Genomic DNA, 72,089 nt, shown 5'->3' with positions numbered 1-72,089 from the left:
GATTCTTCACTGAAAGAGTGGTCAGCCATTGGAATGGGCTGTCCAGAGAGGTGGTGGACATCCCTGGACCATCCCTGGAGGTGTTCAAGAAACAACTGGATGTGGCACTTAGTGCTATGGTTTAGTTGACAAGTCAAAGTCAAAGGCTGGACTTGATCTTGGAGGTGTTTTCCAGCCTAAATGATTCAGTGATTCTAGTCCAGAAATGAGAAATACCAAGGCTTGAAGCGAATAGAGTGACCAGATCTCATTTATTTTAAGGGATCTTCTTAATTTCATTGACTGTTACATGAGTAAATGGAAGATTGATCAATCAACCTTTTGTTTTATTGACCCAATCAAAGCAGTGTATTGATTTAAGTTGTTTTTCTCTGCATAGTTCAGCCTGAAGAAACGTAATATTTTAACACAAGCTTAGCCAAAGCTTTAAGGTGTCCATGGAACTGCATGCCTTAAATGAAAATCATGGCTGTGACTTCATGGTGGGAATTTAGCCTGTTGATATATATAAGACCTTACCTCAGGCTTCTGCTTCTTCCACATTTACCTAAAAAGGCATGCATGGAAGAACATTTCTAAGAAAATGATAAATTAATAGGTATATAGTTTGTTATCTCTGTTAGTAAACCGTTTCAAACTGTGTAAAAACCTGCTCGCTCTGATAAGTAGTCTACTGCTGTGCCTTGCAACTGGATGTGCTGGCAGACTTTCCTGTACTGTATTTGAGAAGGAGGTTCTACAAAGTCAGTCTATTTCTCAAGACTTTTTGACATCAAAATATATGTCTCCAGTTTGTTGAGTTAGTTAAAAAGCTTTTTCTGATGAATTAAAAAATATTCAGTTTTGAGTATTTGTTTCAATCCTCATTATGGTGGATTCCTTCCAGAGCTTCCCACCATGGTACCAAAGTTCAGGTTACTGTCCCAATGAGCACTTTAACAAGTGAAGCTGTTACAAAAGGTACCTGAAGTAATAGCCTTTTTCCTACATTAGTCTCAATGAACAAACTGGTGATATTGTGAAAGATACCTTCAACCTTTGCCCCCAGCACTGCTGACAACCCCTCCATGTGCTTTGGCAGCAACTTCAGCAGGATCTCTACTCTGAAAACTGTGGGGTATGTGATGCAATGAGAGCACATTTGTACTTGGGCAATGAGCCTGCTCACCTTTCCCCAGTTCCAGTGCAGAGCCAAGTAGTCTATAACATCATTAAACAAACAGCAGAAACTGTTGGACACACAGAGAAATATTTGCTAAATTACAGAATCTTATCAGAGGGAATGTGTTCTTGCTGTTTGTTGGTGGGACTTTCCAGGAACTGGAGATACATAGGGTCAGAAATTCCTGGCAGCTTCAGTGCAGCTGAGTGCACCCTCAGTGTCTATTTGAAACCACAGATCACATGCTCTCTTGCTCTCTCTCTGTTCTGTTTCACTTCTCTATCAACTCTAAACTGGGAAAAAGATACATAACTTTCATTTCGATCCACTCCTAATTTTTTTTGGCAATGCTTTTAAAAATAAGATGTGTGATGCCTTGTCTCATGATGGCCAGTAGAAGTCATCCTGACCCTGTTGAAAATTAGATCCCCTTTAGAAAACTTTTCCAATCCTCTCAAGAGGACTGGATTATTTAGATGGGAATATAGATAATAGAGATTACCAGGGCCCCAGCCCTGTGAAATACCATGTGTAAGGAAATAGCTATCTCAAATAGTGTCTTACAATCTACAGACAGCAATCCCTTCAGGAATTAACAACAGTTCGACAATTTTTATTAGTAGAATTAGCCTAGATATCTAACATGAGACTACTCAGTAGATTTTGAACTGGCTAGCCACTTTGAATGGAAAAAGGTAGAACTTTTAAGATTATTAGAGCCCAAGTGAGTCTTATTGATAACCCTTCAGGAGAAAAGATTGCAATATGAGTCTAACAGCATTCTATCAAAGACAATCACCAAAGAATCCATGTGTATGGAGATTTTGATGAGTACTCAGGGCAAAGTCTGAAGGCAAATATTAGACACAATAAACTCCACTCAGAAGCATCTGCCCCATAGGAAACCAAACTCAACCTTTTGTGCTGCTTGTAGAGCTCCATGTCATTACACACATAATGTGTAAATCTGATAGGAAGCTTGTGTGTCACTTAAGTGTTATGTCTCCTCATTACCAGAGAATTTAATTTCCTGATAAGTGAACTGCTTGGTTAAAGAAGAGTTTGAAAAACTGTATTTCAACACCACAATCATTAAATTGGCATTCAGGTCCCATCCCATAAAAAATTTCTGAATCTGTGGGTCTCTACACACATGCATAGCTCTGCCTGGCCATTCTTTATTGAAGGATTACAATCTAACCAGGTAACTAGGCCTTGTCTAAGGAGTCTATTGAACCAGTGAAAGTTTCAGATAACACAATAACGTAATGTTTTATTTGGATAGCTGAATATGGAATCAATCAGTGTTGTGAAGGGTAGTTCTCTAATAAGGGTTTCTAAAACTAAACCATTTGGTTCTGCTATTGCATTAATTCTTCTTAATAACCACTGTTTTAGTTTTTTATTTCTGAGTGCTTTAGATACAGTTCTCAAGAAAAATTGTAATGAAAACATCTTGTTGTATGTATTTAATAAAAAACCCCAAAACAGAGAAAAATTTCCCATTTAATTTTTTTAAAAGGTGCATCTTTCCTCTTTTAGTTTGCTATTGCAAATTAAGTTCTTTGTGATTTCAGCATAAATGTGGATGTGTATTAAATGTTTAGCGTGTTTGCTCATGGCTTCTTGATCATCTGATTTCCTTGTATCAGCCTCTACTCTCTGCTGTGGCTCAGGTCTTGTCCCAGACTGAGGAACATTCAGAAATCTCATAATGTCTCACACTAGTAGTTAATCTCCTGTGATGGATATGGCTCCATGATTGTTCCGATCTGGTTTCTGCTCCAGTTAAGACAGACCATTCTTTATTTCAAGAAGTGATTCATATGGGAAGTAGCCTCAGTCTGCAGTTATTCAAACTTTCCTGGAGTGGTTTGCTAATACTGTATGGAAGAAAGTGCTGGGATGCTGCTGACTGTAAGCAGTCTTGCTGATACAGATTTTAGCACAATATTCTGAAACAAAATTAGCCCTTTTACCTTAATTAGAACTGAGCACTGCTCAAAATACACATCTTGTTATTAAGGGATGTTCTTGCTACAGCTAAACACAGACATCCCCAAAGCCTGCTCTGCTTCTGCAGGAAGAAAGCAGGGATAGGCTCTGTCTTTGTAACTGTGAAGCTGCCTGCCTGCCTGCCTGCCAGGGTCTTCCATTGATCTGGAACTTCCCATGCTCTCCCCAACACCTACAGTCTCTAACCTGAAGAAGGCAACAATTTTCAGAGTTCTGAGGTTGTGGTTACTTGACTCAGCACAATTTATACGTTTTAATCTTGCAGCTGGTTTTCATGTTCATGAGCTTGAGGTCCTAAAGCCCAACCCTTGGCTGTTGCCTCTAGGTATTTAGCAACTGTTGGGTATGTTATATAGATGCATCTGTTTTTTTATTTAACATAGATATGAAAATATTGGTGCTTATGAGAGTGATGAGAATTGTTCTGTCATGAGGTGTGAGGGGGAGAGAGATGAAGATAAAGTTGTCTGTTACCACCGACTGCTTCCTGGTTTTGTCATGCATTGCAAGTGTCTCCTGATGTTGCAATGAGCATGAATGAATGAATGAATGAATGAATGAGTGAATTTATTTGCTAGCTTTATTGTTGTCAGAAATTAAGCTGTATTTTGTGGCTTGAGTTACCTACAGGTATAAATCTATATAGACCAGAGTCTGCATGGTAAATATTTAGTGGAAATGAAAGGTCATTCATGGATTGGAGGTTGGGAGTTGAAGGGTAAAATTTGGGTTATGTACACAGCTATTTTAAATAGCTGTTTTCCTTGGGAAATAAAATTCCATTTATTTCACCATGAGATATTCTGGGAGACAAACAAGACTAAAAGAAAAAAGTAGTGGGTAAAATATTTTATCTGCTTCTCATTCCTTTTTTCTTCCTAATGTTTATTATCTTTTGTTCAGTTTCTTTCCCCTTGCCCTTCTTTTTCTTGTCAAGGCCAGTTTGTTAATTTCCATTAGCATTTCCTTTAACTGATTTTCCCCCTTTTTTTACTGAAGTTACCCCTCAGTTGTCTCACATGACTGTTTCCTTTTCCAGGCTCTGGGCTCCCTTTCTTCCATCCTGAAAGTCCATTTCGTTCTCCTCTCTGTCTCTACCTTGCTCTCTCATTTTCTACTGTTCCATCTTTTGATTAGCATTCCAGCACTTACCTTTCATGCCCTTGCTCTAACACCCCCTCAGTGCTCTTCTCCCTGATTCCTCCATTCTTTGTTTCATTTCTGTTTTCTTCAGAGCAGCATGTTCTTTTTCTCTTATATTTGCATCTGGGGAAAAAATATTGCAGGTAGATGCCAATTGGCTTTGTGGCTACTCAGTCCTTCCTACCTGCCTTGAGGTTTCATACAAGACACAGGGAGCTGGGCCATCTTCCGAGAGAATCAGAGATGGAAGTAGCTCATCCTACGTGTAGACCTCATATTCAAACACCAGAGAAATTTTACACTTGCTTGAAATACATTGTTTTGGTCAAGAACTTAGCTTTTTCATAAACTATTTACTGTGAAGTAAACTGAATTCTGTGTCCAGCGTTACTCAGCTGGAACAGGAATTTAGAATCTTGTAATAAACTTCCTTCCTGAGAAACTGCCCCAAAAGGGCTTATAATAAGAGCAGTATGATAAATTTTAGAAGTTTAGTTCTAAGTGAATAAACATGTTCCTGAGAGACAGGGAGAGGAGGGAGATACTTATTTTCTCATGTCTCATGAAGGCACTGAAGGGAGGTAAGTATCTCATGATAACCACACCCCTTGTCATACTCTATTAGTCACATCACACGCTTCCTGAACACAACACTTCTCTGTATTCCCCTGACATTTTGCACGTCTCACAAGTACAGTGACTGGTTACCATCCTCAGGGCGAACACCCATTAAATACAGTTCAGTGAGCCTTTACAGGAACCTCTCTTTGTCTACATACAGTATGCTAGGCTTCACAGAGGCTGCATTTACTCCTCCCAGAGAGAAAATACAATTGGATAAGAGGTGATGTTTTGACCTGAAAGTTGTGCTGTGAGAGTCAAAAAGGAGCTGGAAACCTTTCTGCCATTTACTACAAACCTTGAGGATTGCATGCTATGGTTCTTCCAAGTGGAGCAAGTCCGCAGGGTAGCAGCATGAAGGTAGCCTTCTCCTAACTGCTGCTCCTGGCATGCTGTGGGCCCATGGGACATTGGTCCTGCCAGACTTCAGGAAAAGGACTTCCCAAGTGGTGCATTCAGGGATTTTAAGGTTGTAGGGTAGCTATTGGCTGGAGGATAACCGCAGTTATGGGCATCCTTGTCTACAAAAGATGATGGCAGCCTATACAACTTTGCAGTAACTTTGTTAACCAGGAGCTACTTCAGCTCATTCATCCTGTCTCTTCTCCTTTAAAGCCATTGTAGGTGGAGGAAGCAAAGAGAATTAGGCACTGAAATCCCTTTGGTTTGCTCTGTGAGTTAGTGGGATTCAGTAGCCATGACGCCCAACTGCTTCTTTGTCCTTGGGATTTGTATATCTGGTATGACAGCACTATATTGTGATCTTGTTGCATCAAGACAAAAAAAGATTTGACACAATGTCATACCTTCAGTGTGAGGGCCTGGTCTGGAATGTCAAATAAGCGAGTTTTTGTTAATTTTTATGTAATGCCACGTTATGGATGAAGATGCACAGAGAAACAGGGCTAGGATAGATGCTCAGAGCACTATGACTCTAGTCCCTCCTTCATAAAGATGTGGATAAAGTACTGAAATCTTCCTCAAAAATTTCTCTTCCACTTTGATGGGCTTGAGTTAAAAATAGTAAGTTATAAAGGGCAACTGCTGCATATGAGAAACAAAACCAAATGCAGTTGTGGTTCACAACCTGAACAAAAACATTATGTCCATGCATAAGCCAAATACCTTTTCCTGGAATATAGGATGCTTCCTTTTGTGTGTCAAGCTCTGACCACTGAGTCACTTCCCGTGGGTTTGCATTGTGTAGATTAGCAGGTGCAATTCTAAGCACGTATAGAAACTTCCTTTCTTACTGCTCTCTCAAGGGTTGTCCTTGGCTTCCTCTGAAGTTCAGACTTCTCTACTTCCTTACCCACACTACATTTTTCTTCATCTCTGTCTCTGCTCCTGCCTGTCTCTTCTATCTGCCCAGGCTTTCTTCCTGACAGCTTCTTTCATTTCTTCCTTGTCTTTGGCCAACAGTCATAGAGAAAATAGCCAAGCTAGTTTGTGGACTAATAAAGCTAACTCCTTACATGGAAGTGTTTATTTTGTGTTTTAACAAATACAGTCTGCCTGCAAAATCTGGAATTCCTCTGGAATTGTATTTGGTGTATAGGTTTTTGCAAAGGAAAGAACATGGGTGGGAGAGGTTGTTGAAGACAGTACAGTCACTGAACTACAATGGTTCAGGATTCCTACTTTTCCCAAATCTTGTACTGCAGTTATGGACTTCATGTCTTTGTACCAGAGTAACTTTCAGTACCAGAGTATTTCAGCTGAACCATGGAGATTTTCATCAAAACAACTAAGCCAGTAAAAGTGGCTGGGATTTTGCATGCCCTGCTCCACTTCTGTTCTGTTCTGCTGTCTGCATGGCAGTAGCTGTGTTGGGATGTTGTTCTAACTATGCTAGAATCGATTTTTAATTTAAAATCTGTGTGTAGCTGAGCTCTTTGTCTTGTGTCTCCTTACCTTATGAATGAGTAAGGGTGTCCCTTTTGAAGACTCACTTTATTTAAGGGCTGAATGTCAAATAATCTGCCAGATAACTATGAGAACATGGTGGTACATTTGTTGAATGAAAAGCATGACAAAAGAAGGCAGGAACCTATTTTGAAGAACGATGCTGGGATTTTGCTGATATTCTAGAATTACAGTGTTTAAAAAGTACAATGACAGAAGCAAATGGTTTTGAACTTTGCCAATATAATGAGCATAGGGTAGAAGCTGAGAACAATTGTGCCTTGTTCTTCACATTTTCCAGAGCTTGCCTCTGGCTAGGGCTGGGTGAGGGATGAGAAAGAAGGAAGGACCTAGATTCAGAAGTGTGCTGAATGTTTGTTTGTTTTTTTTGGAGGAAAATGAGAAGTGATTGAGATGATGGTGCTTCACATCCCAGAGGGAGTTTCGCTTCACAGATAAGCACCTTGAGTCAGGAGCTGAATACGTGCCAGAAGGTTTCCATGTCAGAAGTAAATCCTATCAAAGTTTGCCATTGTGGTTGGACGTGCTGACTGAAAGCACTTGCTACATGAGCTACCAGGGAGAAATGTGGCCGGTAGTAATTCACACAGTGGCCCATGTGGAAATTGGGAAGCAGAAATTATTTGTTACGTGAACGAGAAGTAATCTTGGTATGTGAAAATGTAAGCTGTTTGTTTCAATGAAGAGGCTGGGTTTGGCTTTACTCCATGTAGTTATTTGAAGGCTATTGAGAAATGCAAATCATGATTTATTTTTACTGTGCTATGTGATGAGACTCATACTTCAGAGGCAGAGAGACAAGTTTCTGGACTCTGTCCAGAAATTAACCAAAATGATAAAATAAAAGAATCCCACAACTTATTCAGTTTGCTTAATATGATTATGAAAACTTGAAAAATAACAAGCGTAAAGGTGATTCACAAAGGACACGAGCAGGTAATCATCCCAGGCCCTTGCTGCAGAAGGAGATACATTTTGGTCTAGTGGCCAAAGAACACTGGCTTTCTGGGGGCTTTAGAATTTTTCATTAATTCAGTTTGTCTCTTTAGGAGTTTTCTGTTTCTCCTGTTTTGTGTTAACTTACTTAGATAAAACATGCTCAATGTACATATGTTTTACTCTTAGCTGCCAGACACCTTACATAGTCTTTTGTAGTCTGTCTGTGAAAAGGGTTGGCACAATTTTTGAGAGACAGCATGGAGGGTTTTTATAGATTACTTTTAGAATATAGTTTCCAGCTATACCCTGGTCCATGGAAAAGGCTTTTAAATTATCCTAAACCATTTATTCTGATGAGGTACAAAGAGTTGTACTTAGGTAATAGATTAAAATATTCGCTTACTTAGTAGAAGAGGCTGACAAATATGTTTATAGGATCATGCTGTTTAATACCATTTCCTTCCTTTTTACTCCAACAAACCTGAGCAGTTGAGAATAAACTCAAGACAAACTGAACTTGAAGACAGAATTTATAAAAATCTCACAAAATCTGTGTTTGTTGTATGATTTAATCTCCTCATTAAAGTGGGTCAGCTTTAAATAGAAATATTTTAACCTTGCTGCCCTCTCATAATGCTTTCCATATTGACACACCTGCCTTTTCTCTGCAGTTTCAAAGACGTTACATACTAATGCTAATGAAACTCCTCTTTGAAATGTGTTAGACAGAAATATTCTTGCCTGAGTGCAGCAGGAAATTGAAATGGTGTGATGCCAGAAGCTGAAGAAGACACATGTTTGCACAGCACTGGGAAATACAGGGACTTTGCTTGCAAAAGTTCCCTTCGGGATTTTCCCTCCTACTTTCTCTCAGCAAGGGCAGATGCACAGGTCTAAGCTTCAGCCCAAAACTGACTGTGAGAACAAACCACTGTTTTCAGAGTACAAACACAACTGGAGCTGTCAGACCACCCCTGAACTGGCCTAGGATCCTTCACAACACAGGCCTCCAGGTACAAGGTTGGCTGCTTCTGGGGCCTTGCCATTGCTTGCTTATCTGTGGATATATCTGTGTTTTCCAAGAAGAATAGACAAGTAACAATATTCCATGCTTAATATCGGCATTAAACAGCTGGTAAAAGTCTGTAGGTCTGCTAAAAATAAGCACTGCAGCTTTTTACCAGCTGCACTAATGATCCTGTTTTCCTAAAGTCTTTTTTAGAAAAAGATTCCATAGTGAAGGAGTGGAGTGGCAAAAGAGAGCTTGAAGAAGTTGCCCATGCAAGAGTTATGATCAGTATCGCTGGCCTTCTTCCAAAATTGTGAGTTCTTAATGTCAATTAAAAAGTGCCAGTAATAATCAAGCAAGGGTTCCTAAAGTCAAGGGAGAGAAGGCGGAGGCTCGAGCAGCTTGTTGGTATGTGACCCTTAATCATATCCCGGGCACCTAGATTCTCATTAGGGGTGAACAAGGAATGCTTAATAGCGAGACCACTTACTGTTGACTACTCTGGATGATCTCCTTTGCTCTCTGGGAAAGCCAGCAATGAGCAGTTCAGACGCTGTGTGGGGCAGCAAGACCACTCAGCCCAGACTGCAGGCACGTTCAGTTTCGCAGCGAGTTGGCAGCTGGCTGGCGCACACCACGAAATATGCTGTATTTCTTTATCAAATCAACAATAAGTGTTCGTGTTTGTTCTGGTCTGTGTGCAAGAGCTCACGTATGCCTGCATACCTCATAACTCTGCTGCAGCAATTACATCCCATACTTCCCTTCTCTGTGTTGCTGTATTAGGAGTTACAACATTACATAGCTATACAGAGATTAAGCCTATCAAAATACATACCAATATACAGCATTTCCTTCCCCACTTATGCTGGAACTGCAAAGCAATAATTTCTTCCCTATTCTTTTTTCTTTGCTCTTTTCTTTTTTAATCAACTTTACAGCATCTTCATCCCTCTTTATAGTTATGCCTTTTCCCTGTTTCCTTGCTATCTGGCACTTGACTTTGAACTCTTCTCTGTCTTATTGCAAGTTCAACAGTTAAAGGTGGAGAGTTAAAAAGTCTTATAATAAAAAAGAAACAGAAGAAAGGAGTGGACAGAGGCAAGAGTAAGTACCACCTTATAAGCCTCGTAGGTGTGTTGGGGTTAATACTGAAATGTCCAGAAGTCGGTCCTCATGGTTACTGTCATGGGGCCTTAGAAAACAAGGCTAGAAATATTGCTTTTACTTGTTCTAATGACATCCTATTTTTAAACACAGACTAGAATTTGTTTAGCTCCATCTCATACTTGCGATACTGCTGTGTGTTTATTGTGCTGTTCTTAAAAGTCAGTTGACATGTCATTTCTGTTCTGGTCCACCTTTCTGTTGCACCAAAAAAGGTCTCTCAGAGTTGTCTTTGCTAGCCATATGACTTCTCAAATTTACTCTGTGGGAATTTTCTGTAACCCTATAATTATCTCTATTTATGTGATGGAAGTCTTTTTGCATGTCCTATTTAGCATTTGCTAACTGCTGTTTGTGCTTGCCTCTCCCTACTAACAATGGACTTTGGATTTATTTTTTTTCTGTATAATTAGGACTTTTTTAACTCTTGCATAGTTGGACTAAACTACTTAGCAAGTACTGAATGCAATATTTTAGACAACAACTCCTTGCAAGGCACCTCTACAAGAGTGTAATTTGAGAGCACTAAGACTGACCTTGAAATTATAAGCAAGACTGAAATCTCAGGCTAATTTTAAGTGATGTGAAATGATACTCTGCAAAACTTTTTTCTCCTTTATATCCATGCCAAATGGAGAATTTGTTGAATCTTCTTTGCCCAAATCATACCAAAATAATTTTCAATAAGAGCAGCTGTTGTTACTGCAGTACTGGATGCACCTTCAGTATTGCTAAGATGACTGTACAGTGGTGCATATTCTTCCCTACCACTGATCTGGGGTGTTTTCAACACCAAATAGGTGAGTTGGGAGGGGAAAGATGAAAAGGGGAATTATATTCTTGCTGAAGTCCAGTGCTGGAGAAACCAAGAGGTGAAATACCCTAGAAAAATGAGAATTAAGGCAAGGTAATAATAATAATAATAAAAATAATCAGATACACATGGTCCCAAATATGACAGTTCATCTTAAATATGTTCTGTTACATGTTCTGGGTTATTGTGATTAATTAACATTCAAAAGATCTGTCTGAAATACAGGTAATGAAAACAAGAAGGCAGTTCACATGGGGGACACTCAGTGTGCATTCTCTCCTATCAGATTTGACCACTAAGAATAATTAATCTAGGTCTATAGAATAACCTAGAAAGTGCATTCATACTTAGCTCCAGCCAACAGGGAGCTTCCAGTGTGGGAGCTGAAGTGGGATTTAGGCTGTACTAGTCACCAGTAGCAGTGGCCACACTATCTCTTATTGCTTTCTCTTTTGGACTGTTAAATCCCTGTCTACCTGAGGTGGCTCTAAAGATTTCTGTTACCTTGAGAGAGAGCTTTCACTTTGGATAGCCAGGTCTTGGGGAGGTTTCACAGATAGGAACAGCAGGGATAGGGCTTAGCTGGTGCTCTGTCAGTGACATTCAACACCATTTACATTAAATCAGTGCAGTTGACTGGAGCTAGTCTTATCACAAGAGTGTTTAATGAGCACATGCACAGTATTTTATCAAAATGTCAGAAGGAATGTTTGTAAAAAAGATACATTTCTCTAAAGTATAGAAAGCTCCCGAAGCTCGTTCTGAAGCTGCGTGGACAACATTTTAGAGGGTTTTCTGCATCCTTGAGCCACTTTCAGTACCCGTTTGAGAAAACATATTTTCAGTTCCACTGCTTCCTTTAGACCAGACTACAAAGTGAACATGCTTGTTTTTAAGATCTCCAAATTAGATGATGCAATGACTCAGCATGAAAACCAGTCACAGGCAGTGAACATCCCTCCTCCAGGTTGAGTGTTTCTAAAAAGCAATCAAAATGAAATGACACCAGCAAAGAGAAAAAATTAATCAAGCTCTCACTTCATACAGATTGGGGTTCTTCCTCTAGTATTTTATTATATTTTTTTTCCCCTGCAAGTACCTGATAAGTATAACAGGAAGTTAACATTTTTTTCCCTGCAGGACTATGATAGAAGACACTTGGAAGTTGTTTTTGTTTTTAATGATGACAAATATTTTGCATATATTAAAAAGGCCATCCATGTTGATTCTTAAATATAAGACTCATCTTCTACTTCCAGTGAAGCATTAGGTAACTCAAATATCTGTAGAGGTACTGGGTTAGCTGAAAAAATAGATTTTCTATGGCAACCTGCTGAATAGTTCTTAATTATATCAATAGTCACAGATTCCTTAAAAACTCCAAAAACCCCAAAAGAAACAACCCAAAACTTTAATATTTGCAAGTGAATGACCAGAGTTCTGAAGTTTGATTAAGGTTGAAATGCCTTGAGATGCAGCAGAACATTAGAGAATATGCTGTGTATTATATTTTTAAAAATGCATTCATGATTTTCCTGCTATGTTGCTTTCATTTGAAATAAGAGATGAAATAAGAGCATAATCCTGTGTCCTTACTTCTCATTTAGGCTAACATCCTTCCTTTTGCTAGCAAATAGAAAGCATTCAGATATATTCTGTTGAATACAGTTCTGTGGGACTGCAAATGTGATTTGGTTCAGTAATGGTATTGCTGCTACTTGTTACTGTGACAACAGAGCTACAGTGCTCTCTGAATGGTAATAAATATCCTTATTTTGAGTTTTTAGAAACTGGATATCCTTGGGCTCTTTACTGGTTGTGTCAGGAGTCCAGGTGAATGCTTTATCTGTGTGAATCTTTTCCCAGCTGAGTGTCATGGTAGTAAGATGTCATTGTGCAATGCTATGGAGCCTTTTATCCCAGTGAGTTGTGAGGAAAATCTTCAAGGTATAAAGACAGCCACTGAGGTTCAGCATGTGTAGGATGGGCAGCTTCAGGAGCATCCCTAACTCTAGAGTGAAACAGCACAATGGTCAATCACTCAGACTGTTTCAGGATGGAAGGAGCTGCTCATGGTGCTTCTTGAAAAAGACAACATCAGTGACTAACAATTCTCTTTTTGATTTATGAAACATCTAAGATCTAAAGATAGACCTTCATATACATGGGAGTCACTCAGCAAGGGCCAAATCTTATATATGTCTTAGCTTTTTTAGGGGTATGCATAGAGTTCAACATACCTCTTTGACACAAAGTGGAGTTTTTAAATTTAGTAGCATATCTTCCTGAGAAGATGTGAATTTCTTAAGTATCCCTTGCCTTTATGTGCTGCTGTAGTCACATCTTCTGATTGTGGGAATTGTTTACCTCAAAATAGGGAACAAGTTAATCCTGACCATCTCTAGTGTCCACTCACTAATGCAACAGCGCTCTACAAGCTTCATCCACAGACAAGAAACTATAAATTTGCTATTTGAAACTGGAGAAAATGCTTTTAGGTCAACTGGTGACCCTACCTAAGCCAAAAGCAAAGTATTGGTTAGCCTCAGTCAACAGCATTTAATCCAGGGGTCAATTATTTTTCATCTTAAACCATTAAGAATTATTTCTCTTGTAATACTGCTTTTGTTGTTTTAGCATGGAGGGTACCAATTTACTTTTTCTAGGTATGAAATGTAAGACAACATTACACCTGAAACTTTTAAAAAGAACACTTCAATCTATTCTGATCCAGCCAAAGAAGGATCCAGTCCAACAACACAGGTACATTGTCCTAGTTTTGGCTGGAATTCAAAGTAAACAGAAATACCTCACACACATCATTTTCATAAAGCCACAGACACCCTTCTTACATTCAAGTCGTTTTGCATTAACGAGTCCAGAGTTTAGCATTTGCAAACTTGATAACAAACATGGCTAAATTAACTGCACGTAATGTAAAATGTTCTCTAAACCCACATCCCTCTCTGTTCAACTGTATACAGTGGCAAAGAAAGAGACATATGAGCACTTCTGAATTCAGAGATATTTTAACAAAATGCTGGTTAGCATGGTGTCCCTCCAGATGTGAAGTGCACTAGGAGGAGCAGACTACAGAAGGACAACTGTTAAATGCAAATTTTCACCTGCTTGATATAGTTTCCCACTGCTCCACTTTCAGCATTCTAGAATATAAAATGTTTGATCAAAGCCTGGCTCAAATGTAATTTCCACTGAAGTCAGCAGGATTTTTTGCTTGAGAAAGGACTACAGGATTTAGTACACAGATTTTATAGAAATGATTTATTTTAGTGGGAAGTTAAGTAGTAAGTGCAATAAGAGAAAAAGGGAAAATAACTTGGGATAAGGGATTTGTAAAAAAGTACCTTTGTTTGCATAAACCATTTTCCCAGATACTTTTTAATGTTTTGGGTTTTTTTTCCCCCTGTTGTAACACCTGTGTTGAAAAAAATCAAAAACAATGTTGCATTTTAAAGTTAGCTCCTTTAAATTTTTTCTTCTTCCCCTATTACTCACATTTGTTTTCCGGTTTTTATTATCCTGCCCCAATGGGGATTTTCTTTTAACTTTGTTATATTATAATAGTTAGCGTGTGTACATGAACAACCCACTGACCTTTTTCTGACTTGTGAGTCACAGGATTAATAGCTGTGCATATGACCTTTTGAAAACAGGAAAAAATTTCCCTTAACCTGGTTTGAAGGTGAACAAAAGGTAAAATTCCTATTCTCTATTTTCTCCACATTTATTGCAATAGATTGCTTCTTTTTTATAATTGTCTCAGATTTTCAAGTTGTATATTTTGATTACTAATCTGTGGAGTTATACAGATAATAATTCAGGTAGTAATATAGTTATATACTCTGTGTTGATTTTAAAATGCAGATATTTTGTGCATTTTGCAGCATGTAGCTTCCATAATTGAAGATATTTCAAATTAGTTGGTTAAGGTCAGTCTCTAAGCTCATTATTATCTTCACTCATGTGAATAGTTTCAGAGAAATACCAAAGGAAATCCAGAGCCAGTCATTCCAGTGGTCATGCTGCTGGAAGCATAACAGAATGACGGAGAGAATCTTGCAATTATGGAGGAACAAGTTGGTTATGGATTTCCTGTGTAATTCACCCAACAAATGCCAAGACCAGCATTAGGACTTGGGATTTGCTTCATGCAGTGACCTTTAGGGTAAAGAAGATTAGTGAAAATTTTCAGAAATAATTCCTAATCTTAGAAGTTACGACTACCAGTAGCTTTCCCTGAACTTCATGGGAACAAAAAACATCATCCTGAAGATGTCACTAGTTCAGATACCCCATATGGAGACATCTGAAAGTGGAAGTCACTTGGGAAAGTTCTGACCTCTGTGTCTCTAAAACCATTCCACGTAACAAGTAGAGGTTATGAAAAGTGAGAGGGACGGGGAGGTATTGTGGGAGAGAGATATCTGGCAGTGGCATTTGCAGAGAAAAAGGGAAAAAAAGAGACACAAATAGCAAGGAGCTGTTTGGGCTCAATAGAAAGGGAGCAGAGCAGCAAAAACATTACTTTGCAAATGGAAAAAAGTCCAGTCTCTCTCAACACAAAATTTCCAGGTGCATTATGCAGTCTACAGAGAGTACTGCAGTGGTAAAGCACCCTATGTGCTGTCTGGAGTGTAAAGTTTAATTTGTATGTTATTTTATTTTACTTCATTTTTTTGACCCTTCTTACATTGTTTTCATTAGTGTAGGGCTTTCATTATTTACTGAAAACCAGACTTCTTGTGAGTCAGACTTGCTGAGAGCATGGGAGTATGTATACCAAGGAAGTGTATCCCTTAGCAACAGAATGCAAGTTAGGGCTCCTCAAAACTTCTCTATTCATGTTTTGCTCATTGTTAATAGATCTTTTACAGAGAAATTGGCTCACTCTTCATTTGGAGTGCTTGAGACCCAAATGTTAGTCAGGTTTAATGAGACAATTTTGGGAGTTTCATTTGCTGCCAGACAGTGAAAAACATATACAGGGTTACATCAACTGTTCCAAAGGTTTGGACCTCCTCAGGAAAAAGGTAAGAGGAGAGAATTGTGTCACTGTTTTGGTAGGTATGAGCTAATCTACTTAACAAACATATAAACTGTAGATAGGGTACATTTTAATCTAGTTTGTCTTCATATTGTTTCCCTTAGTCAGGCTTTAGGCATCATGGAACAAGTTGCCCTATCAGATGTATCAGTTAACTGATTTTAACCAGAAAGTATTTTAACACTACAGGAGTTACACTTTCAGCCACTGGGTATATTTCTGTTCTAGTACCTGCTGTACTTTGAGCACACAGTGGCACACAGGTGGCAGTCAGAAGCAGGCATGCCATGGGCTCCCAGGTCTTACATCCTGACACCCTGTGTGCCTTTCTTTAGGTGCCCCACTGCACTTGGCTCCCCATGGTTGTCACCCACACCATTCCACCCTTCCTGATGCTGCTGGATCCCGACAGAAAAGCACAAGAGACTGAGTTTCCTCTGGTGCCCATCTCCCAGAAGGTGGACCAAAGCAAGTGAGAACGTTCCCACACATCTCCCATGCAAGGCAGCAGTTGTTAGCACCTCAAGCTGCCTGGCTTTTGACACTATATTTCTACACTGATGATGGCTGATGAACCCTAGACCACTGCCCTCTATCACTCATTTATTCACTCATAAACCAGACTCTTAGGTACATGTTTAATGAAAAATCCCCAGGCAACTAGAAGGTAAGAATTGAGTTCATTGTCCTCTGTGTATAATAAATCATGTAGCAAAATCACTAAAGGCTAAGCTGGCATTGATAAGAATGAGAAAATTTGTAGAGGAAAATATTTCCCATAAATGGAAATAAAATAATTATTTTGTGTGCCTTTTATATTGGTGGCATAGTTCTCTCCACTATTTAATTATTTTAGTTCTAAATAAACCCATTAAATTTTAAATTATAAAAAGCAATGTTAGTAAGCTAAACAAAAACTAGTCTTTATCTAAGTATATTGCTTAGTTAAATGAAGTATTTGCATATTCTGACTTCAGATCTTTCTTTAAGTGTCTTTTCTGTGTTGTTGACTCAGTGAATACTTCATTTATTTTCTGGCAGTTTTCCTGAAAGAAAAGCCAAGGAACATCATCTGAATAAATAATTGTAGTTTATAGGTATTTTATTTAACTGAAGCATCCTATCATCTTGGAGCCTCACTTAGAGATTTCTGCCCCTTTATAATTTACCTGTTTTACTCTACTACCTGACCATCCTTTGTAAATAATGCTGAGGACTTTTACCTAAATATTGTTGTTTTTAGTTTAAGATGTCTGTCTTAAAAGCCAGAAACCTAGCCCTAGAGTCATTGAATGGTTTGGCTTGGAAGGGACCTTAGAGTTCATCTGGTTCCAACACCCTGGATTAGGAATACTAATGTCTTTGTGATACCTTGAGGAATGTGGCTGATATATTTACAGGCATTATCTTTCTGGCAAAACCATAAGTAATTTCTGTGGAAAAAAACTTTGAAAAATGATAGGAAAATGAATGAACCCACAATCCTGTGTATTCAGGTAGTTTTCTATAAAAGGATCCTCCAAAAAATATCAGATTTGAGTAAGTCTTGGGCCAAAATACTGATCTGTAAGCTTATTTCACCTAAACTTGGAGAAAAGTATTTCCAGCAAAAATGACAAATCTTTTCTCAACCCCACACCAAAAAAACCTAATCCAAAAAAAACAAAAACAAAAACAAAAAGAGAAAACCACATTTTCATTGCCATACCAGTTTTTTTAATTGAGTTTACATTTTAAAAAAAGTAAGTATACTTTTTTGGCTTATGCTTGTGTCACTGTCATAATTATCTTTGCCTATATGTAAAGGTAATTATGACAGACAAATAAGCAAGTGATTGCATATGAACAAATAAATGTAGGCTGAAAATCTGCTGTGCTGATCTCTTAATGAAGATACTCTTGAAGAAGATGCTCATTCTGAGTTTCAGTTCTGGCTTCTAAAATCTGTGGATTTTACCTTGACTGTTGTTATGTGAAATGCATCAGCCGTCTCTGGGATTATGTAGAGGCAGAGGGAATAGGTTTCACACAGCATTTCTTGGCAGCACCAGGCCCAAGAACGGTATCCTTAAAGGCATACCCTGTATTCTTCCTGTAGTCTCGCCACAATCTTGCTATAAATTCAGAATTGTGTTAGGGCTTCTATTAAAATCAATTTTTTAAAGGGAGAGTCTCCCAAAGCACCACTTTACTATAAATGTCCTTCCTTTGCTTCTGTTTCTGTGGATAGCTTTGGCAGAAAACTCACAGCATTAAAGAATTTGAGGATTCTTTGGGCCATATTTATTTTCCCTTTCCCATCTCCATTTTCTTTCTTTTCAAATGTGAAACTGAAATCAAATACTTTCAGATTCATTAAGAAAATCAAACTCGTGAGTTCCACCCTGATATAGCATGAAATTAGCTGCCCACTTAAAGCAATTACAAATCTGTTCGGTTTTGCCAAGCAGAGAGTTCTTAGTTAATAAACCAACCATCTTCTTAAACAGGAGGAGTAAAATGATCTGTAGTGATCTATGCTGAGCTCAGTGGATGGGAAGACCATGCCTGATCTTGGCAGACAAAGGAGTTGACCTCCAGGTCTTTGACCCTTTGCAGGCTGTTTGCAGAGGTATGCCTGTGCTGACCATGCTCCTGCAGAGGATGCATTTGGTTTATGTTTACTTCATCCTTTTCTTAAGTGGAAGTGGTGAGAGGCTTGATGTAATGCTGTTCAGAGATGTAGGAGATGATATTTCACTGCTGAGGATGCTTGAACCTCCCGCCCCACCTCTGCCAAGACATGGCTGCAAGCAGGATGCAAATACCTGCAGGTGAGATTTGGGTGGGGAAGCACTGGGTAGGTTGTCCTGACCTAGCTGATGGCATACTGAAATGTGGGTCCATAAGCCTTAGGTTCTGGTTCCAGGTCAAGTAGAAATCTCCTGTTTTGCACAGCCAGAACACTAAGGCTTTGCAGCTGAAGTATTTGTCACAGTCCTTGCTGGGTTTGTTGCTGGTAGTGGGGAGGGTTGATTCTGGTTTTGGTTTTCTATTTTATTTGGTTTTGCTTTTAAAAAAAGCCTGGGGTGTATCTGGATGTGCAGGACTCTATGAGAATAAAGGATATTTATTTTGGAGGCTGGGCCTGGGTTGCATTTTTGATTTTTTTTCTAATCCCTGAGTTGGGAAACTGAATCTTATTTTTCCTGGAATACAGGGGAAAATTGGCAGCAAGAATCAATGTGTTAAGCCATTAGCCACCAACTGCTAGAGTACAAATATTGACAAGTGCAAAGGTTTGGTGGTCTTGCTTTTCTGCATGAATATCAGCAATCTATCACACAAAGCCTGATTGTACTTCCAGGAGGCCTGTGCCTGCGTAACATGATTATTGCAGTGTAACAGGGAGATAAATGTTGGACATGGGTAGTACAGTTTCCACTGAACCTTCATTGCCCAATACTGCTTATAGGCAGCTTTGCCTTGCAACACAAATATCATACATAAACTTCAGTGTTCTAAAACCAGAAATTGCTTTCCTGAATCATACTTCCTCATAAAAACTCATATCTGATAATTTGATTATGGATCTCTGGACTCTCCTTTAAAAGATCACATGCTCTGAGGGACGTCCCCCAGGAAGAATGCTGTAACTGTGCTGTTCACATGCTAGGAATAGAATAACTGTGGGAACTGAGCAATTTTCAAAACTGAAGCACCCTGCAGTGAGATCTGTGAAATGGATGGTCAGTGGGCTCTGAACAGGGATCTGTGAGCAGAGAAGTAGATGGTAGGCTCAAAAATCTTGTCTGAGAAAAGAAAAAAAATTGAAAACTTTCCACTGTTGCTCAGTCTGGCTAAGCTCCATGAGCTTGCAACACTTAGTCATTATAAAAGTTGAATCACTGGATGCCATAGGCAGTTTCAAATCCTTACTGATGAGACCTGCTCAGACCAAGGCTAGAAGCCCAGGTGTTGGAGATGTCTGCAACCTGTGAGACAGGTACAGCCAAAGAAAGAAGTGTAATCTTGGTCCATTGCACTGCATATCCTCAGCCAAATTACATACTCATAATCCCTTCTGGCATTATCATTCCAAAGCTGAGCAACCTCTGCAGATCTTGTGCTGTCACCTCTTTTGCTTCTGAAAATCATAAATCACTTTCTGCATAAATCTTTTTACCAGACTCTAACACTCAGGAACCATTGCTTTAGTCTCCCTTTCTAGGAGCAGTACTTCTGTGACTGGTGTATGCATATCTGTGTGCAAGTAAATAGCTGCAGAACAAGAAGGAACAGCATTAATTAAGTCTTCCACTGGAAGCAGTTGAAAGCACAGTTCTGTTCCAAACCAAACTGTTAAACACAGTACCAGCAAGTTCCATTCCCTTTTGGTTTTCACAGTCATACAATCATAGAATGGTTTGGGTCAGAAGGGATATTAAAGATCACCTAGTTCCAACCCCCCTGCCATGGGCTGAGACACCTTTCACTAGACCAGTTTCTTCAGAGCTCCATCCAGACTGGTCTTGAACACCTCCAGGGATGGAGCATCCACAGCTTCTATAGGTAACCTGTTCCAGTGCCTCACCATCCCCGGAGTAAAAAAAAATTATTCCTAATATCTAACCTAAACCCACCCTCTTTTAGTTTGAAGTCATTATGTCTTGTCCTGCCATCACATGCCCTTGTATAAAGTCTCTCTCCATCTTTTCTCATAGGCTCCCTTCTGCTACTGGAAGGCCACAATTAGGTCTGCCCAAAGCCTTCTCTTCTCCAGGCTGAACAATCCCAATTTTCTCAGTCTTTCTTTGTAGCAGAGTTGTTCCATCCCTCTGATCATCTGTGTGACCTCCTCTGGACTCTCTCCAGCAGGTCCATGTCCTTGCTGTGCTGGCACCCCAGATCTGGTGCAGCACTGCAGGTGGGGTCTCAGCAGAGCAGAGCAGAGGGGCAGAATCCCCTCCCTGCCCTGCTGCCCACACTGCTCTGGATGCAGCCCAGGACACGTTTGGCTCTCTGGACTGGCAGTGCCCATGGCTGGGTCATGCCCAGCCTCTCACCCAGCAGCACCCCCAAGTCCTGCTGGGCAGGGCTGCTCTGATCTGTCCATCCCCAGCCTGTGCTGGTACCGGGGGCTGCTCTGACCCAGGTGCAGCACCAGCACTTGGGCTTGTTAAAACTCTTGAGATTTCTGTACAGCCACTTCTTGTGCTTGTCCAGGTCCCTCTGGATGGCACCTTGTCCTTCAGGTGTTTCAACACCACTCAGCCTAGTGTCATCTGTGAACTTGCTGGGGGGGCACTCGATCCTTTCATCTGTGTCATTAATGAAGATATTAAGTGACACTGGTCCTGAGAGACACCACTGGTCACTGATGTCTGTTGGGACCCTCGGTGTTAGCCTCTTCAGGAAGCCAAGACTATATGTGCTTAGCCTGGCAAATAGCTCCTTGACATCTTCATCTTCTTAAACTCTAGACTTGGAAATCCATGATATGGCCACATTTCCTAGTTGTTTTTATTTTCACAGCATGCATTTGTTATAGATGGCTTATCTAGCTGTTTTAGGTACTTCTTGTTAGGATTACTAAATGTAAATTTTCTGTGTCCTTGTCATGGTTTTTAACCCCAGCCAGCAAACAAGCCGCAGGCAGCAACTCTCTCACTCCCCCACCAGTGGGACTGGGGAGAAAATCAGAAGGGTAAAAGCTGGAAAATTCATAGGTTGAGATAAATGTGTTTTAATAGGGAAAGCAAAAGCTCCACATGCAAACAAAACAAGGAATTAAGTCACTGCTCCCCACGGGCAGGCAGATGTTCAGCCATCTCCAGGAGAGCAGGGCCCCATCAAGTGTACCAGTGACTTGTGAAGGCAAACACCATCACTCCAAATGCCTCTTCCTCCTTCTTCCCCCAGCTTTATATATTGAGCATGATGCCACATGGTCTGGAATATCCCTGTGGTCATTTGGGGTCACCTGTCCTGGCTGTGTCTCCTCCCATGCATCCCCAGACCCTCATCAGCATGGCTATACAAAAAGCAGAAAAGGCCTGGACTCTGTAAGCCCTGCCCAGCAATAGCAAAAACATCTCTGTATTATTCACTCTGTGCTCAGCACAAATCTAAAACACAGCCCCATATCAGCCACTGTGAAAAAAGTTAGGTCTACCCCATATGAAACCAACATTTTAGTCCTTAAAATCTAAGAAACAGCTTTGGTTTCAGCTAAACTTTCCTAAATCATCCAAGATTACCATTCTTAGAAATAATCTTGATGGGGTAATTACTCTGCCCTGAGTAATGAAGAATTTAGTTTGTTCTCATGCATTTTATATGTTCTTGTTAGCAGAAGAATTCTATAAGGAAAATGTCTATTCTTCAGTAGGCCTTCTGCGCTTTGCTAGCTTTTGATCTGTAAAGTTAATTCAAAACATTTAATTTCTTTTTCCCAAAAATGTCTTCTTCAATCAGCTGTGCTATGCCATGTGTTACCTGTCAGCTCTCAAAATGACACTTGTGTCTGAGCAGTTTGCAAATGAAAGAAGACAGGAAACCGAGTCTCACTCATTTTGCTTACGTGTTACATTATGGTCAGTTTTGCCATTTTTCCTTCATTTTCTGCTGGGCAATTGATTTCTTGGTAAATTTTGTGGCTTTCTAAAGACATGATGTTATGTCTTGTTATTTATAACTGCTCAGGCTTGTGTAAGCAGAAGATTTATGTGAGGACACAGAGGGTGGTGAAACTATTTGTAGATCATAGGGTGGTTATAGGAACAGTAGGAATGCCCTTCTTTCCACTGCAATATGTAGATTCCCAGACCTGCAGAGGACACAGAGCATTGTGAAAGGATTCTGTAAGAGCACAGAATGAAAAGAGCTGTATATGCAATGCATATATGGATCACATCACCTATTAAAGCAGCTATAAACAGATCAGATCTTGAAGCTGAGGTAAACAGCCACCAGCAGCTATTGTGAGGACTTGGGTCAGATAGTAACAGTTAGGGAGAGCTCAGATCTGTTTAGCTGTGGTTTAGCTCTTTGGCTCTGCCCTGCAGCAGGGTGACCTCCTAAGGTCCTTCCCTGCCCTTGTTTGTGTGATACCAAAAGCTATGTGTAAATAGTTCATGTTGAACTCAAAAAAAATCAGGAAAAAGATAATGGCTGTGACAAGACCATTCATAGCTCATATACTTGTTTTAGTTAGCATAACTACAACAAATATAGAACAGAGTCAACAATGCAGAGCTCTAAGAGAAAGTCTTACAATAATTTCCTCTATTAGTGAGATGATGGAATAAACACAGAAATGGATGCACTTACATAAAAGAGATGAAATAGAAAGATACTCAAGTGAAAAACTTCCATCTTGTTAGTTTAGCTCCTTTCCATAGCAATATCAAAATGACCTATAAAAGCAGCACTACTAATCCCTTCACTGCTTGGGCTCTCAAGTTCCACAAAGTAATCTTGTCATGAGGTAGTTATTACCTGTTACTGTGTCATCCTGGAAAACAGCAGTCACATTGGACTAAAATGTGAGTAGAAGTGCTGGCTGCTGTAATGCCCATCCAAGTAATGGTGTATGACAGAACAAGCAATTCTTGTCATGTGCTGACCTTTATGAGACAATAAATATTATGGCAACTGGCACCCAGTGCTATGCCCCATAGCATATCTTACCAAAAGCAGACAACACAGAATGTGCAGAATCTGCAGAATAAGGTGTCTTACGAATATAAGGCACACCTCTAATGCTGAATAGGGCTTGAATGGACCAGTACCTGCATGGAAAATCCATTAAAGCTTCAGTACATAGGAATATTTGTCTACTCTGAACCAAACTCCAAAGTGTAGTGGTTGAACATTATTTATCCTACTGCACGAATATTCTTTACTCAAACTTAAAGTAAGTTGCTACAATTTCTTCTCTTAGGGCCAGATTTTAGCAGGGATATAGGGGTAGCCTGAATCATCCTGAGGTCTGTGTCCCAAGTGTAAGAAACATTACTTGCTAGGCAGAGATGCCTTTCGTTTCACATGTAGGACCAAAAGAGGTTTGGACTCCTTGTAATTTTAGCCATTTGTTTTACAAGTAGTTGCCCTGGCTAAATTCCAATTAGCAGTAAAGGTGGAATTAAGGAAGAGAGAAAGGAGACTTGGAAGACATGAACGATATCCTGTTGTGAAGACTGTTGATGTTTTGAATTTAATTGTCAGCTTAACATAGCTTTCCTTTGTCACCTTGGCATATCAGAGTTTCTGTTTTCTTTCCCTGGATTTTAAAGAAAAGAGAAGGATTGGTGACTGTGGGTGAGGAATAAATCTACTTTTCAGAGAGCGATCTTCTAAAGGCATCTTCAAGAATGTTTGGTTTCAGAGGTTCTGTTGTGTGAAGGATGGTAGTGCAGAGATGACAGTGGAAGTGGAAAGAAAACAAATGACTAATGGAGCAGTGTGGCATATGGACTGTATTAAGGACAGAGAGAAAAAGTCTGCAGGGGAGAGACTATAGAAGTTGACAGGTGACTGCTTGAGGTCCTAAATGATAGTCAAGTTAATATCATAGAGTTCAGTGAGCATGCTGGATCTGTCTCTTCCTCTGCCTTTCATAGCTCTGGAACTAATTTTGCATATTAAATGAAGTACTTTGTCGACCCAGTGTGCCTGGCACTGAATTTGTAAATTCATGCTTTCTATTTCAGTCAGGCATGACTGGGTGAACAACCTCTATAACCAAAAGGAATGACATGAATAATTCTTCCTTGAAATAAGGTCAATGTTATCCTCATGTGACTTGAGCTGTGTGGAAGGAACAAAGACCTACATCAACCAGGTGCTATTAGCAACTCTGGGTGCAGATGTATTTTGTCATAAGTCTCAGCTAATAATTAAAGAGTCATTATGATTACCTCATTTTTTTCAAGAAAACAATATTCTTCATAGATATGTCTTTCAGCATCAAATTCACCTTGGGGTGAGAGAAATTTTGTCATTACAAAGCAACTTTCATGTTATGCCCTAGTGCATATTTACTAAAAAGTTGCTAGTATTATTCATATTCTGCTTGGTCTTTGGTATCATAAGCCTAATCTTTTATTGTCATATTAAAATGCAGTTTATGCAATTTTTTTTGTTGGTTTCTGTTTCTTTATGTAATTCTGACTTCCATTTCAGTATATAACATAACTGATTTACTATTGTCAGCTACCTTTCCTATATGTACAGTATTTTCAATGTAAAAAAAGTGGTAATAGTGGATGCAGCCTGCTGCTGTTTTCAGATAGCATCAGAAGGGAATGTTTTGGATTTTTAAAATATACAATCTTAATCTAGTTTAATTTATGTGGAAAGCTTATTTTGTCCTTACCACAAAAAGAAACGGACAATTCTGTAGATGGTTTTTTCTACAGAATGATGAAAAAGCACCAGTGATGATAAAATAACAAAATGCAGTACATCTTGCTAGTAGAAAATTACAGTATCTTTAACAAAATGAACTTGCATAGATTTTTCTTTGATTGTTGAAAGTATCTTTCTTTACATAGTAGACAATCTCTTTGAAAATGCTTAAGTTACCAGTTTCACTGCCATTTTATATTTCTGCTTACTGTCAATAGGAGTTCACAGTCTGCACTACATCTATCGAAATCTGCTTAGAGAAAGGAATGCTAAGTCAGATGTCATTGGAAAACCTACACTATTTTCTTCTTCTTTTCCTTACTTAACTGTAACTGTTCTCAGCACAAATTCAATAGCATAGGTAGGAAAACTTGTCTTTCTCATATATACTCATTTATCAGTTCTATGAATAATAAATCTATGTTACACAATTTTACAAACACGCTACCAGCTTCAGAAACACAGGGCTTTGAAAACTTCTTGTGGAAAACTTATGATCTACTACTGAATCATATTCAAAGGTTATACTAGATAAATATAAGGCATCATGAGGTCTTGCATGAAAGATCAGAAAACAATATTCCATACTGTAGGTTTGTGAACCTTCTCAGGTTACCCAAGAGAAGCCATCTAAAGCATGAGCTGGTATGGAAAAGGTGTAGAGTAATTGGTGCTGCTGTGTTATGGGAAGCACTTTCTATAACTCCCAGATTACCTTCACATCATCACATCTATTATTATTCTGGCTAGTTACTAAAACTGGATAAAGGAAAGCAGATGGAGATGTGGGTTTGTATCTTTTGTTCATGTCACAATATTTGTTGTTAAACTGTTCTCATTATTGTAATCTGGCACAAATCATAGAGGAATGTATTTGAGTAATCTGTTTTAAAATTCATTATTGATTTACCTGTCTTTTGCCCTAGTTATGTAAATACAGCTAAAATAAATTATTTTTTAATTCTGTTCCCCAGGGGTGAGCTGCTTTTCCCAGTGACAATAATAAATTAATTTTTATTTTAAGTCTAGCAGATTGCACAACTCTGGTTTTACTTCACAGTCTTTATAGGCATAGCTACAGCCATTAACAGGAGATTTCTGCCCTTGTATTCTAAATGCACAGGTTTCTGGCTAAACTCAGCAGTCACAGAACCAAAGAATCATACAATAATTTGGTTAGAAAAAACCTTTAAGATCACTTCAGTGGTGTTAGAATATGATTAAAAGTCAATTTCTTATCCATTGAAAATAGATCAGGAGATAAAAAGGGTTGAACAAGAAAGACATTAACATGGGTTGAAAAGAAAATTCTAGATAGAACAATTTATAAAACTGAAGTGGGATACATTTGATTTTCAGGAACTGCAGTGAACTAGATCCTTTGAACATTTTAATTTTTATAAGACAGTTTGTATAAGCTGACTCCTTTGAAGATGTAGGGATTAAATTCACATATCAGCTCTCTTTTTCTGAAGAATTCAATCAATGTATTTTCTTTAAAGCCAGTGATCTTTTTTAACCCTTCTCCTTCTGGTGACAGAAAATATTTTAATGATTGGAGAACTAGAAATAAAAGACTGACTTAATGTCTTCTTCTTTCCTAGACAAGCTACTGCTCTTCTAAATAACTTGTTCTGCATTTTCCAGGGTCCTCCCCCCACAGTCCAATGTCAGGCAGTGAAAATGTTTTTTTATTTAGACTCGTTTTCCAGAAAAGCATCTTAGTCTGATCTCTGAATTTAACCTAACATCTAAACAATGCAGCATACTAAAACTATTGGCTCTTTAGCCCTAAACTTAGTGATCAGAAATTCCCTAGTGATCAGAAATGTGCCTGCTACCACACGAGATTTATGGGACATGAGGAAGATGCTAAACAAACACACACACACACACACACACACACACGTATATATACATAAAAATTATATTATTCCCCAAATTATCTGGTGAACTAACATTTTCTTCTAACATCACTAATTAGGTCTTGAAAAAATTCTGTGGTGTCACAGATGTTGCTGTAGAGGAAACCATGCTGGTAAGCAAGGAGGAAATAGTAACAGTGCTTTTGTTAATTTAACAGAATAGAAGCCTTAACCCTTTTAGTGTTAGAACAGGGACAGGATATGGTGCTTTATATTAAATATTTTCATTCATTTCAAGGTGTTAGTGCTTTTACCCTGGAAAGAGTTTTGGCACAGACTAACTGGACAATTCACATAGGCTTCCTTTCATTATGTACGCAGGTATAAATGACACTGTATCAAAAAGATGGATTTTTGATTAGCAGAAGGACAACATATCACAGCTTTATTGGACTAATCTGGCCTCAGACTCTACTGATAAAACTCAGAGGAAAGTCTAGCTCCACAGACCACAGAGAAAAAAAACCACGTTTGATACAAGTAAAAAATAGTAATGGAATGTAATAAAATACATGCAAACAATTCTGATGGCTACCCAGTCAGCCATGCCTGGGCTTCCCACAGCCACAAAGGGACCCTGCACCCTGCAGCCGGTCCTCTGGGAGCAGGGATGGTCTTGAGGTCCTGTCAGTATACCAGCTCTCCTCATAATAGTGGAAGCTGAGGTTCAAACACTGACTTTTGCTTCGTTTAACCTGTTAATTTATTTGACTGTCTCTTTCCTGACTGTATCATCACCTGCATGGATGAGGACTGTAGAGTTAAGTACTTTCCCTGTTGTTAGGTCAGCATATATGCTGCTGAAATGGGAAGGACTCTAGAAGTGTTTATGCCCAAGGGTGGAGAACATGAGAGCCTGAGAGGAATGAACCATAACTGCTTGTGAGTGCTGTGTTTTCAATGCAGGTGAACAATTTGGTGAATCTGGTTATTATATTGGCCAGCAATGAAACAAAAAACCCCAGATGCATCATGTTCTTGAAGCTGTGGATTTTCAGCAGGAAAATGTACAGGGAGACTATAGTTCCCACAAGTACTCATTCCAAGTTCCTAATTGATTGTGGGTGCTGTTTTTAGACATCCTCACCCACCTGCCAGGGAGATAACCGGGAACTAGTAACTCCCATGTTAGCAGGTTACCTGGATTGCCACAGTACCATCAGCCTGGGGTGGAGAAGAGTATTAGGCAATTCAGGAAGCATCTGGCAAAGGTGTTAGTAAGGACTTCTCCCTCCCCTAATCACCTAGTTGATATTCATGATACTAATCAAGATAATAGCTGTCCCTGCTTGTTTCTCTTCTTTTCCAGTCTGATGAAATGCAGTGCTCTCTTCCTGCTAAGGAAGACAAGTGGCAGATGATCACAGAGGGTGTGGAGCTGTTCTGCAAAAAGTCAAGAGGTAAGTGAATATGGCTTATAATACAGCTTAAATTCAACAAGGAAAATACATGAGACTACCTCCCCTGTTTAGTTTTTGATACATAAAATTTGTGAAGTTCACTTTTGGCATGTAGGTGGACTGCCATTTTGGGTGATGGTCAGGGATGCAGCACTAATTTGATCTAGTTTGATCTAATTTGACTAGGTGATCATGATACAAAAGTAAGGCTGCACCCTGGAGCTTATCTCTCTCTATTGTTCATCTCCTAGCTATTGTTATTGTTATCACTTACAGTAAAAGGGCATTGACTTACAAAACACTTGAACTTTATTAACAAGGCATTGCTGTAAGATGATGAAGTCATTTGAGGGTTCCATAGAAGAAGGAGGAGGTGACTTGATAGAGTGTGATGTATGTATTTGCTGGTGGAAATGATTTGCCTTTCTGGCTCTTATAAGCCTGGCCTTATATTTCCTGTCATTGCCAGCATATTCCTTATTGAAGTTTACAGTAGCTCTGTCTTATGTTTCCTTGTCCAGATTGCATCCAGCTGCATGTCTTTCAGTATTATTTGCCATTCCAGCTGGATGGCTATGGATGCTAACTGTGAAGCAGGGAGCACGGTGCCTGTGGAATAGCAGGCCACATAACTTTCTCAGTCTTGCCTGAGAAAGTGGCCTGGGAAATCATAAGGAGGAATTAAAACAATTCTCAGCGATAGAAAACAGCCTTGCAGGTGCTGTTTGTCTGTTCCTTGTTTTCTTGCAAGAGAAGGTTGAGGGGTGGTGAACCCCACTGATCAATGATGGTGATGTGTTAGTTTACTAACCAATAAAAGTTTTTCTTTTCTGTACTTTCACGTATCGGTCTATAAAAAAGATCTGCAGCAATAAACTGAGAGAAATTCTCCAGTTTGACTCCACAAGAGAGTCTGTGTCGTTCCTCTCGCCGTTCCCAATAGACCGACAGATGGCCATACTAGATTGGAGAAGAAACCCATTACTTACCACTCCTTGTGAAGCCCTAAATACTGTAGGTTTTACCATTTGTGTTGGTGTTTTGTTGGTCTCTTGACATAAGATTACAAAATACATGCCCACCACTCTTTTTTTCCCCTCTCTTATGGTTCCAGCCTTGACCAGAAATTTTTCAAATGGGTAGTAAGAGATTGCAGAAATTTGCTTCTTGAGGTCATGGGTGAACTGGAAAAACAAAGAACAGATAATTGTTCCTAGTTGCTTTACATTTCACCACTGAAAAACATATATTTAAACTTTATTAGAGCCTTGAAGCAAACAGTCTATTTAAGGCCTTGGGTGTTGAGGTTTTTTTTCTTTACTGTGCAAGATCAGCATATTGTAAAACTCCTGGGAATACAGATCTAAAGGGACAGGGAAGGGTGAGCAGAAGTATTTAGTGAAGAATGTTAGACTATTCCAGACAGAATCCTTGAGGGAATGTCTTTCAAGAGAAATCCCTAAGTGGTAAGACACAAGCTGGGAAAATATTAAGCCAATATATTTTACAGCCTTCTGAAGAGCTGGTTGAATAATACGAGGAACATTTTCCTTTCTTGCCACATTCAGCTTCCTCCTGTGTGCAGTGCTGGCAAAATGTTAAGCATCTTGTGAAATACTGCTTTTAAATACATGAGTGCTAACAGATTTCCATAGCTATAAACTACAGGACTGAGTGTGGCTACCTCCAGTGAGCTGTTAGAGGCTTCTGCCAAGAGGCTTCTGTAGCTTCCTCTCCCTCTCCCTCTCCTCTTGTAGTTCATCACGGCATGTCTGCACTGGGGGATCAGAGCAGACCCCCAGTGCCTGAGAAGCTCCTTAGAGCACTGTAACATCATCCTGTAGAGGATGCTGCTACTTCCCATTCCCTGAATAAATACTGCCTTTGCTGTACTTTTATCACATGTAAAGACAGACAGAGTATGGCCTGAAACATGCATGGCAAAATCCACTACCCAAGTCTGTGAACAAAAAAGAGAGTAGGTGGTGCACACACAAGTTTACTTACCTGAGACTGAGTTTGTAGCAGAAAAAAAACTCCTGTTCTACTTAAAAACCATGTATGTTATCTGGGAAATAATGTAATTGAATTTCTGTAAGCAATCTTAGATGTCTTCTCCCTAATTTGGTTATATGTGTGCATCACGTTTCACACCACATGTGACATAATCAGTAAGTGTGGTTTCCATGCATCTATCATACATTTTATTCCTCTACTTTTCTATACGATGGCATTACAGAAAAATAGTTCTGTCATAAAAATACTATATAATACACTTCATATGATTTAAATCCTTTTCATTAATGGATTGAATCACATGCTTTAAAAAGATCAACAAATTAGTGTGTACTGTATCACTGAGGTGAAAATGCTGCCTCCCCAAGCACTGCCTTTTGCTCTTGCATTCAGCTTTTGGCAATAATTAGCTGCCTTTGGGTGTTATGTGAGGTAGAGGAGAACATTCATTAGAAATTACTGAATTGTTATAAAAGGATTTCAGTCAGTTTGAGGAAACTTCTGATCTATTTTCAGGAAAATCTTTGGGGTTTTGGAGGTTGATTCTTTGTTTGTTTTGGATAGTGGAGAATCAGAAAAAAAATCTTGCTAGAGAGGAAATGGAATATAATTTGAAAGTATGTGAATAAGCTGGAAGAAAGATAGGATTCCCACATTTTCACTCATATGTGTTTTTATCAGCTGGGAAGGTGATGGTAGAGTTGCTTACTCAAAATTTCAGTGCAGTAAACATTATTTTGACTTCAAGATTATACTTCAGGAATTTGACAGAGAGCATGAGTGCTAAATACTTAGCTGAATTTGTTTCTTGTGGAGTAATAGAAGTTCAGGCATCTGAGTGAGAATCTGGGCTCTGTGTTAGGGCTGGACATGGACCAATGCTGGGCTTTCACTTTATTGTACTTCACCTTTCTATCCAAAATAATCCCTAACTTCCTCTCTGCACCTTATTGAGCATGTAGTTCATGTTCCTTGACAGGGAATAGAAGTGGGAATGTAGGATCTCATAATATAAAAAGTCTTTTAGTATCACTTTGTCTTTGAATTACGGATAATTAGGGATAGCAGCATTCAAAACATTTACCAGACACTTGACTGTGGGATGAGATGACTTGAGGTGGCTTTATCAGTGTAAGTCACCATTTCCACTGCTCTAATGTGGCCCACTGGGAGGGGTTTGCACTACTAGAAAAGAGTGTGCCAAAGCGCCAGCAGGATGTGTCAGTGCCAGAGAGATATGGGTGGGATGTACAAACACTTCTACTGGAGCAAAGTAAATTCTCATGGCATAATTTCCATGCTCAGATGGACAATTCTGTTGTGATTGCATTACTTTCTCAGCCATGACCCTGCAAAGCAAACTTCTTTTCCCTGACCTTTAAGGCCTTTTGAAACCACTGTGGAGCCCAGAGCATAAAATAGTATACAGTTTAGCTATTATATATCTAAATATACATGCATGCTGAGACCCAGATCTTATCTATGTTCTTTGCTTCTTAGTGCATAGTTCATTTGCACTAAAATGTGTTGCTGATACCAGACAGGTTAACAGGATGATCCAGTTTTCTCTACAAAATCAACCTATCCTTATCATTGATGCTCTATCTACTCTAGGTCCCATATTTAATTACTTACACTCAGACAGCTTGTTGATGTAACAGCAGTTTACTTTAAAGACTATCTTTAAAATATTGATTTATCTTTTCTGTATTTCATGGAAAAGACAGATGTTTATAACAAAAATGTCAAGAAAAAAGATGAACACGAATCAATCCACTCTAGGATCAATGCACTGTAACCTATTGATAATCTGGCCTCTATAAAAGCAATAAATCTGCTAAAAGAAACCTCTTTTTTCCCCCAAGACTTGGCTGAGGTCATGTGCAAGATTCCAGTGGACTTTTCGTCAGGCAGTTTGCTTTTACTAATAAAGGCAGAGTAGCTCCTGGGATATAACATGACCTTGAGAATACTCTCTTGGGGCTGCAGGATAGACTCATGCCTAGATCAAGCCTAAGCAAAGACTGTAATCAACCTTGAAAATTACAACGCAATGTGGCACAGATCTCTTCAGGTGATTCCTCACCCCCAAGCCAGAGGGCATCATCAGTGATTCCTAGTTAAGTAAGGGTGCAGTCATTTGCCAAAAATCTTTCTTTGCAAAACATAAACACCTCTTTCTTCCTTAGGGAAGGGAGAAAAGGAACAATTTTAAAGATAGGATTTTTTTCCTCAGATCACACTATCTGATCATTCGGAGCACAGCGGTGCAGATAAGAGCCCAGATGAAGTTTCCATCCACAACCACACAATGGGAAAACAAGTTTAGTCATGGGTAGTCTCTATATTTCTTCCATACATCCAGAAAAAAATATATTTTTTTTTTCACAAAATTGCTAAAGAATGAGTCATGTAGAGACTCATTTGGCAGAGACATAAAGCCTTGAAGATGTACCTGGCTACTCCAGTTGCTGGATAAGGCAGCTACTTGTATCAAATCAAATAATCTTAATCTAGGTAAATCTCCACTGAAGATACTAGCTGCTCCTCTCTGTTTTGAGCAGCCACATTCCCAAAGGTGGTGTTGCTCTGTTATGTCCAGGCTTGACTTCCTTGAGGTTGCTTCTGAACCCCCATTAGGTTTTTGGCAATAAATAGCTACTTACCCTCTGACTTGGAAATCCCCAGAAAGGCAATGAAGCAGCTGCAAAGTGAGAGTGATCTGTTTATTAAGTAAGAATGACATTTTCAGCTGAGTCTAATTGCTGCAATGTCTGTTCAGGAAAGGCAGTTTAAAAGACCCCTCATGAAAAAAAAATATTGGGGACAAAAATGTCCCTCTTCAAAGGAGAGATTATGGTTGCAATATCCAAGGATTTCATTTGAACATACTAGCACCCTGACACGCTAACATTTCACTGTCAGACAGTGAAAAAAATATTAACATCAACCTCTGTGGAAGAATGATGAAAAACATGAATTAAAGTCAATTAATCCATTCTGACAATAAAGTAAGAGTAACTGGATCCTTGCTTTGAGTTGTAGGAACATTGGCTTGTCTACAAAATCAATGCTTTAAATATATATGAATGAAATAAATGGTCAACTCTTTTGGTTATGATATTTTTCACTCCTTTTGCTTTAAATGGGCAAGAAAGTCATTACACAAGGCCTTTCTCCATTAAACCACCTGATCTATCACTTAAGTCACCATCTTGTGCCTATAACACAAATTCCATTTAAGTTTTCCCATAGGACACAAAAAGAATTTCAACACTTATGAAAAAATATATGGGCAGTATTTTTCCACAGTACTTATAATTCCTTTAAGAGTGTTCTCTTTTTTAATGTACTATATGAAGGTTTGAGTTTTCTTTTCTGCATTGCCTTTAGAAAGTTTTACTGGGGAGACACTACTGGAAACTAGCTGGAAACAGCAAAGTATGTTTGGAAAGGCAGGTTTTAATTACAACTGTTGGGGGTTTTTTGTTGAGTTACAAGTAATTTGTGAAAATTTGGCCAGCAGAGAGTTGGAGCTTCATGTCAGAGATGGAAAAGCCTTGTGCACACTGTTCTAAACACCAGGAAAAGAACTTCCAGGTTTAAGAGGAATAGCATAGCATTTGGCTAACATGAGCTGAAAGCTGTGATCGATAACTGCTGTGACTTCTGCTGTTAGCTCTTAGCTTATGAAAATCACCTAATAACATTGATTTTTGTTGCTATTATGTGGCTGTGTAGCCACTTGCTATCAGTGCTTGAGCGAGAAAAAAATTGCAATAAGAAAAAAAATTGCTCATCAGAAAATCAAATGTGTGAACAAGCTGTAGCCACCCTCAAGATCCTCAGAAATGCATGAATGTCAAGATTTTGATTCCATTTTTTTACAAAAAAAAAAGAAAGTCGTATTTTAAATAGCTCAAACCCTATGCCCTGCCATGAGGGCGTTTTAGAACTGTGTACAGGACAAACTAACTGCAGTTTTACTATAAGGCTGGCACCACAATTGTCTATATGTATAAAATATCAATTTTATAACTTTACATGAACATGTATTTTACATTTTATGAAGCCAAAGTAAAACCTAGGCACTACTGCTCAGAGTAACATCTGGCAAATGTCCTACAAAATAGATGAGTTATATTAGAAAAATTAATTTAAGAGAGGAAACCAAATCTTTTGTCTAAGTTTTATTAGCAAGCTATTCAGAAGAGAATTTAGGGAATGGTATTATCATGGTTCTGCATTAGGAGGAAAAATTGCTTTAATTATGTATTGTAAGTGATCAATTCTGTATGCTATGATTAGGAGGACAGCTCTAGTAATTATATATAGGGTAAGATGTCGAAGTGCTTGGACATCTGTTCCAGATCATCAAACCTAAAATATAGAAAAAGCTTACATTTGTATAACTTTTGTATGATAGAAACCCAAATCCAAAATACTTTATTGTGAACTTTATGTAAAAATGCAAAGGCTATTTTTAATAAAATGGTTATGCCTTGTATTTTATGGGATTTATTATCTTTCTGATGCAAAAAAGTCTATATTTTAGTATAAAGGACCTATACTTATAGGATAGGAATAAAAAGGCAGAAACATACAGCTTTAATTATCTTAAGTAGTCTAGAAACATTTTAACATCTCACTCCAGCACTTAAAAAAACCCAGAATCTTGGTTTCTGTTTATTTGTTTAACTTGTATCATATCTTAATCTAAAGTCAAAATGGAGGACCATAATTCTTGAGAGATAAGGCATGTGATTTGAAATGTATGCTCACTAAGTTGCTTAAAAATTTTCCACTCATAGGTAAGAACTTCCTAAATAAAAAGGCAAGGAGATGAAATAAGATAAAGCAAAATCCCACTCCCCACATGTTGAAGACTATTTTTATATTCATATTGACCCAAAACAACTAAGAAGAACCAAATTCTGATTTTATTCCTTTATAAGGTTTTTTGCTGTCTCTGATCCAGCAACTTAAAGAAATAAAAAAAAAACCCCAAACTACACACACACACAAAACATCCAAAGAGAAAGGTCAACAACAACCCAACGCAGACAGCTCTACTATCTTACTGGCATTTCAGTAACTGCTGAAAGTCAACTGTAATTTTTCTTGCCAGCTAGAGATTTCTCAGAAATTAAATTTGCCTCTACTGACAATTGCACAGTGGCGACTTTAATTATAAAAGCCAGATAATAAACGACTGCTCATTCATTAACAATAGAACAGGCGAAGTGGCAAGTCTGATCCCTAGAACTGTCTATCTTCAAGTATATTCTTGCTCTGATTTTTGTTTACATCACATACTTATTTCTTGTTTTCCTTGGAACCTATGGGAAAACTAGAAAGGTGAAAACTCAACAACTGCAAACCAGCAGGGAAGATATTTTAAACACTTTATTTCTGGCATTCTTTTTCATCTATATTAATGACCAGATAATGTCTTTGACAAAGAAAAGACATAGAAAATATTTTGAGATCTGGTTTTATCAGTAGAAATCTTTTTAATATTGAGAACTTTGATTTCTTGTCTGTCAAAATTTATGTTTCTGAATGTTATAACTCTCTGGCCTGAAATCCCTGGCAATGCAGTTAACATGTCTATGGTTCCAGTATTCTGATCAAAGGATCATGGATTATTGTTTTCCTGGACATATCCTCTATTTTGTTACAATGCACTATCTGGGCCAGACTTATTTCTCAGGATTTCAGGATTTACTGTTCTCAGAATTTTTCAGGATTTACTGTTTAATTCCAGAAACACTGAGATACACTTGGGAGAAAGGGATATGGTTTATGGGGAGGAACATCTACTTAAAAAGGAAGTAAATTTTAAATTAATCATAATGTTATCTATGGTAATTTTCTATTCCATTTTAAACAAAGTACTTGCATTGGATACAGTTCTTAACTGATTAATCCAAATCAAAAAGGTAAGAGAAACATCCCTAAAACATGGAAATATACACATGGATATCTGCAGAGATTCCTACAAAGATGTTAACAATTTAAAATTAATTGAAATGTTGTTTCACAAAAATATTATACTCTCAAAATTTGTTTTCCCTTCTTTGTGCTATTTACTAACCACATTGAACTTCTCTGTTGGCATAATGCAAGTCTCAATAGTTGCCTTTTTACCCTTATAGCCATACTTAATTCCAAGTTCTTGACAGTATGATACTTGATAGTCATAAAATGAACTGCCTAGTGCAATATTGTCAGACTGTGCATGAAGTGAATTTACTAAACAGCTTTGCTCTCCTTGCATTCTGCTCACTTGCTAACTCCCTTCAGGACAGTTTGGAACACCCCACGACTTCTCAAGCACCTGACAACATGCCACAAATATCCACTGCTCTACAACAGATGCACCACAGGCCAGTAAAAGCTGCAAGTTTAAAGTCTGGCATTCCTAATGAGCTGCTGGAACAAGATAGGAGCACTTAATCCTATCAGGAAGCTGGAAATCTGACTTCCCAAAGAGCCATTTTTCACCCAGACTGCTCTAGGAAAACTTTGATAAAACACTTGATTGTGGCTGACAGCTAGCTGAGCTCTGTTAGCCATAACAACATTTATAGTGTAGTTTTTTCCCAAACCTATGATTTGGAAGATGCTGGTGCATCAGATACTCAGCCCACTACAAACAAGGCAATATTTAGCAGATGTTCAGACTAGTCAAACAACAAACTAGCCATGGCTTGGAAGGGACCTTAAATATCATCTAGTTCCAAAAACCCTGTCCTGGGCAGGGATGTCTCCCACTAGAGCAGATTGCTCAGAGCCCCATCCAACCTGGCCTTGAACATTTCCAGCAGATGATACTGTGATGTTACTGAGGCACTGGAACAGGTTGCTCAGAGAAGTTGTGGATGGGGCTCTGAGCAATCTGCTGGTGTTCCTTCTTGCTTATCAAATTGTTCACTCCTGCCCAAAAGGGTCAGTCCCAATGGTTCCCATCCTTCCAGCACATCCCATTGGACCTAAGGTAATTTAACTCCCCAAATGACTCTTTATTTTTTTGCTGAGAATTGCTTCTCTGCCACCTTAGCAAAGGAGATCAGCCATCAAGGAGTCCAAAGTGTGCCAAAACAAGTGCAAAGAGAGGTGTGGGGGGAAAAGGCGCTGAATGAGTTGTTAGGTCAGCTCAAGCCCTGACACATACCTTTGCCCTCACTCCTGCTTTCAGTGTGACATAATATTAAGGGTGCTGACAAAGGAGCTCTGTCAAGTCTTGTGGCTGCAGTTGGAGGAGACATCACACCAAAACACAGCTGCTCTGCCATGAGTTGATACCTGCACAGCAGGCAAAGGAATGGTGCAGCTGCTGATGCCTCAGCTATTTCTGTGTAAAACTCAGCTCCCGGTGAAGGTGGATGTAAGGCTCTGGACTTGGCGCTTTTGAAGGGGCTGAGGCAGAAACTCACATTCTCTTCTGCCAGTGTTGCAGAGGAGAAGTTGAAACCTGCAGCAGAGGGGTGGGAAGGGCAGGTGGAGTTAGTGACTTCTTAAGAAGTCTTAGCAAGGTGTGCTAGCACTGGTGTGTCATCCCTGCACAAACACTACCTGCCCCTTGGCCAGAGGGTTTGTACAACCATACCAACATGGTCAGAAAAGTATCTGCTGTAGGCAGAACTTCAGTTATTGTCTCACTAGAGACGTCAGCTCTATCATGCTATAAGGTTTTAAGAGTACCGTTTTACAGGTTCTCACTGATATAAAGAATACTCTTCCCTTCTTCCCTTTCTCTTGCTGGGTCCTTTGCAGTTCAGCCCTTGGCACTGAAGTAGTCTGGCTTTCCAGCAGGAAAAATCTGAAAACAAAACTCAAAGTGTTTAAAACTCTCTGCTCTAAAAATGTGTGAAGCAATTCATCTGTAAATTCTCTTGTCCAAAAAAAAAATAGCATTAGTGTATAACAAACATCCAGGCTTGACTGACACCAATTATCCTAATCCTCTGAAACAAATCTCCTTAAAATCCTTCTGCCAGCATATTAATGTCCTGTTTTAGTCTACTGAACTCTAGTGTGTGCCATACTGGCAGTGAAAGCAACAGATATGCAGAACTTGGAAGTTTTCAAAATTAGATGAAATGAAAAATAAGAAAACACAGGCAAAAAAAAAAAATTCTACATTGTAAGGATAAATAGAGCTTTACATGGCACATACCTGTGATACACAGCACTGTAAACAAACTTTATGCATGCCCAAAAGAGCAGGTGACATTGTGACTGCCTGGTTTCACACCTTCATGCCTTTGTTTGCACCTTGTGCAACACTTATATTGTACATGATCTGTGATAGCTTTGTTTGGGGAGCAGTGGAATGGTCACAAGAAGTGCTGTGGAAAGTTCAATGTCTGGTTCTGTTCCAGCTCTTTTATTCTTCTGGGTGGTTCTCATACACTATAGTATTCACTGAGGTCTGCTTTGCCTTTTTATTGGCATGTTCATGGCTTAGCTTGGGAATTACTACAATTGCAGCCTAGCATCTCTCGACTCAGCTTTGGTACCCTTAAGGGGAATGAAAGAGCTCTTGCAGAGTGTCTGTGGGCTAGGCAGGAATATGTCCTTGCTTGGTGATGATCAAGGTGATGCCTGATAGAGGCTGTGGTTGCTCGGGTTACAAACTTGTTCCAGTATAACGATGGAATGAAAACTGTTTCTGGGAGCAGTCTGTATGCATGGAGAGTTTCTAACCTAAGCAATCACAATCTCTTTCACACACCTTCATTATCATCATGCAAGGGGCATTATCATCATCATTAAGGAACAAAGAGATGAGGTAAAATAGCACGGGTAAATAAAAATAAATAAAATCGCTACTCTTGGAGTTTGTTCCTCCTGATGTTTTATCTTCACATGGAACAGTAATGCATCTGACAGCTACTGCAAATGCTAGTATGAAAAGTACATCATGCTTCAAGGGGCAAAACACTGTCCACCAGAAAACCTGATTTGCCAACAAAGGGCAGTGAATGCCCTCCTGAGGAAGACATGACATCAGTGCTAGAGGAATAAAAGTCTTTACAGCTCTGTGAACATCACTCTGCAATGGGGCTGTGGACTCAGTTTTCAAAGACAAATCTCTAACTCCCTAAGATGACTTTTTCTGATTCAGATCTGGCATCAGTCTAACTTGTAATTTCATACTTTTAAAAGGAGAGAAATTAAGCTGTAACGACCAACTTCAGCTACTGCCAGAAGGCATCCCTCAGCCCTTGACTTGTCGAAGTGGCATCATTACATTTGATAGAAAGGCTAGAAATTCAGTGTCTACAAATACTTGATTCTGGTACAGGACTGTATGTTTGCATGTGTGTGTAAACAAGAAAAGGGGAAAATCAAAGGGTTTTGGCACATAACAGATTTTACATAATAAAAATGTGTGAACAGTACAATATTGCATCAATACAATATTTCCTAATTTCATAACGTTGAAATTTTGCAGTTGAACTAATCTTGTATCTTTTGCTGATTATGACAACTGCTTTTAAGCTATCACATGTGACTGATTTTTCAGATAAGCATTAAGAGATTAATAAGATTCAGAACTATAACTTACTAATTATAACCCCACTTTAATATGAAGTGTGTACCTAAATCAGTCCATATCTCACCACATATGAATTTATCTGATGTAATATTGCTTGGCTCTCGACAGAGCTGTCAGGGAATAACTTTAGAGGATTAGACCTGTGCTTAGCTCTATGCACTGAGGGGTAGATACCACTGGATTAAAGGAGAACAAACGTGGAATACGTGACCCGCTCCTGCATATGCCGGGGCCTGGAGTTCGCAGCTCGAGCAGTATCAGCAGGACGGACTGCTTGTATCCCCTTCAGGATTCGCAACGTGAAGGGGAAAAAAAGAACCAGCAGAGATTTTGCCTTTTTTGGGGGTGAAATGTGCCGAAGCCGTGCCCGTGCCGTGCCGCTGTGCCGGGCGCTGAGCGGGCTCCGCGGGGCAGAACCTGCGGGCAGGCACACACACAGCCCCGCGTCCTGCGGCCAGGCACACACACAGCCCCGCGTCCTGCGGCCAGGCACACACACAGCCCCGCGTCCTGCGGCCAGGCACACACACAGCCCCGCGTCCTGCGGGCAGGCACACACACAGCCCCGCGTCCTGCGGCCAGGCACACACACAGCCCCGCGTCCTGCGGCCAGGCACACACACAGCCCCGCGTCCTGCGGGCTGCCGGCCGGCGCTCAGCCCGCACTGCCATCCCTGGAGGTGCCGGGGGTGTGTGTGTCTGTGTGTCTGTGTGTCTGTGTGTCTGTGTGTCTGTGCGTGTGTCTGTGTGCGTGCGGACTCCGCGGGGCCGCGTGGGACAGCACCGGTGGCCGCCGAGCTGGAGGGATGCTCTCGGCACACGGACGGCTGCGGGGCTGTGTGGCGTGTGACATCGGTAACTTCTCAAACACCGACTGAGGCACAGCCACCCTGTCCCGCTTGGCCGCAGGCAGCACCGCTCCGCAACGTGACTTTGCTTTGGTTTTGGTTTCTGTGGCGGCTTCTCTTGTTTGTTTAGCAAATCCCGGGCACGTTGCGTGTGCGAGCGGAGCCGAGCGGCTGTCCGCTGCTCGCTTCTCGGGAGATATTTTACGTGAAAGCATGCTGCTCGCTCGGACCAGACCCAGCGGCGACAGCGGACCAGCGCTACCGGCGACAGGCCACACGGGGAAAGGCGACTTTGGCTTTGGAACGAAGTTTGTCACGGCTTGACCGCAGCTGTCCCGTCGTGGCACGAAGCCGCCGACGGTCCGGGAGGTGTTTCCTGCTACCAGAGCCCAAGCAACCCGGCGGGCTCTTTGGGAATAAATAATTCAGGGAAGTGCTGTTTTGCCATGTAAACCTTTTATAACGCAGTGCACTCCTCGCCCAGAAAAAACCTGTATCTGCCGCTTAATGCAACAGTTCCGTCGGGTGCTGAAGCTGCCGCTGCGGTAGGCGGAGGTAAGAGACGGTCGGAGAGCCCCGGCGGGGCACTGGCAAACTTGGCTTGGACTATTCCAGGAGCTCCGGAGCGGCGGAGCAGGGCGAGGCGAGGCGCGGTGGCCGGCCCGGCGGCTCCTGGCGGGGGTCGCAGCCGACATGCCGGGGGAGAATTCCTCAATGGCGCTGCCCACGCCCACTCCGGGGGCGCGCGGGCCCGCGGGCCACGCCCCCCGCGCACGTGTGGGAGCCCTCGCCGCGCGTTCCCCCGCGGGCCGGCCCCGCCCCGCCCCACGCGATTGGTTGTTCGAGCCGCCGTGGGCGGGGTGAGGGCGGGGCGATGGCGCGGCCCCGCCCACGTGCGGCGGCGCGAGCACACATCCCGCACGTAGCCGGCGGATTAATCCGCGCGGGGTCATCGCCGCCCTCCTACCGCGGGCGGGGGCTGCCCGCGCCCCTCCCGCACGCCCCGGGCCGCTCCCGCACACTGCTGGGGCTCCGGCGGCGGGAGCAACAGCGCAGGGCTTCGGCAGCACCGCCGCTCCCGCAGCGCCGGGCCGCGGTGCGTAGCCGAGCCCGCTGCAGCGAAAGTTTTACCTCGCCTCGCCTGGCCCCGCGCCGCGGCGGAGCCCCTGCCCGGCTCGGCCTGGAGCGGACTGCGGCCCGACGGGCATCCCTTCTCAGCGCGGGCGCCGGCAGAGCAGCGGCGCGCCCGTCCCCGCCGCGCCATGCCGCTGGGGCACATCATGAGGCTGGACCTGGAGAGAATCGCCCTGGAGTACGTCGTGCCCTGCTTGCACGACATCGGCTTCTGCTACCTGGACAACTTCTTGGGGGAGGTGGTGGGGGACTGCGTGCTGGAGCGGGTGAAGCGGATGCACCGCGACGGGGAACTGGCCGACGGACAGCTGGCCGGCCCCAGCCGCGGTGTCGCCAAGCGGCACCTGCGCGGCGACCAGATCAAGTGGATCGGAGGCACGGAGGAGGGCTGCGAGGCCATCAACTTTCTCCTCACGCTGGTAGACCGGCTGGTGATGTACTGCGGGAGCCGGCTCGGCAAGTACTACGTGAAAGAGCGATCCAAGGTAAGGGTCCGCGGGCTGCTGTCCGCCCGCCGGCACCGGCTCCCAGCCGGCCGGACCCACCTGGCAGCTGCCCGTGGGACCTGCCGGGAACTTTCCTCGGGCACTCGCCCGTGGCTCGTCCGCGCTGTCCGCGGGTGCCTGCGGCTCGGGCAGCCCCGCGGGCCGTTCCGCAGCACCGCCCCGGGTGGCGGAGGCGCCGTGCGCTGCCCGGGGGGCTCTCCTGACGGCAGCCGCTCCCCAGCCCTTGCCGCTGGCCCACTGCGGGTCCCTCGCCCCGCCGGTGTCAGCAGCGCTCCGGGGCGGCTCCTCGCGGATGCCCTTGCTGAGTTTTCGCCGGGCTCTTCGGCTGCCGGGCCCCGGCCAGTCTCTTGCCTTTTCTCCTGTGTGACACCGGCCATCACTTCGCAGCCGTCCCGGGGCTGCGGACGGCCCCTCGCTGCTCGCGGTGGGGCTGCAGCCGCCTGCACCCCGCTTCTGCTTGTGCTTACCCCAGGTGCGGACAGGCTGGACCAGTGCGGGGCGTACCCCACCAAAAACGTCTTCCCTGACCATGTTAAGGGGGGAGCAAGCTTTCCACCCCCTCCCCGCGAACGTACCAGGCTCTGATCCGATTATTTGGATGTTTTCACCCATGTAGTAGTATTACCCGTAATAGTTTAGAGATTTCAACTCTTGTCGCCGTTCTACAGCTGAAGAGGTTATCGTTACTGCATTGAGTATGCACAGAATACTCACAGGGATGTTTAGTTTGAGCAAAGCAAACTTCTGTTTTAAAGAGAAAAGTTGTTTTTTCTAGGCTTTCTCAGAAATGGAGAGGACACTTGTATTATTATTTTCTTTCCCAATTAAGTTTATTTGCACTTGCGATTCTACTTGTATTAGTTTGGGGATAACTTGTCTTTTCTTTCCTTGTCTGTTTTGTTATGGCAAAGCGAACTAGCTTGGAACTAAGTTTAGTTTGTTGTCCTGAATGCTGAAAACATCCTTATTTCTTTATTTCTGACTTGACATAGTACATTTTCAAAAGGTCTGCTGCTTTTAGAGCTATGCCAGAAACAGAAGCAATGAAACTTTAAAAAGATGACAACAGGGAGAAGTTAGGTATTTCTCTTGACTGTAGCTTGACTGCACTGGACCAAATGCATATGTGAGTGGTACTAAGATTCCCCCCTGAAAAATAAAAAAAAAGTACAGTGATGTTTAGCAATTGCTTGGGAACCCAGTGAAACCTGTGCATGCACCCCCACATATTTACACACAGTACTGAGAATAATAAAAAGTTGAAACATTGTTCCTTATGCTTAGTTCCACTAATTACTGATCATCAATTCAGTTAAAGCTTGGGTAGATATGTTTTAAAATGTGGGAAGATTGGATTTCACTTATTTCTGTTGAGAGCCTGATGTTAGGAGGTATAAATAATCATCCTGCCTCGGCACACCTTTGAGGTCATCCTCATCCTTTTTCTGGGTGACTTCTGTTTACCTGTTTATTACTGAAAGTGCATTCATTTCTGGCTAAGAGGGTGTGTGGGGAGTGAGGGGGTGTGTGTTGGGGTGGATCTTGAGGGGGGTTACTTAAAAGTTAGACTGGAATGAAGGGAGGCTGTCCAGCCTTTTTACAAGGTATTTGGAAAACCTTGTTCTGATGAAAAGAATTCATCAGCTGAATGAATAAAGGCTGTTGGTGCTGGTTGGGAAGAATTGTCTTTTGGGCAGTGACGTAGAGTTGTAGGGATGATCTTAAAACGGAGTTTTGGTGTTCTTGAAGGCATTCTTTTACAGATAGTAGTAATGAACAGAACTTGTTTTATAAATAGACAGCAAGCTATTTGTTACAAGGAAAGACTTCTGGCTCATGCTTTAATGTGGAAGTTGTCAGACTCCAAACAGTGCATGGAAGTGCTGCACAACAGAACAGGACTGAAAGGGACTCAGTATCTCAATATTGCATGTAAAACCAAATGCAGAGAAGTTTTCATCAGATGTTAATAGTAACCAATCCCCTTGTTATAATAGTAAGTACCATGGGTATGTGAGGCCCTGGAATAGCAGCTGCTGTCTGTAACTGAGATGTGGGACGCCTTCAGCAGGAAGGTTATTCCTGTGACTAACAACTGACTGCTACAGTGTGTGCAGGGTCCCACGTCGGTTTAAGACATTTCCACCATTAAACCTACGCATTCTGCTTATCATCTGAAGCCTTATGAATGCATACTCACAAATCCCAAATTTAAATTCAGCATATTTTTTTTTCTGGTGGATTATACACACAAATGAATGCCCACAAAACTTTCACTGCTTAATATTTGTAGGGATGTGGGATGTTCTTGGGCAGCTGGACCAGAACTTCTTTGTGGGACATGTGCTCTTGTAACTTACTGTTTTGGGATATAGATATTAGTCAGCACTAAGTGTTCAGAAAAATTTGTTTAAAATGTAAGCCTTTAGGTACATAGTAACTCAATTTGTTATGAAAATGTACTTATATCATCCCATCATTATTTAAAGGTTTATACTTTTAAATAAGTAATATCACTTCAGTCTTCGGCCTAAGTGTTGGAGAAAGATTTGCCTAGTAAATGAACTCATGTTAGATTATGTTAGTTTAGTGTGAAGTGCTTCATATTTTGTGGCTATACAAACATAATAAGACATGAACAACTTTTGTCCAATAAAGGAAATTTTCCTTTTAGCTAAATGAGAGAAACAAGTAAGGTAGGATTGTGCTGTTTCCAAATTAATTTCAAGAAAGTTAAGATTGCATCAGAGAATGAACAGAACTGAAATTTTCAAGGGTGCTGGATATTCATAGGAGCTGCTGGTTGACATTTGAGAGCTGACCATTAAATGTAACCTTTCATCTTTGCAGTGATGGAAATCTATCTTTGGTGTAACTCATGTTTTAAAATACTAGCTGGTTAAATGATTGAAACATGGTTAAAGGTTGACAGACCCAATGCACTGCTTGTTGCTTTTGAATTCTCATCAGCTAGTCTCCATTTTCTAATAAGATAATACAGTGGTTCCCCTTTTCTAGCAGAAAAATGGCTAAGGGCATCACTGAGGCATAACTGACCCAACTTCAGTCTTCTCAGAGTGAGAAGATGTTCTTGTGCAGAGTCTGTTTGTGAGGACCTGTCACTACTCTGCTCTGCTCTGGTGGAGCAGATCTGGTGGAGAAAATCTGGTTAGTGTTTGGGGTCAGAAGCAAAGCTGCAGCTTTGTCTGTGAGGCCAGTCACCCAGGGTGCCCTCTGGATCAGGTGATGCTCCAGGGACTGCAGGTGAAAGGGTGATGTGCAGCTTCAGACTCCCCAGGTCCCGAAGTTCCTTCTTGGGGTTAACTGACATTTGCAGGGGCTTGAGGGGGTGCCCTGTAGAAAAATATTGTAGTATAAATTTCTCCTTCAAGACTGTCTTTGGAGTATCTCTTTTCTTTTCTTTTTTTTTTTTTTTTTTTTTTTTTTTAAAGGACTCTGCAGAGTCTGGGGAATCTTGGGAGTCCCTGATGTGAGGAGGCAGTGGACAGAGTGTGGCAGGAACCAGGTTGGCAGGCTGGTGTGTGGAAATGTTAAAGCTGTGTTTGCAGTGGGGTGTCTGGGAGACTTATCTGCTGCTAAGAGGCTATGGTATTCCTCTTTTCTCTCTCTTTTTTTTTTTTGCCTCTGCTGGAGAAGGGCAGCTCTCCCTGTGACTGGGCAGGGTCCCAGAGCAATGCCATCAGTGCCCTGGGCTGCCTCAGCTGAGTCAGCGCTTGACGTGCTGCCAGCAGCTGCTTGGTCCTCACGGCCCAGGCTGGAAGGTACTTTGAACTGGTGTGGCTGCACTCTGAGTGGACTCTGCACCTTGTCGTGAGAGCAGCACGTCCTGCTCCGAGTCACAGATACCCTCTTGGGTACCACCAAGGGCTGAAATCCATGTCAGGGCAGCCACTGGGGACCAAGCCCATCTTGCACCTGCTGGACAGCAGTGGGTCCTGCTGGTTAGACAATAAAGCAAGAATTCATAGTCTTAAGAGCTGCTCTGTGTTGAAGGAAGTCTCTGAGTGATGGTTTCAGCTCAGAAGAGAACTGCTCGCATTCAGTGTCAAGTGTATGGCCTGAAGTTAAAAAAAAGTGTTTTCAGTGTGAGATTAGTTAATGTAGAAGTCCCTGTGGGGACTTCTCAAAACCTTCTCAAAAAACTTGCTTCTTCTGCTTGTTGCCATAACAACACCCATCCCAATTGTGGTGGACCCTCTCTAATGGTCACAGGAGAAGTAGGTCTTTCGTGGTGACAGTTCATAGCTAGTGAGTGTATGCTGGAAACCAGAGTGGGTTCTTCTGCCTATCACATGATAGGGTGTTCCTAGGTAGGTTCTGAAATATGATCTGCCTAGCAGGTTGTTACCAAGATTTCTGTTCCTGAGGATTGAAGAAATGGATGAGATGTCACAGGAGTAGTTTTACAATTTCCCTCATAACTCAGGTAATGAGGTATGGTATTTTTGCATTTTTATATGAAGAAAGGAAAGTGCTGTTCTATGACATCCTTCCTTTTCAATTAAAACACAGGGAAATGCTGAATTTTCTGACTTGAGCTACTGATTTGAAGAGTGGGATAACAGAAAACTGTAGCTGTATTAGGCTGAAGAGAGGTACTGCCTCTTGAGAGGCTTATTGTATGTTACAAAGTATTTTTTGATACTTGGGTAGCAACATGCCTTACAATTAGTTTACAATGGGAGGTCTGATGAATACCACCATCCAGAAGAAATATGCATAATTTCTTTCTTCTAATCAAATGCACATGTTCTGGCATAATGTATAAGTTCAAATCTGTTCTTCTGGCCAGCTGCCGGCAGAGTCCAGAGCCACTGGAGCTGTAAATACAACAGACAAGTCGTTTTATGATATGAGACTGAAGAATTCAGCATTGGCACAGATCCTAGTGTGGTTGCTTTGGCTCAGTGTCAAAGCTGATGTTTATATCTGTGTTTGTCAAGCAAGATTAGTTAGCCTGGTTAATTATACACAGGAATGTATAATTTTTACTTGACAATTAGAGGAGCATAAACTTGGGCATATTAACACTTGTTTTTGTTCTTCCTCAAATTATTCTCAATGACTTTTGAAACTTTCAAAAGAACTACTTCTCTGAAGGAGGCACTTGGAGAATCTTTCAGATAAATTCTTCTTTCAGCAGGGTCAGGGTATTGGAGAAATGGATCAATATTTTACAGACAATGATGCACATGTCTGTAAGTGGGTTCAGAAGCATGGGAAGCCTCTAGGGAATGGTGTTTGAGTTAATACTCAGGTGTTGAAGTTGCAAGCAGCTTGAATTCAGTAGCTGTTATGTATCATCACTCTTAAAAAGCCTGACTGTAGTGCACTGGCAAACTTATTTCAAGGTAGGTGGTGGCAAAAACAAACTGCCTTCAGTGTGTGTTACGCCAGAGCTTTTGGCAGCCAGGTGACTTCTCTTGGTTCTCCTTTCCTCCTCTTGTCAGAGAAGTCTGTATCCACCCAGCGACCTTTATCACACTGTCCCAGGAGCCTGTCCACGTGCTTTACAGCCACAGTCCCAGAGAAAGGCAGAAGGTGGTTCATCCTATAAGTGAAAGGAAATGTCAGTGCTTTCAGGCAATGTAAATATATTCATGGTCTGTTTATCCTGAGTTTGTGCATGTGGCATCAGGGCAATTTTTTTGTTGTTGTTGTCTGTAGTTTTGCAGTCCAGCAGTTCTTCATGAGTCTTGCTAGACTCTGGTGTTACACAGTGGTGGCAAAGCAGTCACATTTTCCACAATCTCTCATATTGGTTATGCATTTTCTGCAGTAACTTCTTATTCATTGCCATGCCTGCTTTGGTAGCTGTTCTTGCTGGTGCCATGTCAGCTCCTAATGCCAGGGACTTGCAGAGGTTGCCTTACTGGTGTGCTGGCCAATAGCTTGATCACTTGAAAGCCCTAAATAAGTACATGCCACTCAGTTTGCTTTTATATGAGGACTCATTGCTCACTGAGTGCCAGTGTAACTGTAATACAGGTGGCATTAAGGCCTCTGTGTATGGGGAGTGTTTGTCCTTTGTACTTATGGGGTGTGTGTGTGTGGCATCACAAGGTGCAGTATCCTTGGGAAAGCCACTGGGGAAATGACAAGATTCAGAGTTCAGCACCCTGTCCTGCTGAGCTTGCATTTTGGTAGGGAGGAGAGCTGGCCATGGAATCACAGAATCAATTAGTTTGGAAAAGATCTCTGAGATCATTGAGTCCATGCTGTGACTGAACACCACCATGTCAGCTAGACCATGGCACTGAGTGCCACCTCCAATCACCTCCAGGGACAGTGACTCCACCACCTCCCTGGGCAGCCCATTCCAATATCTAATCATGCTTTCTGCGAAGAATTTCTTCCTAATGATCCTTGCTATTAATAATTATATGCCTTTTCCCAAGGTAACTGTTAATGAATAATTCAGTCCATTGCATACACTTCATTGCTAATAGCAGGATATGTTAAAATGGACATTGATTCTCATAACACTGATGCAGTACAGGAGGTACACAGTAAAAATGGCTTGTTATTTTGCATTAAGAATTCCAGCTGTGTTAATTCCAATGTCTTTATCTGATTTCACAGTAAACTCTTCTTTCTTTGACTTCCAAATTTGTCTGGATGGTGGCTCAAAGTAATACGGGACTTATCCTGTATGTTACTTCCTGAGAAATTTGCTTGATTTATTACATGGAACTATCTTCTCTGTCCTCTTCCATTTTTAACAGATTTTTCTTTAGTTTTTGCTTTTTTTTTTCCTGAGGTGATGGTGCTCAACAGTATTGCAAGTCCTTCCCATATGTGTGTGGAACGTATGAGAGAGGGAGATGAAACCACAGTGATCTAAGCATGAATGTGTTTTTAATTACATGAATTTTTGGTGTTTCCTGGACAAAATTAATGATAAAGTTTGAAGAGATCAATACTTCTATCGAATGTTTCAAGATGATTCTTACTAAGACCAGGTACTTTCTTCTTTTTTGTTTCTTTGAGGTATTCACTTTTTTCTGCTCCATTTGCAATTGGATTGAGTTTCCCTTTGTGTAGCAGGCCAGGGGCAAGTGGTCCCTTGGCACCAGCAGGCCCCATAGCTGGTGCCCCCCATGAAGTTACTTGCAGTGGATGTCTTGAGAGAATGAGGAGGAGAATGAGGAAGGGAGTAAGTGTTACTGGTTTTACATCTAAGGAGAAGGAGGATGTGTGCTTACCAGCTTGAGGGAATTTAAAAAGCCCTGGATTGGATTTGTCATTACTGTAATCCTTCTGTCACAAAGCTGAAGACTGAGACAACATTGTTAGAAAGCTGCCAACAACACGTCTCCCTAAGCTTCTGTGAAAAGGCTTTATTGGTAAGGTTTATTAATAGAGGAGCTCTTGGGAAGAGGTGTTTTGGAAACTGCTTTTGGTACCTGTGCCTAGGGCTGATGGCTGCTGTGGTGGGCTTCAGGGTGAATAACTGATGCAGTGGTACAGAACTTGGTGGGGCTGGACAGAGATTTTGACTGATACATAACAATGTGGTTTAGACCTTTTATTGCTTTGAAAAGAGATTAGAGTTTGTCAGAAAAACAAGGTTTCTCTGTTTAGTCAGTGAGAGGAAGTAAGATCATGAAGGACACTCATGTCAAGTAATGTTTAAACTATTCACAGGCACATCATTCCATCAGCACACCACTCGTGATCAGTCTGTGAAGGATTTGGAGAGAGCTGTAAGCTCTGTTTCCCCTCCATCACTCACACGTAGGCATCTACTATCTCCCAGTGACAGAAAGGAGCTTTTTCCCCTACAGTCATTTTTCTCTTGACTTTGTGCTTCGATAAGATTAGTAGGTGAATAAACTTAGTGCCAACATGCAAAGCACTTAGTAGAAAGCTGTTGATTAAACAACCTACTTGTTGGTCTGATTTTTCACAAATAAAGTAGTGCAAGAGATTTTTGCTGACCATAGTGGTTCCATGGAGGCTTACTAAATGTTCATGTTTAGCTGCCCAGATAAAAATGAGCAGTGGAAATGACAGGAGTACAGCATAGCACTCTATCTGCATTGACTGGAAACAGCGTAGTTTGTCCAAAGCTTTACAGTTGGAAATGGCAGAGTAGCTATGTCTTTTGCCAAACGTCAGAAAATTACGTCCTACTTTGTAGCAAAAAAAGTAGTCTTTTTTGAGTCTTATATCTATGTAGTTCATGTGAATCCTTTGGTCAAAATAAATACTCTTTTTTTCTGTGCTTCTTTCTGGACCTGAAAATCTAAACAAGATATATGTCTGCATTTTTCCTGTCTGTAAGTCATAATATAATTAATCATTGCTTATGTGTTCTTGCACTGTAATTTTTTATACAAAGTGATAAGACAAATGTTTTTAAAATTTTGGCTCCAGTTCAGCAATTCATTTAACTACTTTTTCTTAAAGGCTCTTTCAGATCAATGGGACCTGAAACACATATTCTGGTGCTTGTCTTCGACTATGCTAAATATGTTTAGAAAACTTCAGGAAAAGTTACACATCCCTGGTCTTTGTATAATTTTTTTTTTTTTACATTTGAAATGCAGGTCATCTTTTATGTGGTCTCTTGGGAGGCAGCAAGTAGCCTCACTTGATGAAATAGATAGTAGTTATGATTTTTATCTGACCTTTGCAACTGACTGTCTTATGGAAAGCTTGTCTTAATACCATTAACAGTAGCACTTATTCCAGTAATGCATGCAGAGGAGCAGGCAGTGTGTGGTGGGATGGGGAAAGCCTGGGGTGTGAGAACAGTGGGCTTTGTGGTGGTGGAGGTTGGTATGGAGCTTCCTGACTGCCTTGAGACTCCTGGGAGTGAGGAAAGCATCTTGCACAGTCCCTCACTGGACCATGTGGGTAGAAAAAGTAGAGCAGAACCAGGAGAATTTGAGAGAGAAGATATTAAAGTGGTGGGAGGGGAGAAGCGTCAGTTAGTCCTCATGTTACCTGTGCCTGGGTTGTTAACAGTCCTAGGGTGTTGTGCTCGCTGCTGAAGACTGTATGTGTTAAATGCACCTTCCCCTTCTGTTTTCCAACAGGAAATCTGGTAGAAGTGGTTTGAAAAGTGCTTTGGAAAAAGATTCACCATAATTGCTGTAATATGTCCTGCTGTTAAGACATAAAAGCCATGTAATATAAGTAGATGTGCACAAACAGGAGAGTCCCCCAGAATGTATTGATAACTCTGTTCTTGACAATATTCATCAAAGTTTCCACCTAAGTAAATTAACTTGCCATCTGTCATCTTCTGTATGGAGCACGTGCATGGTGTCTGTGAAGCAGGCCAACAGGAAGGGTCAGTGCCTGGTTAACTGTTTTACAGACTTCCTCTTCATGAAGGAGCAGTGGGAGGATTTGTGAATGCTGGTCCTCACTGATAAATTTGGTGTAATTCAGCGTTTCATGGTGGTCAAACACTGCAGTGTCAAAGTTGTGTGTTTTACCAAGATATTTGAGTGCATAACTTGATGTTTAACCAGTGACTTAAAGGATCAGTGCAATCTCACATTTGCACTGATAATTTCTTGGCAAGAGTGAAAATGTAGTTGATGTAGCTTTTTTGTTTGTTTCTTTACACTTGGATATCTGCAACTGAAACAAATCCTTTTTTTTTTCTTTGCTGGCACTTGGTTAAAAGCATGTTTCACTACTTACCATCTGTAGAAGCTACTGCTGCTAGTTATAAGCTGTATTAGTATAATGTTTTGGCTGCAGTTAGAAAAGGCACTGGTTGTGCCTGTGGTGACCATGGCTATGGGCAGACACAGTACCTATTTGACCCCCATAGCAAAATGGGCATATGTAACCCTAAAGCTCTGCCCTCTGTGCTTCCCACCACAGAGATGCAGTTGTACCCCATATCTCAGCTGCAGGACCCCCACCAGGTGGTTTCTTACCCCTGCTCTTATCACAGCCTGTCATGTCTATGCAGTCACTATCATTTCCATCCCAGGGAAGAGACAGGGATGAGGGCAGCTTCCTCTGGCTGCCCAACCAGCTGGCATCCTGGGAGAGCAGCCTCTGTCCAACCTCCAGCTTGGCTCAGCCTTGCCTTCCCCTGTGGTGGCTCTGAGTACATACTGCTCTTGTCGCACTGGCTGCCAGATGAAAGATTATTGAGAGGAAGAGGAAAAAGGAGGGAAGTGAGCCAGAAAGAACATTTCAGACTTTCTGCATCCTCAGGAAACATCCTGATCTCACACCAGAGAGACTGCCTCCCTTGCTCAATAGTTGCAGTGTTTCCTGCAAAAAGTACTTTAGATGCCATAGAACATTACTGCTGTGAGACTCAGTCCTGTACTGGGCCTTGAGAATCTCCTAGGGGCTGCTGCTTCAGTGAGCTCTGGTGGTGGGAATGACTGGGTAAGGCTACATAGGAGAGTGGAGCAAAGCAGAGCAGCAGGTGTGAGCAGGCTGAAACAGCAGGCATGGCTGTGTCCCTGTGCAGGAGCGCTGCCCCAGCAGGAGAGTCGAAGCCAGTGTCAGTGGCCACAACACAGCTGGCCTTCAGGTTGGTCTCTTCGGTCAGGTGGTGGCAGCATAAATCCGTGGGAGACACTTGACCAGTGGAAAAAGGGAAGTGGGAATTCAGCAGGCCGTGTTCAAATCCGGAATCCAATGTTGTCCATGGCTAGGTTAAGGAGCAGACTTCCTTGCTCAGGAGTTGAGAGCTTTAGTGACTATGTTTAAGACCCGCAGATGTAAGACTGGCAGTCAGTTTGTGGTGTGTGCATGTCTGTGTATGCATGCTTGCTTTGCTCAGAGTTGCCAAGTGTCTGTCTACACATACCTTAGTGGTGCTGGTACCAGCTGTATACTTGGTGGAGAGGAAAGGCACTAAAGCACTAGGAAGATTTATTTGGTTTTCTTTACCAATACATTTTATTGCCTAGCCTTAGAACAGGTGTACAGTTTTATTGTTACAAATTTCCCTTGAATCTGAATATCTTGTTTCCCTTCCTGCACAGAAGGATGGTGTGTCACTGAATACACATCTATCCACTCTAACTGAGAGATTGCACTGTTGTAAAGTGCACGTGTAGACAGCAGTACAGCTTCACGTGCAGGCAGAGCCTTAGAGGTAAAGACTACACATTAGAACCATTGTAGAAATGGTTTCTGATGGTAATTTGTTATAGACAATTTTAATGGGTTTTATACTTAAAATATTAATTCAAAATCTTATGCAGGATACTGTTACCTAGACAAGGTCCTCTGTAAAGGTATGGGTGAGCAAAAGATGTGTGGGTAGCGAGTGAGATGGCTTCCTTCCAAAATTAGCATAGGAGATAACTGGTCTCATCAATTAGCATTAATTAGGTGTTGGTGCTGTGATAACAAGCACTTAAGAACGTTGATCTCTCTGTTTATGCAGTGCAGTGATGTCTTAGCAGCCTCAGAAGCCCAGACGGCTGACAGAGGCCCTTGAGGCATATTTGGGGTACCTGCCAAGTGTGATGGTGCTTCTCTGAACCCTGCATTCCTCTCTGGCAGTGAAGGGTGTTTTTCACTGAGCCAAAGAGGGCAAAGGAGAATGTTTCCGTAGAGTGGCACTGCCTCTGGTGTGGTGGGATCAAGTGGGGTCACAAGAGGTGTCCAGGGTGGTGGCCTCAAGGAAGGACTGTTCTTGGCAGCTGGGGCCTCCTGTGCCCTTGGCACACCTGCTTCAAGGTGGTGGCTGATCACCTCTGCCTGCCAGGATGTCCGGGGCTGCCCCCGGTGAGCTCTCGGGAAGTGTTTGAGGCGCTGCATACCGAATGTGAGCTGATAAAAGCCCTGTGGGCACTGCTGCTCACTTGCCCGGGGGGCCACAGGCTAAAAATAAATGGGTAATAATAAGAAAAGGATGTTGGCAACCCAGGCAGCTGCAACAGCAGCAAAAGTTCGCCTATGTTATGGCTGTCTTTCCTGACCTTTATTAGTGCAACCACAAGAGCATCAAAATATGCAGTTCTTTAAATGCTGCAAACAAAAAAAAAAAAAAAAAAAAAAAGTGGTGTAATCCACTGGGTGACTAGTAGCAGAACTGAAAAGGTCTGATGTGCTGATGAAGAATGAAAGGCTGGAATATTTCTTTCTACCCCACAGATGAGAAATGTTCCTTAGAGGATGTCTGTGCTGCTTACCAGGCTTTTATTCCCTGCTGAGAAACTGAACATACAGGGACAGTCCTTACAGATTTCCTTAATGAGTTTGCACTTATTTATGAATTTGCCTTTCTGCGGGGGTGGTGCTTGTCACGAAGTCCCCCAGGACTCATTACAGGGGATGCTTTTTCCATCTGCATCAATTGCTTGGGATGCTTCCTCATTAGTGCAGCTTGGCCGGGTTTGGTTCTTTGGGGAGAGGAGAGGACTGAAAGAGTTTTCTGAGTGATGAAAGAGAGCTTCAGCAAAAGGCAAAAATAATCCTTAGTGTAATTAGACGGTATTTTTTTGCTTTTGTTAAGTGTGGGAGATAAGGCTCTGTGCCTGCGCTTGCAGCACGGGAGGGAGGGACAGCCCGTTCGGAGCAGTGCCCTGAGCGCCTGTGTGCTCTCTGCGTGTGTGGCTTTCCCCGGCTCCCTCCGCAGCCTCTCCGCAGCGCTCTCGGAGCGAAGTTTGCATTTGATGGCAGATCGCCTCACGCTCCGCACGTAGCACTGTCGCTGAGCCATCAGCGCGCTGGCCCCGAGCCAGGGCTCCGGGCCGCGGGGCCGGCCGGCCTCTCTGAACTCAACAGCCTTTATTGATACATCGCTGCACTGCGCATGTTTACAGCTGCTAATTGGAGACTTAATCTGAATATCCTTGACTGAACTAATTCACTGGCAATAGCCTTTTAAGTTGCAGGTCCTGCCGTGATGGCATGCCTGCTCCTCGCGGCGCGCCGATCGCTCCTGCGGCGCTGCTGCCGCTGCGTGCGTGCAGGGCACAGCGACCCACTAACAACACCGACCGAAGAGTACTTTTCGCTCAGAGGAGGATGTAAAATAAAAACCTTGCCTGATTTTGCATTCGCAGAAGATGAGCGAAGCACGTGGAGTTCTGAAGAAAAGTGTTAATTGACATGCGCACAGACATATGTAGATTAATTAAGCGTACAAGAAAGGAGGCTAATTCTTTTAATTATTACAACAGGCAGAGATGCTCGCGTCCAGATGCAAGGGCAGTTGTGATCCTATGGCAGTTTCAGATTTGTTTCCTTAACTTTCAGTGTTCTGTTTTCTCCTTGCTCTGCCCAGAGGCTGAATACAGAGAATTTGGGTGGTGGTCTAAAAGCAGTGTTAGTTAACTTGGCTTTTTAAAAAATCGGAGCAGTGTAGACAGTGTACAATGGTAGATGAATGCCTGTGACTCTTTTGCCCTTGGAAACCTGGAGAAGTTCTTCCATTGTCGGATCCTTTCTGAGTTTCGGAATTGCTCCTCGACTTTAGGATCCTGTGGGATCCTGGGAGGGGATATCCAGCAATGGGAGCAGCTCAGCAGAGCACACTGCTGTCTCCAAAGGCTGGTCCACAAATGCTCCCTGCTCTCTTGACAGCTGCAGATGGCCACTGCCTATACGAGGCACCGCTTTTCCTGCCTTCCCATTTCACAGTGGCACTTCTCTGGCAGCCAGCTTGAACTTGAAGGGCATCCAGATTTATTTCTAAATGTGTTCTGTAAAGAAAAATAAAAAAAGTACTCACAGGCTGAAACAGTCCTTCATATCAATAGGCTACAAAAACCTAAATTTTGTTGCCAATCATTAGGAAAGCTTCCTAAACCCCATCACAGATTCATTTAACAGGGAGCTCATTTTTGAAGCAGCATCAGTCTGTGATCTGGCTTCTTTACAGACACATTCAATAAGATTTGAAAGCTTACCAGGGGTTCCTTGAGCTGCAGCTAGATAACATGCCAGTCATCAACAACTGTGTGGTATGGAGGTAATCCATGAACAGAGCTTTCATGGGTAGCTCTTTGTTTCTAAGTTCTTTTGTTCCTTAGTTCTTAGGAGAAATTTGACAAGCAGGGATAGTTTTCCATCTTACAATAATCAGAATATTATCAGGTAATAGATTTTTGGTTGGTTAGCAAAAATAAACCAGCATCTTAGCATCCTTTTCCTGCAGATGAGAGAATAGTCTTTCCCACAATTTCCACCCTCAGGCTGTTCCTCAAAAATTTCTTTAAAAAGTGCTTTTATGTACCTGCAAACAACAAATAAGCTATGGTGCATGCAAAAGACGAAATAAAAAAAAAAAAAAAAAGGAGAGATGAGTTTTCAGCTCCTGGAAGATCTGAATCTGATGATCAAGCTTGCTTGTGAGGAGAAGCAGGTACTAGACCACCTAGTAAAAATGCTATCCATGGAAACAGGGTTTTTTTTTTATACAGTTACAGCTAACAGTTTGATTGAAGACTGATAACCAAGTTACGGTGAGGAAACGAGGGACCAGTTTCTCATGCAATACTGCCACTGAAGCCCATTTCACGTGTTGCTTGACTGAAGTGAGCAGATTTTTACTCCCTCTTGGAACAGGTGATTCCCTTTCCAACAGGCATTAAGCTAATGTCTCTGATTTGTTGGTGTTTCAACGTACTTTTTTCCTCTCTGTTCTTTCTGTTTTCTATAGAGTATTAAGTTAGATCAATGTTCCCAGTTCATGCTTCAGTATAGCAGTTGAATATTTTAACTTTCATAAATTCAAACAAACTAATATTTAATAATGTTCATGAATACTTTATACTTAATCATTATAAGGTATGTGTCAGAAAACACTTGGGTGCAATTGGGTGCAATAAGAAATTACTTAAGAAACACCCCATAGCGTTTGTGTGTCAGTCAAGCCTCAACTGAGAATCTCTTGCCTTTGATCATGAAATGTAAGACTACTCATGTTCTTTTAATGTAGAGCATGCTGGGTGCCTTTCCCCTTCTGGATGTAAAGACTGTGCACATCTATGAACTAGAATCAGGTTGAGCACAATATGCATTCAAATTAAGACAAGTGAACCCTGGTAGTCCTCATTTCTTAGAGGACTGGTCAAAAGCGATTTTTTGTTTGCTCTCCTGTTCAGAACTGAGAATCACATATTGGGCTGAAATCTGAGAAGTGTGCAGCCAAATAAAAATATATGTGAAAGCTGCAGTGGCTTACAGCACTGTTAATTCTTATTAATACCTTGGTTTTCTAGACAACCATCATAATGATATTGAAGATCAGCATTGATTTGTGCCTGTATAGAACCATTCAACTAACTTTACATATAACTTCTGAATTTAACTGTTTGATGTCCAAGCTATACACAGAAATTATCTACAGAAAGGATAAAAAGTAGCTGCTGTTCAGCAATATCAATAAAAATCTGATATGGAAAATGGAAAAGCATATTGTAGAGTCTTTAGCTTAAACTGCAAGGGTGGTTGGTATTGTCAGGATTGAGTTGCACAGGTCAGGATTTTCTCTGCTGGTTGCAAAGATCATATTAATTTTGAGAGAAAAATACAGGATTAGTAAGGGGTTACAATACCATCTATACAGCCTGCACTGGGGGTACACTGAGGCACTGGTTTAGTGCTAGTGGGCACAGAGAGCTGCTACTTCTGACCTGGTGTCACCACTGCTTCCTGTTAAGCACTGTTCATTTCCACTTACAAACATCTCTCTGAGATATTTTCTGAAATGTTCTAAGTAGCAGGCTGCTCTAGCATTGTTTATTTTGTAAATCATGTCTCACAGCATGATCCTGGCCATCAGCTAAGATAATTTGTTTTTCTGCTTGCTAGAAGCACTGGGAGGCAGGGAAAAATCCTCTCAATGGACAGTTGTTTTTTATCTGCCTTCAGACTTTGCTAGTGTCTTGCAGTTTGACTTGCAGATTTCTCTGCCTGACTTGAGTGTAATACTTAGACTCAATGATAGATAACTTTTTTTCTTGCAAACTTCTGTGCAATGTGGAATTCACTGATGATTCCAGCATCCTTTCTAAAGCTGATAATTGCTACTTGTTTAACTTGTGGTTGATTTGCACCCTCTTGGGAATGCTAACATCCCTGAAAATAACAGGGCAGAAGATTTAGTCTTGATGATTTACTTTTCATTTTCCAAGTTTTGTAGGGTTTAATTTATGACTGTTGACTACCAGAGCACTGGCCTTCATATGGTGGTGTGTATGTGTGACTCCAAAGGCATGCATGTGGATATCAGTTTTTAACTATTTAGCTGTTGTGTAAGACAAACTCTTCTTTTTTTAACTTAGAAAAGGGGAGCGTTGCAGAAATTTTCTGAGTGCTTACACTGGGAAGTTAAGCCAATCAACAGCCATTGTAATAGATTGTATTGAAAAAGTTAGGTACATTCCTGCTCATTACTGCCTGCTATAGTTAGTTTGATTAGTTTAGGTTTGGAGTTGGTTAATGAAGAGAGGAGTTGCTTCCAAAAAATGGAATGTGCTCTTCTGTACACAATAGCCAAAAGTGTAGGAAACATTTTTTACTAACACTCCACGTGTACACCTGGTAAATGGTTTGATTATTGTTATTGAGCCTCTGGCTTTTGTAGCTAGACCATGCACTAAACTGGCAAATACCAGTGTTCACAAATTACCTAAATTAAGTCTGGGTCACGCATCTCATCTCCTGTTTCTTGTTTGCTTTAAATGAATCCAAAAGTACTGCTAACAGCTGGAATCCCTGCTGAGGCCAGCTTGATCTGCTCTGGAGCTGCTCCAGCCATTGCTCTGATAAAACTTGATATCGTTTCTACAGTCTCTAGGAGGACCAGAATGATTTCCCTTCATTGTTCAAGGTTTCATTCAAATATTCACTGTGCCAGGAAAAAGGATATTTCACTTCTGCTTTTCTTCTTTCGCTACTGCTACTAGAAAACCTTTTTCTCTTTGCTTATTTGAAGGTTAAGCTATAGTGTGGCTCCTGCTTTAGGATTCTGTGGGAATTGTTCCACTTAATCTCCAGGGACAGAGTGTTGCAGTTGCAAAAGGTGCACACTGTAAATAAATAAATTATGCATCAATGTTGGAGACAAAGCACATGTTCTGCTAAGAGAACATATTATGTGGGGGAGGCCAGGGAAAACTCTGGCCTTTTGCCTAGATTTCTGTAGTAAATAAAGCACCTAAATTCCTTTTAGGATCTGCCTTTCAGTCTGCTGTTCAGTAGCTTTTTGTCTGTGGCATTAAAAATAGTAGTAATATTGGATTGATTTTTAGGCAGTTCAGTAATCTTGGAGTGATGTCTACTCTTCAAAGAGAGACTTAAGGCTGCCACAATTTTGTATTGTACATTGACTTAAAAACAAGGTATTATCAGTCCCCAGAGTTGTATTCCCATCACACATCATCCCTCTGGTGTGATGAGCAGGGCTCTGCTGAGCTGGGGCTCGCTGGTGGTGCAGGTGCCCGTGCCCTTGGCCTTCTCCCTGCCTGACTGTCAGAGTTGCTGCTCCTCTCCTTTGTACTCTTAGTTCTCAGGATGTGTTGGGTTTGCAGGGCAAGGTTCTGGTAGCTGAGAGGCTACCAGGGTTGTTTTTGTGAGAAGCTGCCAGAAGCTTCCCCCATGTCCAGCAGAGCCAATGCCAGCTGGGTACAAGACGGACCCACCACTGCCCAAGTAGAGAACTTGGGAGTGAAGCTGAGTCTGGGCAGAAGGGAGGGTTAGGGTGAAGGTGTCTGAAGGTTTGGTTTTATTTCTTGCTATCCTACTCTGATTTGATTTGCAGTAAATTAAGTTAGTTTCCCCAGGTCTAGTCTGTTGTGCCTGTGACAGTAACTGGCGAGTGATCTCTCCTTATCCTTATCAATCCATGAGCCTTTTGTTACGTTTTCTTTCCCTGCTCAGTTGAGAAGGGGAGTGATGGAGCAGCTTCAGGGGCATATGAGGGTCATGTTTCCCAGTGTATGAAGATCCCATTTTGCAAAAGGTTACTATTTTAATTGTTAGACCTAATGCAGCTCACTGTGCATGGGGTAGGTGGAGGTCTGTATGAGGTGCTGTGCTAGTGACTGGGATGGACGAATGCACAAGGTGGGTTGTCCTCCCCTGTGAGGGTACAGCTCCCTCAGACCATTTTTACATTGCAGATACAGCTGATTTGTGGTTTCCATCAGACTTAAGCCCTTAACAAACTTGTTTCAAGAACTATGCTGTAGGCTGGCCCTTACTGCTATTATCAGGCTGATAGTGAAATGTCGTGCAACTCTGGAGCCATTTGTAGCGGCAGAGTGACCACAGAGCAGACAGGATCTACAGCAAAGCAACTACCTTAACTGCCAGGTGTGATGGAAGAGGGCTTATTACTTGGAATTAAAAGTACTTGCTTTTGTTTGGTATGATGTCCTGACCCTGCAGGCCGCTAGTCTCTAGGCATCTGTGGCCTGAGGTGTGGAGAGCGGGTCCTGGTGACTTACTGCTGCCTGCAGGTACTGTTCTGCTGCTTGTTGTGGGGAGGAAGGTTAATCCACACCTGGCTGACTCCTGTGGATAGATTTTGATCTTGGTAGCAGAGAGTTCAAGGGACCCACTGCTCTGGCTGGCAGTACCTTCTGTGCTGGTGTTGGCACAGTAAAATTTCCTTGTGATTAAACCAGCATGTGCTATGCTGTAGTGGTCATGTCCCATGAGAGCAGCATATTCCAAGCACTTTTGCATGTGCTTGGAAGAAGAAAACAAGAGTTCTAGGGTTCCTAGATAAAAATTTCAATTGCTTTTAGTAAAGCCAAAGCTGTCAATCTCCAGCTATCAATTACATTATCAGCTGTGCATATGAGATCATTGGAGCAGGTCATGCAAATGGTGTACAATCATATCCTCATTCTGTGGGACAGCATGTAAAATACTGTCATATCTGAGGTTAGGGTTTTATGGTCTGAATGGAAAAGTAGATGGGTAAAAATCTGATTGGATGGTTGGACTTGGAGGATCATGGTCAATCAGATGTATTATGCCTGGAGGCTGCTACCAAATGGGGCACCACAGGGATCCGTTATGGGACCTGTTGCGTTAAGCACCTTTATTTATCAGTAACGTGAAACAGGTGGCAGAGTGTACTCTTCAACTGTGCAGAAGACACCAGACTGAGGGGGACCATTTGATGCCCTTGAGGGCAAGGCTGCCACTGAAAGGAAACCAGATAGACTGGGGAAACAGGCCAACAGGAACCTTATGAAATTAAACATGGGCAAATCTGACTCCTGCCCCTGGGAAGGAAGGGCCCATTGCAGAAGAACAAGTTAGGGACTGCTAGCAGCTCTGCTCCTCAGGGGAACCTGGGAGCCCTCAGGTCATCCTGGTGGACAGTGAGCTGAATTTGAGCCTATAGTGTGCTTCCTTCACAACTTCTTTATGGGAGCACAGCACATAGATTGAGGAGTGATAATTGCTCTCTCCTCTTCTCTGTGGAAACCACACTTGAACACTATCTGCAGTTTTTCAACTGAATTTAGTCCATCACTTCCCATCACTCTTGCTGCTAATACTGGCAAGCAATCTGGAGATGTCAGGGGAGTGAGAACAAGACTTCTATTGCAACAGCTTTAGGGGTGATTGGTATCACTGCCAAGTAGCCCCAATAGTGAAGAGTGACTGAGACAAAGATCTAGTACCCTACCAGCAGTCTCACCTGCTCTTCCCTGCATCCTGCTTAGATTGCTAATCAAGTCAACTAAGTTTAATATGTTTTTGCTGTAAAAAACCTTTTAAGACCTTTTAAGATTGTCATGTGGTTTGGAGTAATGCATGTTAGGCTTATCTCATCATTCAGGGTGAAATTTAAACCATGAATTAAGCGATTGTATCAACAAGTCTGAAGATGATCAAAGAGAGGAGTATGCTCTGAAAGCTGTTTGGTTAGTTCTGTGGTTCGGTCTGTGAAAGCAAACATACACTGCCCTGTGCAAACACAGCGCAAAGGAGTTGCAGCTTTTTGCAGACTTTGCTCTATGGACTTTTAACAACACCTCCTGGGGACCCTCACTTTGAGTTGGACATAGAGGTGTATATGACAATGACTGGATGATATGAATAGAGGAGGATGGTGGTAGTAAAGCGTGACATCCTGGGATTGCTTTCTACTTTCATTATGACTGGAAAATCAGTTTTGCGATGACTGCTTATCTGTAGGAACCCAATCAAATTTCAGCTGAAACTGCCTCAAAGTCACGTAGGTTGTAACAAGCTTGTACAATGCATACTAGTGCCCTAGTTTAATTTTTTTCCCCCCCATTTATTTTAGTGAATTATGAAGGGTATTTATTTTCCAGTTCTGAATTTCACACTGGCTGAGCTGTCCTGTGAAAGACATTTGTGCAGAGATACCTTCAGGTGATGTCTGCTCTAGGTTTTGGATTGATCATTTGAAAAGTACTGAGTGAAACTGGTGGTGGGAGGGTGCTTAGCAAATTAAAACTGAAGGTAGGCATCTTGTAGAATTAATTATTTTACAACTTATATCTTTCAGGCTATGGTTGCTTGCTATCCTGGAAATGGAACTGGGTATGTTCGTCATGTGGACAATCCAAATGGTGATGGGCGCTGCATCACCTGTATTTATTACCTGAATAAGAACTGGGACTCCAAGGTGAGTAAGCCAAGGGGTTGAGGCAGAACAGGAAGGAAAAACTACTTCGGAAGCAGAGCTTCGATGCTGTCCGTTGTTTCTATGAACTCTGATGAACTTCTGAACTGCTGGTCCATTCTTCATCTCTTTTTTTTTTTTTTTTTTTTTTTTTCCCTCTGGGTGTTTTTTGCAATGCTTTGGAAGTAAGAATCTGAACTGTTTCCTTATCGTCCTCTCTCCCATTCTACACACATACTGTTTTGTTGCTGTAGAATAAAGCTATAAGCACTGGGCTGTATGCTCTTAACACTTTTGTAGGGGAAACAGCAGAAAAAGAAAATAAATTCACTACAGAATAAGTGGATTCTGGAAGAAGAGTAAAATGACAGCCCAAATCTGTGACTTTATCATTCTTGATACTTCAGGCTAACCTGCAGAAGATATTCAGGCAGTTCACTTTTCTTATTTGTGAGGCAGCGGGACTTAGGAAGAGGAACAAACACATGATTTGATTCCACCAGTGGGTCTCTTGATGGAACTCTTGTTTCTGCCTATATTACTATAAGGCAGTTAAGTCAGCCTTGAATGTGCCACACCTTTAAATTAGAAACAAAAGAAGGGTTTGTAAAATTGCAGGATGTCTCTTTGCAAGTCTGGTGTTGTAATGCAGCACAAACTGTTCATGGGGTTTATTGACTGAAAATTGTCCCATGTTTTCAGTTCTCTAACCTCTTTTTAGGCCAATATGCTCTTTAAGCACATGTAAATACTATGAATCCCTGTAAGTGAGTTCAGATACAGAGGCAATGCCATTGAAAAATGCAGTGTTGCAGAAAAGCACATCCTGTTACAGAGAGTATGACAGTAAAACATCTCAAAGTAATAAAATGGAGGAAATGTGGGAGGAAATTCAAATATCCAGTTTATTTTGTGTGTTGCACCCTTATCCAAATAGTGAGGAGGCGCCCAAGTGAGCACTAAGAAAAGCTAACTGAAATGCAGGGCACTGATGGAGTTTATTATGTAGAAGTGACAGTGATTTTATGTAAATGTATAAAATATAAGAGTATAATTATATTGGGCTTTGAAAGCCACCATGTGGTTTTAAACCTGACTTAATAGTTTCTCACTGAGGTCTGCATGTGGCATGGAGGTACCACGTCAGGTTAGTGCTGCACTGACAGCATCTTCCCTGCACTCTGTGATGCAGCATTGAAGTCTCCAAAGAGCCCTCTAACAGCAGCAGCAGGAGGCAGGGTTCACCCTCATCTTTTGAAGTTTCTGGAGTGTGTGCAGATCACCAGACCTTTTTCCTGAAAATCATGGCACATGGAAAGACAGAAATTATATGGTAGAGAAACCATAGGGAAACCATTTCCAGTAGGGAAATGATGGCTGGGATCTATAATACATTCGAGAAATTTTACAGATCTTAACAATAGAACAGACTTCACTCTTCTCAAGGTGTAAAAGTTAATTCCTAAATGATCAGGCATGGGTTCTGAAATACCATTAGCAGTATCTAACAATTGTTGGGGAGAGACCCTGATCTCAGACTGGTTAGGTAGAGCAGCTCTGTGTTATTCACTGGTTATAGAAATGTGACTGGAAACTCAGAAGTTTCTCAGTGTTTGCTGCAGAGTTGGTGTTACCTTGGTTCGTTTGCTTCAGACAGAAGCTTTCACTGAAATGTTACAAACAAAACTGTTTGGTAAAATCAAAGTGGCCAAGAGACACAGTAAGGTTTTCCAGTATTGTCACGTAGTTGTCATGTTTATCATTAGATGTTTATTCCCCATTTGTTGAGTGTGGAGGAGGAAGAAATAAGTAATTTTTCATGTGAGTGTGTGGCTGTTTATATGTGCAAAAAACAATCTTTCCTTTTCTTTCAGCTGCATGGTGGAATTCTTCGAATATTCCCAGAAGGAAAGTCCTATGTAGCAGATGTTGAGCCGATTTTTGACCGATTACTTTTTTTTTGGTCAGATCGAAGGAACCCACATGAAGTCCAGCCTTCTTATGCAACCAGGTAAATAGCATATTTAATATTGGTTTTGGCTAGGAAAAAGCCCAAAGAATCTCTTCTACAATTATTTTTATCCAAAATTATAGCCATCATCTTTAAATACATGTGTGTAAAAAATAGTGAGATATGTTGAGTGAATTTCCTGGTTTTGAGTAATTGGGAATTCTCTCATTAAGTAAGGAGGAGCAAGCTCAAATGATACATATCCTCGTGTGTTGGAAAAAAAGCCCTTAACCATTGACAGGAGAAATCTTCCAACCTGGGCACAGCTATTTAGCTGGGAGGTGCTGGGTTATTCTTTTGCCCTTGTAGCACTGTTGGGATTGTTGGGGCTGCCATCTGTCAGTAGGCTGTGAGAAGCTGGTGTGATGCAGGGCAGTCCCCAAGCTGCCTACAGGCATCTCTGAACAGAAAAACATGCAAAGGTCTGGAAGCTGCTTTTGCCCTCTGTTACCAGGGGCTGTGCTCTCTTTTGTGCCTCCAGCAGAAATTCTCACCTATATTTCTATCTGACTTGTTAAAATACACACTAAAATGCTGTCTGTGTTTGCATATAAAGATGTGTCATTTTCATTCTACTTCTCTAGTCTAGTAATCCAGTTTTGTTTTTGCTTTTTCCATGAGCATAAAACTCCAGTGCTCTGTTTTAATATCAAAAGTGGAAAGAAATGCAAGGTTTCTTTCTTTTATAGGTATGCCATGACTGTGTGGTATTTTGATGCTGAAGAAAGAGCAGAAGCCAAAAAGAAGTTCAGGAACTTAACCGGTATGATTTTTTTTATCAGAGAGATTTTTTATACCAGAGAGAATTTAATGCATTTTAATATTACCAAAGTCAGAGACAGGTTCTGTAGCTACAAGCATATGTAATGTATTTTTAAAAAGCTTTTTCACCTGTAATTTCTAGTCAGTTATCTGGAGAAGTTGTGACAGAAGATTCAGGCCTGGCCCTATAATGCCTGATGAACAAAATGGGGAGAATGGGAGAGACAGTTTCTGATTTGAGTCCCAAATGACTGAGATTTTTTTTCCGTACCCCATGTGGCTACTCCAGTCACAGGGAGTCAGCTCTTTTGTTACTTGGGAGGTATATTTTTGCTCCTCCAAACCCTGTTTAGTACCCTGTTTAGACTTTCACAGGAAGTTTAATAATTGTGTTCTCTAAATTTTCTGAATAGGGTCTGTCTTCTGTGTTAGTAAAGGGCAGAAGCCCACAAAGAGGTGACACAGCTTTCTAATGGCAGCCACACTGCCTACTGCTGTAGTAATGGCATATGAGTCATGGACTGAGTTATCCAGATGTGTTCCAACACCCTACCTGGGACCATGAGCTAAGATTTGCTGTTCAGACCAGTTTAAGATCTGGTATTCAGGGGCTACCTCCTCAAAATACAGTGTGGAGAGCATTTGTCTTTTTAAGAATGTGTGCAGCTGGGCAAAGTTGTAGTCAAATGACTTTCAGAACAGACTGTTGTCATCTCTGTAGCTTATATGCAAAGCAAATGCTGGTTTCACCCTTAAAGAGGATCATGAAAAAGGGGCCAAGAGGAGGTGGGGGAAAGTATCACTGATCTAGGGTCTCGGAGTTTGTTGGGCTGCTTAAGTACTGCATGAATCGTCTTCAATTTGAACATGACAAATGTACAAGATCTCTGTGTGACTGTCCTTGTTAACATGCTGTGGTATCATGTAGCAGTTCAGTCCACATAGTGGATTCATGCCATGATTCTGAAATGGAGAGTGTTGTCCACTGACAATAAACCAACTTTTTTCTGTTTCTAGTTTTCAGTTGAATATAGTCAGAACCCCCTGATTTAACTCCCTGCTTTTTTTTTCTTTTTGATGTAGATGCAAGGAAGAGAGAAGCACCTCTTAATGAAGACTAATCAACTGTTCATGAACTCTTTGTGAGAAATAAGATCCCAAAGATGACTTCCATTTCCAGCAAATAAGGGCAAAACATTTTTATGCACAAGAATGCACCGGTTGTGTCTAGCATGTGCATCTTACGCTGATGGTACTCAAGGCAGCCTCCTGTCATGCTGCATCTGGTAGAAGAAAGACTTGTTTGCTCTTTGCCTTTTGCTGGAAAAAATAACCAGGGTTTAAAAAAAAAAAGGGTATGGGATACTCAAGCCTAGTGGTAGTGGCTCAGCCAATTGGCTTTTGATCACTCTTGTAACTAAGATAATGGTCATTGGAACTAGTGATAAAAAACTGAGTCTTATTTGCACTTTATGGGGAAAAAAAGTTCTAGTTCAATGGGAAGAAGCCTTGCAAGTTTAAAATCAGTTGGCAGACTGCTAATGGGCACAGAGAGATATTGGATATGGGAAATAAAATCAGATATCTGTAGAGTGTCATTTTATGGTCTGTCCCAAATGGACCTGTTGAGGTATTGTTCATCATTTTGCTGCACAGAACATTGGTTCAGCTCTTCAGTAACATGACTTCCCAGATGTTTGTCTACACAGTCATCACATTTTCTGGATTTTGTCTGCTCTTCAAGAGGCACGTTCTAGCTGTGCAGCTGTACTGTCCTTTGTGTCCCAGTACTGAGGGGAAAATAATTATGTATCTGTTCTCAATTTCATAAATCCCTTTTTTTTTCTGTTTTGAGCAGGATAAGTTGTATCTTTTCTATTTTCACAGTTTGGTAAAGCAGCTGTTTTCTCACAAAAGTCTGGTAAACTTGGAATGCTTATGGCACACAATGCATTGGCCCTTAAGGCCAGTGATTTGTAGAGAAGTGTTTGCTTTGCGACTTCTCCATCTGCCATGTTCTGTGTGAAATAGATATGAATCTGAAAGGAAAAGATATGTCTGGCAGTCTGACAAATATATGATAAATAATGGGTAACTTAGACTTGATTTTTATGCTGCATATTCTTAGTGAACACACTTGTTTAATTTTGCATGCATATGTAATTTGAATGAAACTGCAATTCTGTTTCAATTGATCTGTGATGCCAGGTAACTACTACTGCTGTGCCTAAGCTCTGAGATCAGAGTTTTTCAATGGCAAAGCACACATTTTATTTCTCCATTATTTTTTTTAAACTTATTAGACTCAATGAGTAACTGGTGACCTGTTTCCAATCTGTCTAAACTTCTACAACCAGCACTTACTATGCAGTTCAGAATAGCTCTTAATGAAGCTGGGAACTGGCAGTGGATGTATTTATCACTCACACTAATTGTTCTCAACCTAATACACTCACTTGCATTCATTTTTATCTGTCTGTGTGTATGTCAGACCCTATTAAATGTTCCAAATAGATGCCCCCTTCAGTGTCCCATATTTTCCTGTTCCACCTGCCCGTGGTGGTGAAGGTGGTCTGTCTGAACCGCCGGCCCCTGCAGTGCTTCCCCATGCTCTGCTGGGTTGTTGTGCTGTGATGGGGCTGCACTTGAGCCAGGGAATGGAAAAGTAGTGTGCTATGGCAACTGTTAAACGTCAGTGATAGAAAGGTAACAGTTGCATAGGACAGAAAAGAAATAATTTTCATGACATAAAAAATGATAATCAAAAATTGAGTGTTTTTTTTAAGCAGTTTTATATCTTAAAGAGAAAGAAAAGCTGAGCATCCTTCAGCCTGCCCATGAATGCTGGATGTAAATACAGCAGTGCTAAGAAACCCCTTATTCTCTCTGTTTTCTCACAGAGATCCAGCTCTGGTCTTACAGGCCTAACCACTGTGCACCTTAAGAGAGGAATATGAGGGAACATGTGTGACAAATATGCTTACAACTCAAGACTAGAAAAAGATGAAGAACATGATAAATGTCCTTTAATGCTAGGAAAAAACATTCTTCTACTACAGTTGCTTCCAAGTAGCACACCAGAGACTCGACAGAAACGTGGTGATAACTTGAAATTCTCATTCTGAAATATTCATGTGGGAGGCAAAAGAGCTTGGGCTCTTGAGAGTGAGAGGGTAACCCTTTGAAATGTGAGAGGTGTTGGAAAAGACAGCATTACTATTTAGAGAAGGTGATGGAGTACAGCCTGTTGTATTACTAGGCAAAGTTGATAGTGGCACATAAATTTGAAACTCCGACATGATTTTAAAAGGAGTAAAGCCAGATAAAACAGAGCAAATACTGCTTTGCCTCTAGAAACTGTAACCTTAAAAATAAACTAGAAAGCATTGTTAGTACACATCTTACTGGAGCCTGGAACAGTAGAAAAACAATGTGGTGGAAGGGGAAAAGCTTTGTGTAAGGGCTGAAAAAGGAAGGTACTTCAGTTATCACTGTTGCTACCACCAGGTTTCTGCAGCGGTCAGCAACAGGTGTGGTGCATGGAGCAGAATAATTGCATTTATTGTAAAAAAAGTACATACTTTCATTTTTAGCCAATATCTTCCTCATCTATATTACATGTATAGAAGACAGAGCAATTATTCTGTGGCAGAGAATGTTGTCTTTATTAACACTCGTAATCAAGTACAAAAAAAGTTGAGGGCTTGAGAGCTTGGAACTAACTCCTCAGTCCTCTGTTTCAGATTTCTACTTTGTTTCCAGTGTGATGATCTCCTTCAAGAAGCTGTAGTTTAACTGGGGATGGGGTGTAGGGGGGTGTTGGTCATGTAGGAATATACAAGTGTGATGTTTCCTACATAGATTTCTCTTGCCTGTCTCTAGAATTGTTGCAAACTGCTCTGTAAGAGTGAAGTTATCAGTCTGTGAGGGAAGCAGGCTGCTACAGTGGGGAGGGTATTTCAAAGAGGCTTTTTCCTTGTGTTCTCTCTTCATAATAAGCTGTTTAAATCAAATGGCTAAGCAGCACTTGTCAGCCAGTTGTGAAAAGGAATGTTTTATCTAAGGCATTTAACTTTAAATCCTTCAAAAATTTGTTTGTTTTTTTTTTTAAATCTTTAGGTAATGTGCCTTCATTGTTCATATCTGTGAAATGTTTCATGCTGCATGTGCATGTCGTGTCATGCAAGTTTTTGGTGGCTCTTTAAAAAACATGGTTGCCTTTTCAATTGCATGGGAAAATGTGCAGAGCCACAAAGCTGCAGTTTTCAACTGGAGGTTTTTGCTGTACAGGGAGGAAAAATGGCCAGGAATCAGTGCTGAAAATTAAGAGACTGTTTTTATTCTTAAACCTGTGACCACTGGCCTTTTGAGCAAAGTAGCCTCTAATAAATCTGTTTCTCTAGATTACTTCTGGTTCTATGAAGAATGACTTTTACAAAATAGTGTCTAAAAAGCTCCGCTCTTTTTTTCCCTTCTATTTTTAAACAGTTTTAGTCCTTTGTGTTTTTTAAAATGCTGGAAAATATTATATGTATTTCTTGTTGTTGCAAAATAGCTGGCTCTAACACCACTTGCATCTAGAAGAAAATGTGTCTATTTGCAGGCAAATGACTAGTTCTACTTTGACTGTGATGTACTCCCAGCAGATATCTGAGAGTGAGTTATGATTACATCTTCTCTTGTCAGGTTGTATGCTGGTCAACAATGCTGGCACTTTGCATTGGATTAATGTAGAAACCCTTAGTAGTATTTTACCACACATCACATTTTGTGTTCCTGTTACTATTAAAAAAAAACGTTGCAGGAGTCAATAAACACTGGGTCATGTTAAACACTGTCCTGTGCAAATCTCTTCAGTTTTGTGCCTTACTGTGGCCAGGGGTGCAAGGGGTGGGTGCAGTGCCACGCAGCTGCATGTAGGGTGACACTGGAATCTGTATCCACAACTGTCTTCTGCTGTTGGAGAGACTTTTTTTTGTTGCCCTCGGCTTGGCACATTTCCTTGGTCACTTCCTGCTATTTTGAAGTTATTTACCTTGCTAGTGACCCTCTTCTTGAAATGCCTATTTGTTTTCATGCTCCTGTTGAACCAGATAACATTCTCACGATTCAATTGTTGTCTGATAAGTTTTATTTTTAACAGTGTTCACATCCTCCCCCTGCTACTTTTCCAGTCTGAATCCCACAGTTTTCTCCTGTGGCTTGTGGGAGACTTCTCCTCACTCCCACTAACAGTGCAGTTGAATGAAAGCCAGGGCATTTTCACTCATTTGGTAGAGCTGTGAACTTTCTGATTCCTTTGCAATCTTATGAATGGTGAGAATTTCCCTTTTCCAATTTAAAACATGGTTTCTGTCATGGAGGGCTTGGATTTGACTGTGGGGTTTTTTTGCTAGAGAGATAAGAGATGTCTAAATAATTTGCCATTTATTTAAGCATTTATTTTAGACTGAGGAGTTTTTAGAGCATAGGGAGAAGACCTATGGAAAGCAGAGGGGTTTCTCTTCTGACCTTGCTCCTCAAAGAGTAAAGGTTTTTAGGGACAGCTTGAGAAGAAGCTGGCCATTGGCCATCCAGCTGCCAAGGACTTTGAACTCTGACTAAACTTTCTCTAAGCAAATATGTTTGCCGTAATTGTTATCTTACAGCTATTTAGGGGTTTTCTTCCTCCCCCACCTACCCAAAGGGATATGGCTAAATATATTTGCACTGACAATTCTCATGACTCTTGAGAATGCATCTGATATCAGAGGTTGCACTGAAAATTGCAAAGGAGCATGACAGTGGAAGAGAGGTTAGTAAAAATTGATTCCCCTTTCCCACATAATGGTGTCTCTATGGAGTACTTCCACTTCAGAGAATTGGTTAAAACTCCCATCCTCTTCCACAAGGCATAGATAGAGTTTTTTGTCTGTCTTGTGGAAAGCAGGGATAATTTCATCTGCATATGTGCTTATTTTAAACAAAGCTGGAGATGCTAAATAAACCCAGATGCTGGGTCAAGTGCAGTCAACAGCAGTTCTTACGTGGTGGCAGACAGAGTCAATGCCAGCATGCTCAGTGCTCTTTTGCTGGGCACCCAC

The 72,089-nt window shown here is 41.3% G+C and overlaps 1 protein-coding gene across 1 annotated transcript; it reads left to right on the top strand.

Moving 5' to 3' along the window:
* Positions 1–41,943: 41,943 nt before the first annotated feature.
* EGLN3 (egl-9 family hypoxia inducible factor 3) lies at positions 41,944–70,843 on the top strand. The gene is made up of 5 exons (XM_005520305.3): positions 41,944–42,628; positions 63,117–63,236; positions 65,108–65,244; positions 65,934–66,007; positions 67,090–70,843. Exons 1-5 carry the CDS (start codon positions 42,272–42,274, stop codon positions 67,125–67,127), a joined length of 726 nt encoding a protein of 241 aa, XP_005520362.1. The 5' UTR covers positions 41,944–42,271; the 3' UTR covers positions 67,128–70,843.
* The last annotated feature ends 1,246 nt before the right edge of the window (positions 70,844–72,089 follow it).

This window comes from Pseudopodoces humilis, chromosome 7, assembly GCF_049639895.1.
Source record: "Pseudopodoces humilis isolate 2021_Gansu_Grassland_sample_001 chromosome 7, ASM4963989v1, whole genome shotgun sequence".
NCBI lineage: Eukaryota > Metazoa > Chordata > Aves > Passeriformes > Paridae > Pseudopodoces > Pseudopodoces humilis.
This window is presented reverse-complemented; position numbering and strand designations above follow the sequence as displayed.

Bases quoted from the DNA above. Each gene is read 5' to 3' on its own strand.
- EGLN3 (XM_005520305.3), top strand. From the start codon at position 42,272: ATGCCGCTGGGGCACATCATGAGGCTGGACCTGGAGAGAATCGCCCTG. The intron at 63,237-65,107 runs GTGAGTAAGCCA...CTTTTCTTTCAG, and splicing joins ATAAGAACTGGGACTCCAAG to CTGCATGGTGGAATTCTTCG. The intron at 66,008-67,089 runs GTATGATTTTTT...TTTTTGATGTAG, and splicing joins GAAGTTCAGGAACTTAACCG to ATGCAAGGAAGAGAGAAGCA.